Genomic DNA, 72089 nt, shown 5'->3' with positions numbered 1-72089 from the left:
GGGGTGGGACATATCCTGTGCACCGGGGATCATTTGTCAGCTCAATCGGTGGGCGATGGCTAAGACTTGAGATGTGATTTCGGTTGTTTGCATCTGAGTTCCCGCCCCATGACCAGTTAAACCCATCACATTAATCATACATAAATCTGGTATTATTAATAACTTATTGTTGCAATATGTGACAATATTCTTATACCCACCAATATGATCCCACACATGATATGATTATCCATTTCCATCCTCAAGATATTCATATATCTATCTATCTATCTATCTATCTATATATATATATACATCCATCCATACATACATACACATTCCTGTTATTACAATTTGTTAGGGAACACACACACACACACACACACACACACACACACACACACACACACATATAAATATATATATATATATATATATATATATATAACACACACACATTTCCAAGAGTTCAGACCATGAATGTTATTACCTTAGCTATCTAAATGTCTGGTTTGTAATTTGTCAGCTATTGCAAATTGAGTTTCTCTTCAAACTAGGTTCCTGGATATTGTCTTTTTGTTTGTCCTGTCTTCAGATAAGACAATGACAATCCAGTATTTATTGTCTTCGACAGATACTGGACAATTCTAGAACAATGGGGGTAACCAAAGGTATTTGCCTTCTTCATAGGATTTCAAAGCTTTGCGTAAACAAGGCCGTCTGGTACATTGTATTAGAGTTTCTGGGAGAATAATTTATGTGTGAACCATCTTCTTGCTATTAGAAGGCAGAGCAGACAGTGGGTGATTTATGCATTATATGGATTAAATATATGATATGTCTTTGTGCCTTTTCCATGCGAGTACAAATGCCTCCGTAATTACTCATACCACGCGCTAACACGCATGACTGCATGAGCGATCATACGCAATTTGCGAATATGTGCACGCACGGCAGAATAAGTACGTGCACGGAGGCCATCTGTGTGGTGTTTGTATGTGATGTGTGTACTGTAATATTTTCCGACTTCGACAGTGATGATGTCCCTCAATTTCCATAAGAGGTTGTCAGCAGTGTGCCTCTTAGGGAAAGCAGTGATACATAGTGTAGCCTGCCTAGGAACGAGTTGGCGTTTGCGAAATGCTACTACTGGTGCCGCTGCTGTTGTTGCTGCGGGAGGCAATACATCTACCCAGTGGGCTGTCATAGTCATACAGTCCTTAGTCTGCCCTGTTCCACTTGTCCACATGTCCGTGGTTAAGTGGACAGTGGGTACAACTGCATTTTTTAGGACACTGAGGATTCTTTTTCTGATGTCTCTATACATTCTCTGTATCACCTGCCTAGTGAAGTGGAATCTAGATCGGATTTGATACCGGGGACACAGTACCTCCATCAATTCTCTAAGTCCCACTGAACTAATGGCGGATACCGGACGCACGTCTAACACCAACATAGCTGTCCAGGCCTCAGTTATCCACTTTGCCACAGGATGACTGCTGTCATATTTTATCTCCCTCGCAAAGGACTGTTGGACAGTCAATTGCTTAGCTGAAGTAGTACAAGTGGGCTTCCGACTTCCCTTCTGGGATGACGATCGACTTCCAGCAGCAATAACAGAGGCGGCTCCTAGCAGCAACAACAGCAGTGGCAGCAACAGCAGGCGTACCACTCAAGGATCCTCCGGAGGAATCCTGGTTAGGAGAGGACTCCTCAGTCTTACCAGTGACATGGCCTGCAAGACTACTGACGTTCCTGACTGAGGAGGAAGTTGATGTTGAGGGAGTTGATGGTGTGGCTTGCAGGAGCTTGGGTACAAGAGGAAGAAGGGATTTAGGTGTCAGTGGACTGCTTATGCTCTTACCCAAAGTTTCTGAACTTGACAATGACTTCTGATGAATGCGCAGCAGGTGACATATAAGGGTGGATGTTTCTAGGTGGTTAACGTCCTTACCCCTACTTATTATGGATTGACAGAGGCAACACACGGCTTGACACCTGTTGTCTGAATTTGTGGAGAAATAATTCCACACCGAAGAGGTGGCTTTTTTGGTATTTTGTCCAGGCATCACAATGGGCTTATTCATCCCACGGACAACAACTGTCTCCCCCAGTGCCTGATTTAAACAAACCACATCACCATCAGAATCCTCATCGTCACTTCCTCCTCAGCGCCAGCAAAACCCATATCCTCATCTTGGTGTACTTCAATAGTGACATCTTCAATTGAATATCAGAAACTGGACTGTGGGTGCTACTTCCAGCACTTGCAGAGGGCGTGCAAATGGTGGAAGGAGCCTCCACTTCCAGTCCAGTGTTGGGAAGGTCAGGCATTGCAACCGCAGACACACTTGGACTCTCCTTGGGGATTTCTGATACCATCTTAGAACGTACAGTTCTTTGCTGTGCTTTTGCCAGCTTAATGCTTATCATTTTTCTAGCGGGAAGATGAGGGCTTCTATCGTCATGTGAAGCTGAACCACTAGTCATGAACATAGGCCAGGGACTTAGCCATTCCTTGCCACTCTGTGTCGTAAATGGCATATTGGCAAGTTTACGTTTTTCCTCAGACCATTTAAATTCTTTTTTTTACGTCTTTTTACTTAATTTTGGCTCTTTGGATTTTACATGCCCTCTACTATCACATTGGGCATCGGCTTTGGCAGATGACGTTGATGGCATTTCATCGTCTATGTCATGACTAGTGGCAGCAGCTACAGCACTAGGAGGAAGTGGTTCTTGATCTGTCCCTATTTTATCCTCCAAATTTTTTTTCTCCATTATTTTTCTGGAGTTATATAACACAATATGCGGCACAGGACAAAATTATTTGTGTTAAATATTAATAACCCCTTTAAATGGAGTAAACAATATACAGCATAGGACAGTACCACTGAACTTATACGGCAGTACCACTGGACTGGATTTATATGGCAGTATCACTGTATTTATATGCCAGTACCACTAGATTTATACAGCAGTACCACTGGATTTATACGGCAGTACCACTGGAATTATATGGCAGTATCACTGGACTTATATGGCAGTACCACTGGACTTATACGCCAGTACCACTGGAATTATACGGCAGGATCACTGGAATTATAGGGCAGTATCACTAGAATTATACAGCAGTATCACTGGAATTAAACGACAGTACCACTGGACTTATACGGCAGTATCATTGGACTGGATTTATACGCCAATACCACTGGACATATACAGCAGTATCACTGTACATATACGGCAGTACCACTGGATTTATACGGCAGTACCACTGGAATTATATGTCAGTATCACTGGAATTATACGACCGTACCACTGGACATACACGGCAGTACCACTGGACTTATACGGCAGTACCACTGGACTGGAATTATACGGCAGTATCACTGGACTTATAACCCAGTACCACTGGAATTATACAGCAGTACCACTGGATTTATACGGCAGTGCCACTGGAATTATATGGCAGTATCACTGGAATTATACAGCAGTATCACTGGAATTATACGGCAGTACTACTGGACTTATATGGCAGTACCACTGGACTTATATGGCAGTACTACTGGACTGGATTTATACGGCAGTACCACTGGACATATACGGCGGTATCACTGGAATTATATGGCAGTACCACTGGACATATACGGCAGTATCACTGTAATTATATGGCAGTACCACTGGACATATACGGCAGTATCACTGGACATATATGGAGGTATCACTGAACTGGATTTATACGGCAGTACCACTGGATTTATACGGCAGTACCACTGGACATATACGGCGGTATCACTGGAATTATTTGGCAGTACCACTGGCCATATACGGCAGTATCACTGGACTGGATTTATATGGCAGTACCACTGAATTTATACGGCAGTACCACTGGACTTATATGGCAGTATAACTGGACTTATACGACAGTATCACTGGACTGGATTTATATGCCAGTACCACTGTATTTATACGGTAGTATCACTGGACTTATCCGGCAGTATCACTGGATTGGATTTATACAGAAGTACCACTGGACATATACGGCAATACCACTGGACTTATATGGCAGTATCACTGGAATGAATTTATACGGCAGTATCACTGGACTTATACGCCGGTACCACTGGATTTATACGCAGCATCACTGGAATTATACGCAGTATCACTGGACATATATGGCAGTATCACTGGACATATACGCCAGTATCACTGGACATATACGGCAGTACTACTGGACTGGATTTATATGGCAGTATCACTGGATTTATATGGCAATACCACTGGACTGGAATTATATGGCAGTACCACTGGATTTATACACCACTGCCACTGGAATTATACGCTAGTACCACTGGAATTATACGGCAGTATCACTGGAATTATACGGCAGTATCACTGGAATTATATGGCAGTATCACTGGAATTATACGGCAGTACCATTGGACTTATATGGCAGTATCACTGAAATTAAATAGCAGTTCCACTGGACTGGATTTAAACGTCAGTATTACTGGACTGGATTTATACGGCAGTACCACTGGAATTATATGGCAGTATCACTGGACTTATATGGCAGTATCACTGGACTGGATTTATATGCCATTACCACTGGATTTATACGGCAGTACCATTGGACATATACGGCAGTATCAGTGGAATTATACGGCAGTACCACTGGACATATGCGGCAGTATCACTGGAATTATATGGCAGTACCACTGGACATATACGGCAGTATCACTGGACATATACGGCGGTATCACTGGACTGGATTTATACGGCAGTACCACTGGACATATACGGCGGTATCACTGGAATTACATGGCAGCACCACTGGACATATACGGCAGTATCACTGGAATTATATGGCAGTACCACTGGACATATACGGCAGTATCAGTGGACATATACAGTGGTATCACTGGACTGGGTTTATACGGCAGTACCACTGGATTTATACGGCAGTACCACTGGACATATACGGCGGTATCATTGGAATTATTTGGCAGTACCACTGGCCATATACGGCAGTATCACTGGACTGGATTTATATGGCAGTACCACTGAATTTATACGGCAGTACCACTGGACTTATACGGCAGTATCACTGGACTTATACGACAATATCACTGGACTGGATTTATATGCCAGTACCACTGTATTTATATACGGCAGTATCACTGGACTAATACGGCAGTATCACTGGACTGGATTTATACAGAAGTACCACAAGGACATATACGGCAATACCACTGGACTTATATGGCAGTATCACTGGACTGGATTTATACGACAGTATCACTGGACTTATACGCCGGTACCACTGAAATTATATGCAACATCACTGGAATTATACGCAGTAACACTGGACATATACGGCAGAATCACTGGACATATACGGCAGTATCACTGGACATATACGGCAGTACTACTGGACTTATACGGCAGCACAGGGACACCACCACTGGACTGATGCAGGACAACACAGCACCACTGTAATGGACTGGACTTATATAGCAGCACTGGACATATGGCAGCAGAGGGCACCACAACTGTGACTGGACTGATGCAGCACAAGACACCTCCACTGGACTGATGCAGCACAACACAGCACCACTGCACTGGATTTATACAGCTACACTGGACATATGGTAGCAGAGGACACCACCACTGTGACTGGACTGATGAAGCATAAGACACTACACTGGACTGAGCAGCACAACACAGCACTGGAATCGCCACCCTACTTTCCCTCCCGCACAGACACCGAAGACGGAGACACGTCCTCTCGCTACACTCTCCAATGTCGGAGTGAAAATGGCGGCAACACGTGGCTCCTTATATGGAATCCAAAATCCGTAAGAATCCGACAGCGGGATGATGACATTTTGCCTCGTTCTGGTTTCTGAGTAAGGCCTTATCTCTACTTTATTCAGCGAATGACAACTTATTGTTGCTGGAGGGAAGCTTGCTGAGCAATTGCAATGGAAGTCAGGAACATGGTTTATCAATTTAACCTCCTCGAGTGCTTTCTCCTTTACCAAACACATTCCAATTAGCAAGAAAGATTCTTTAGTGCTGCCTTAGTGGAATAGTTTTGACTTCATATTCCCCTGAACATTAGGCTGATGGTTCACAGTCAAATAGAAATAATATAAGATGCAATCCAGTAACGCCAAAGAATGAAGACTTTAAAGTGTAGCAAACTCCTAGGTATTACAGGTATACATGTGTATTATTCTAAGGGTAGGGCTTATTTCTCTGTTTAAACATTGGTGTGTTGGTAAAGATATACATAATCTCTAACTTTGAAGAAACGTAAAAATGTAAGTCAATATAATAGATAGATAAGATAAATAGTATTAATTAGATAACCTACTGTACATAACTTAGGGGGATATTTATCAAAGCGTGGAGAAAGGTAAAGCGAAGAGAGATAAAGTACAAGCAGCTCAGCGTCTAACTGCCATATTACAGGCTGCAGGGCCAAAACAAGGATTTTTGTCACTAGGGGCAAGGTAGTAATTTGCCGCCCTCCATGGCTACAAATCACATACGCAGCCAACAGAGGGTTCCCCGAAACCCTCCCTGGGAAATGGCCACTGTGCATGTGTGGTCAGCTGGACAGCGCCTGCGCAGCAGCCCTGGCATCACTCGAAGCCCATCACAATGACAGGCTCCTTTCGGGGCCCTTGTCCCTGCGGGTGCTCCATAATACATCCCTGCTAATGTAATCGCATATTGCAATGAAATACCGGGTGCTAATATTGCACCCAGATCGCACCCCTCCTTTTTTGCCTCTGAATTTTTTTTCCAGCTAACTGTATACCCCCATAAGTTTATTATATAACAACAGCAGATGAAGATTTGAGTACGTAAGAACCCAGCCACCTTAATGAGACAAAATGATAAAATATACTTTTTTGTTCCACCATTAAGGCTATACAATAAAAGATCTGGATATCATTGGATATAAATATTTTACTTTAAATCCAGCCCATTTTTACATAATTAATATATTACCAGTAAACATGAGCCATTCCATTGCACCACAGCATTGCTTTTTGTTAAATTCAGTATTGTATATTCACATTGACCAGGTAGAGCACAGATTAATAGATAATGCTATCCTATGAAACTGTTCTATTTTCTGTAATTTAATTTTTTATAACCTCTAAACTTCTATAATTTCTTTTGCATGTCATTTTATTACACATTGTTATAGCTAAAACACTGTACCTTTTTATATTAAATCTACAATTGAATACATTTATCTTTGTTACTGTAACAAATCTATAAACCTTTTAAGAAGAGTCATTTTGCTTCCCTTTTAAAACCCTTTGAATGCTATAGTGTAGAGCATTACTTGTGTGTATTTACTTTTTTGTACAGGTACAGTACAGTATGTTACGGTATAAAGTGATATTGCTTGGCTGTGTCAACCTTTTTTGAAAAGTATGATTTGATATATTAACCCTTTGGACATGGGAGATGTCTTAAGCAGTAAAATAGTGGAGAAGTGAGCCAATGGAGACGTTGCCCATGGCAACCAATCACCATTGAAGTAACATTTATCATTTGCATATTATAAAATTATACAGAGCAGCTGATTAGTTGCCATGGGCAACCTCTCCACTGGCTCACTTTTACACTCTGCTTAGTACAGTACATCTCCCCCAAAGTGTTAGCTCTTTGACAACCAGATAGAGTAATGTGGTCCAACTTATACATTTGTGTAAGACTTTTCCGGTCCTGCTGAACCAATACAATAGGTGGTGTCAGTGACTGAATTGTGTATGGATATGAAACAATTGAATTGGACAGTCATTTATCACAACATAGAGATGCTCAGTTAACCTCTGTGAGCAAAGAGGTATTGATGGTTCTAGTAAAATGAAAGATGGGCTAATCCATCCATAAGTGTAAGATGCTGCAAAGCAACAAGGCAGCATGGTAGCTGAGCTAGGAACAATTACAGCACCGGAGGATTACACAGGTTATGTCGTTCAAGCCAAGGATTATTGGAGCAGAGCATGCCATCAGTCACAGTTCTCAGGAAGATAGGGTCTTTTCTTTGCCAATGGTTCTTTATATGGGTATGTGCAACAGTAAGATGTGCATGCAGTTTGTTTTACAAGAATTCCAGGTGGAAAGAGACCATGCAGAATGGCAAGCAAGGACAGAGTGAGAGTTTGCAGAACACCAGGCCAGGCAAAGACAGAGTCTGCCGAATGCAGAGTAAAGAGATAGCGTACCAGCTGCCAGGGCCGTAACTAGGTGTGTGCAGAGGGTAGGGGGCGCTGTTGGCAGCACTTGTCGGTTATCTATTTTAATTACTTTCACTTGCAGCTTCCCCACTTTTTGAAGGCCAGAATTTCCTGACAGCCGCTGTCTCCTACCCTGACCCCTTCTATAGCTAATACCTATACAACAATCATTAACTCAACTTGAGACTTCTTTGTTATTCAGTCACACTGTCCTTTGATACATTTCAAGATGCTGACATACCCGGGTTTCTAAGCCATTGCCTGTGTCATTGCAGTCAGACTATCTATTAACTGAGCTATCTGCCCTTGCATAGAAAGGTAGGTAATTCTAAGGTAGAGAATTCTAGCTATTTGAAGCATACCTTGTACTTTGTGAAAACATGATCAGCATTGTGGCTGAGCAGATCTATGTAGTGTGTGGTTGCAAGAGATTGGATGTGTGGTTGCACCCTATATAGATCTGCTCAATTACAATGCTAATTATTTCTTTTACGAAGTACCAGTAGCTTCATATAGTGTTCATAGTTTTCATGCAGGATCAAATAGCTAAATGAGTTGAGTGTTTGATTGTTCTATAACTGGGGGGCCTTATAAAGAGCCTTTATATACAATTTTATATATTGTGTTACACTTAGACTTTCTGGTTTATTTCCGCAACATGATTTTAGTATATGATGTACTGTATAATGAGAAGTCCTATGTGTGGTATATACCACTTTCATATTTTAGGATAGCACAAAGGATAATAACAGATTATCAGAGAGCGCATATAACTTTATAGCTCAAATTTATTGCATATATATTAAAAATAAACACATGTGCATATAAGAATAACAATCAATAAAAGATTAATAAAAAAATCCTCCCTGCTGCAGCGGATAACTGGACACTAGTACTATGTCCAAATTTGTAGCGCTTGGTATAGCCTTATTTTCAATTTAAACGTCCCGAACGGTATACCGTCCAATTTAAGAACGATTTTTAGTGCCTGCTGTTTAAATTCAGCTGTAGGAATTTTCCACTTGCTAATAGAGATCTCCTTGTATATCTGATAGCAGCAGACTTTCCATTCCGTTAATCACTGCCGCTGAACGGCCAGAAACTTTAAATGCTTATGCTCCGGTATCAGTATCAAAAAGACTTTTTCATCCACTCTCACTGTGCTAATAGGCCATACTTGCAAAAATGTCCACTTTATACTCACAGCCAGGAGTATGTCCTTTAATTATCCGTGGACGGCCCCCGTTGTAGGTCTCAGTCACAGTTACGAGGAAGCACCTATAGCGAGGTGCACCGGAGAGTCTCTAAAGCCGATCAGCTTGCAAACGGACAATAGCACCAAGAAGTATTGCTTGACCATAAGCCGCTAGTAGCAGGAAGGACACCAATGTGAAGTAAGCCCCGGTCCTTACGCGTTTCTCCGCCAATGTAAATGTGCGGTTTCGTCAGAGGATGACATGGGGCTGTCTTGCATACTATTTAAATATCAGGGGACCAATCATAATGATACTATTTAATTGTCACACCTGAATACTCATTAAATTGATCTCACATGTGCAAAATTGAAATTCAATCACATAACGACCCATAAATTACCATAATCTTACAATACAGTTACAAAAGGTGGAATTAATATATGGCTATATATTCATAAACCTTAAAATTACTTTTTAGAGACAATAGAATACATTTCTATCTCTAATGATCGGAGAACAGAGGTGATGGCACACACTCACTAACTATAAACAACAACAACAAGTCTGCAGAGAATCCATATTGATTATGCGGCATCTATTCTAGCCTAGTGGTCTAATGCACCGTATTAATACCCACAAGGTCCTGAGTTCAATTCCAACATGTCCCCACATATAATTTTGATTTCAAATTTTATGTTTTTGTTTCTTTCAATATTGTTATTATTGTTTATATTCGTCAGTTACAAACTCACATAAATTACAGCGAGTGCATAATTCTAACTAAAATACAGAAACAAAAAACATAAAATACATTGTGAAAGCACTTTTTCAAGAGGGACCGCAATCAATAATAATTATAAATCTCATTAAGAACAGTACTTCTAAATGTACTGTACTTTTCAGAGTACAATAAAAATCAGCAAACTCAACAATCTAATAAAATAAATTAAAAGATCTATACTCTGTGAGGATATCATTATTATCACTGTTTATCACATATGTACAGAAATATAATGTCAAGAAAGAAGAAAAGATAGAGATGGAAAGGTGTAGGGAACAGGAAAGCGAAAACAATCCAACTAGCACCTGGATTTCATCTGATATTATTGATCTCCATATTCTCATTTAGACCTTCGGGCACCAAAGTGCCCAGATTAAAAATCCAGAATGCTTCTCTTGTGCATAATTTATTGAACCTGTCGCCCCCTCTAGGGGTGGGGGCCACAGATTCAATACCTTGTACCTTCAGTGAGTCCACGTTACCATCATGTTGATGGGTTACGTGTCTCGACACACTATGATAAGGATTCTTCTTAAGGACATTTCGTCTATGTTCTAAAAACCTAGTGTTGAGGCTCCTAACCGTCCTCCCCACATATTGTTTTCCACATATGCAGCTTATTAAATAAATGACATATGTCTGCTGACAGTTAATGAAATTCTCAATTGCAAATTCCAATCCCAGTGCTGCTGATTTAAATGAAATGCTTCTATGCATTATAAATTTGCAAGTGATGCAATTGGTCTTTCCACATCTAAAACAGCCTACACTTTGATTTAACCAGGTTTTTTTGACCATTAATTGTGTATTATCTTGAAAAAAACTTGGAGACAAGTGATTCTTTAGGTTCTTAGCCTTCTAAAACACCACTCTAGCTAAATCTCCCAGGCAAGGGTTAAGAACTTTATCTAACTTCAGGAGTCCAAAATTTTTCTTTATAATTTTCTTAACGTCCTCAGCATATGTATTATATTTTGTTATAAAGGGCATGATCTGATTGTTATCATGACTAACTTTTGGTGCCCCTGAATTATTGGTCATAAGAAGGAGAGAACTTCTTTCTCTATTGGCCACCCTTTCGAGGGAATCCTCCAGCAATTTCTTCGGGTATCCCTGGTCAAGAAACGCACATGTAAGGATATCGGACTGTTCATAGAACATCCCTTCATCAGTACAGTTGCGCTTCATCCTGAGATATTGTCCCATAGGTATGTTATCTTTCCATTTAAGGTGGTGGCAACTGCCATAGTTTAAAAAACTGCTGCAGTCCACCTCCTTTCTATAAGTTTGGGTGACCAGCTTATTATCCCTAACCGAGAGAGCAATATCCAAATAGTTGATGTGAGTAGGGTGACAAGAGTGACTAAATTTAAGCCCAAAAGTGTTAGAATTAAGATATGAAAGAAAAGAAGACACACTAGAAACCCCATCCCAAATAATAAACAGATCATCAATGTATCGGCCATAGAGCACCAGATTCGCGCCGAAGGGCCCCCCCCAAATATATTTCTCCTCGAAGAGCCCCATGTATAAGTTGGCAAAACTCGGCACGAACCTGGTGCCCATGGCGGTACCGTGTACTTGAAGATAAAACTGTGAATTAAACAAAAAATAATTATGTGATAAAATAAAATTCATGGATTCTAATACAAACCCACGTCGCCTAGGAGACAGCTTCTTCTTCATATTTTAGGATATCCTGTTTTGTATGACAGGATATACAGTTTCAGCTATCTTAGAGAAGGCAATTACTGATCAATTATCCTAAATAGATCCTTTCTGTGCACAAGAGCTCATCTATTACCCCTGAGGAAGTCAGATGGACAGGACATAGCTCCTCCATGACGAAACATGCTGGATGATACTTGCCGTATCCTACTGCTCAGATAAGCTGTTTTTCCTCTTTCTAAATGTACGGGCATTTACTTATGTTCCTATATTTTTAATTGTTAAACTGTTTTACATTGTGTATATTTTTTATCATCTCATTTTATGGTATGGATCTGTATTACATTTAGAGATGAGCGGGTTCAGTTTTACTCGGTTTTACCCAGATTTATTTGGTTCTCAAAACGGCATCTTATTGGCTCATGGACGTCACGTGTTTTGGATAGCCAATAAGAAACATCCGGATAAAACTGAACTGGCGTTAATTCTGGCGTTACATCCGAACCCGCTCATCTCTAATTAAAATCCTCTGAAAACCTTACACGATTGATGACTTCATGTGGATTACTTGAGATAAGCTTCAAAGTTGTTTCCACTTGGTACGGGTCCACCTCTTTTATCTTGCACACATGTGGTGTTTGAGTGATACTGCACTAGGAGGCGCTCTTATCCCTTGTGTGTGTGTATATATATATATATATATATATATATATATAGAAAAAAGCAGATGGAGCACTCACCAGTCTTTTCATAGATTTGAGTATCAGAACGAAATTTTATTTCTCCAGACAGCACAGACAGCACAACGTGACTGTTTACTACAGTCCAATATCATTGTAGAAAGCCCAAACGTTTTCGGCCATATCCAGACCGTCATCAGGGGACACAAAGAGCATCAGAGAGCTGTCACATCATCATAAGAACATCAGCAGCCTAACTGACCATGCCTCACCGGCTCCCTATATACCCATCATTCAAAAAAACGCGCCAAAATTGCGTCATTATTGCGTCATTATATGGGCGGAGTTAGCCCATTGTGTTCATTATTATATACAAGAACAACCGTAATATCAGTGCATATAGGTGCTAGTGCAAAACACCTCCCTTATCCAGCAATGTCACCAGTCTTAAATACATTACCAAAAATAAAGGAGCCTCACTATTTTCACCCCACACCACGAATGTACCTGGACGGACGGACATCACATCTCATAGTGGTTGCATAGCAACCACCACCGGGCCGTCCCTTATCCGTCAGCCGCCAATGAGTGTCAAAGCGGAAATGACGTGTCGGACTGGTTGCCAAGCAACCTTCCGAGCGTCACTCCACAGTCTCACCGGGCGGAAATGATGTAAATGAGTGGCTGAGCGGAAATGACGTGTCGGACTGGTTGCCAAGCAACCTTCCGGGCGTCACTATACAGTCTACAGATGATTATCAGGGCGGAAGTGATGTGAATAGACTAGTTGCCGGGCAACCTTCCGAGCGTCTCATCGCACTGATTACATGTGGTTGCCGAGCAACCTGACAAACACCTCCATAGGCTGACGGGAGGAACTACAGCCTCCCGCTGGCAACAAACCCATAGTGTGCGGTAACATGGTCGTAACACTATGGGACAAATACTCATACTTGGGGGTCAAGGGGAGAAGTGCTAGCATACAAACTAGATATCAATCACCCAATTAATAATTTACGGGTGACCAATTAGGTTGAACTATGGGCAGTAAGGAGCCAGTGAGGTACGACCGACAATCAATCATGACAAACAACAACAAAAATCACAAATACATAGACATACATACATATGTGTATGCGTCTAAAATACATACACATATGAACACCTATAAAAATGTGTATATAATAAAGTGCGTTTAATTAACGCTATATAGTGCACTGGTCTAAAAGGACAAAAGCCCCTTTCATTATCTGAGGAAAATCCCAAGATGATTATTCTCATTTAGTCCATTAGGGGCTAGGGTTCCCAATCTGAAGATCCATCTTGCCTCCAATTTTCTCAGTATAAGGGCACGGTCTCCGCCCCTCTCGGGTTCCGGCACCCAATCAATCATACGACATCTAAGTACTGAACCCTGATGTCCCGCTTTTAGGAAGTGCTGTGCAACCGGTTTGTCGGATGAACCAGATATAATTGCTTGGTGAATCGAGCTCCTGTGGTTTTCCATCCGTTCTCTAAAAGTGCAGGTCGTCATCCCAACGTATGCCAGGCCACATGGGCATAAGAGCATGTAAACTACATGGCTTAACCTGCAGTGAAGCTTATATCGGATGTTGATCAATTTACCAGTGTGGGGGTGTGGAAAAGAGGTACCCGGCAGCAGCGAGCGGCACGTCACACATCCAACACATCTGAAACAACCTGGCTTCTTGGAGTTTAGCCATGTACTATTCTCCTTGGCATTGAGGCGTCGGGCAGGTTGCATAAGGATCTGCTTCAAGTTTCTACCACGCCTATAGGCCATCATTGGTGAATTCTCCAAGGTACCCTTAAATTTCGGGTCAGATCTTATTAATGGCCAGTGCTTTTTCATGGTTTTAGAGATAACAGGAGACATATCATCGTACTGTGTCACAAATATCATCCGATTCCGTCCCTGTTTGCGTTTCTGATGAAATTTCCGTCTAGCCTTAATAAGACAGCTCTCCACTACGCTCCTTGTGTATCCCCCTTTCGAGAAAACGTTCTTTCATCTCTCTGATTTGAACTTCCGCGGTATCAGGGTTAGTATTATTCCGTAGAACCCTCATAAATTGGGAAATGGGGAGACTTGATTTGAGGGTGGGTGGATGCTTACTAGTCGCATGCAGGAAGGTGTTTCTATCAGTTTCTTTCCTGTATAATGTGGAACCCAATTTTGTTCCATTCCGGAACACAGTCACATCCAAGAAGTTGATGGAGTCATATTCACACGCCCCAGTAAAGCGGACCGTAGATTCTAAACTGTTGAGTTCATTCAACATAGAATGAAATTCCTCCCTGGTGCCATTCCACAGTAGAAATATGTCATCTATAAATCTCTTGTAATAGGCAATCTTATTGCCAAATTTAGGATAGATATTACTAGACTCATAATCATGCATGAAAATACCAGCGTACATCGGGGCCACATTAGACCCCATTGCGGTCCCCGAGCACTGAAGGTAATAATTACCCTGATAAGTAAAGTGGTTATGTATCAGAATTAACTCAAGTAACTCAAGAATAAATTCACATGGAAGATGCATATTACCATGTCTAATCATCAATTTTCTAACAGCCTCGATCCCTTCAGTGTGGGGAATGATAGTATATAAAGATGATACATCCAGGGTTGCAAATAACATATTTTCATTAAGATCTCCAAAGGCAAGGATATTGTCCAGGAAATCACTCGTATCACGAAGATAACTCGGGATGTAAGGGATAAGTTCTTGTAAGAAACTATCCACAAAAATGGCTAAGGGCTGCAACAGGGAACCCCTGGCAGAGATGATGGGTCTGCCAGGGGGATCCACCAATGACTTGTGGACCTTGGGCAGTGTATAAATCAATGGACAGATTGGAAAGTCTACCCTTAAATACGAAGAGACCTGTTCAGTGAGCCAGCCATTCTGTGTGGCCATATCAATGACCTGATCTATGCGTTTTTTTATTCCTGGCATAGGGTTCACACTGCACTTAGTGTAAGTTGTTACATCCGCCAACTGGCGTTTAATTTCCCTGTCATAGTCAACTGCATCCTGGATGACAATTGCCCCGCCCTTATCCGCAGGGCGGATCACAATGGTGTCATTGTCTCTCAGGGATTTAAGGGCCTGTCTCAGTGGGAAATTAAGATTGTCAAAATCCCTCCTATCTTTAGAGTTCTTACAGTCATGTTCTGTCATCCTCAGAAAGATACGTATACTAGCGTTATTAGTCTGTGGGTCAAAGAGGCTTGGTTTCAAAAATTGAGAACCTGTCTGTTCAAAGCGACCAGTCTCATCCTTATCCATAAAAAAATCACGTAACCTTAACTTCCTCCCAAACTTATAGTGGTCCACAGCAAAATTGAACTCATCATGTCTAGAGGAAGGCACAAAGCTCAATCCCAGGGCCAACAGAGAGCCTTCAGCCTTAGACAGAACATGATTGGATAGGTTAAATATACATCCCAAGTCTACCTCCTCCGGCTTCTTCCGCCTGAATCCCCCCCTCCGCGGGTGTGGTCTACCTGGTTTCCAGGTGTGCCCGCCCTTCTCCTTCGTGGGCCTAAAAAACCACTTGGTGGAAGCGGTGCATTAGGTTCGGAATCGGATGCCGACTGTGATGTAGAAGATTCTAGTCCAGGTTTACCCCTGTGTCTCTGTGGACGATATGTCCTCTGTCTCCTACCTCCATTTGGGTTACCAAAAAGCCATCTATAAACACTATGTGTGGCGTAGTCATTAGTTACAGTCTGCAATTTTTTCCTCTTAAAGGAAACCAATTCCTCCCTATAGGTGTTTATCTGTGTTTGGATTTTTTCACACCAGTTTTCCGTCTTGTCATTTTTTAAAGTCGTTAAATTAGATTTTTCAAATTTCGTGATTTCATCACGGACCTTCACTAGTTCGATGCCAACTTCCTCAATAACTAGTAGGATCAGGTCCAAGGAACACTTATTGAAGAAGCCGGAGGAGGTAGACTTGGGATGTATATTTAACCTATCCAATCATGTTCTGTCTAAGGCTGAAGGCTCTCTGTTGGCCCTGGGATTGAGCTTTGTGCCTTCCTCTAGACATGATGAGTTCAATTTTGCTGTGGACCACTATAAGTTTGGGAGGAAGTTAAGGTTACGTGATTTTTTTATGGATAAGGATGAGACTGGTCGCTTTGAACAGACAGGTTCTCAATTTTTGAAACCAAGCCTCTTTGACCCACAGACTAATAACGCTAGTATACGTACCTTTCTGAGGATGACAGAACATGACTGTAAGAACTCTAAAGATAGGAGGGATTTTGACAATCTTAATTACCCACTGAGACAGGCTCTTAAATCCCTGAGAGACAATGACACCATTGTGATCCGCCCTGCGGATAAGGGCGGGGCAATTGTCATCCAGGATGCAGTTGACTATGACAGGGAAATTAAACGCCAGTTGGCGGATGTAACAACTTACACTAAGTGCAGTGTGAACCCTATGCCAGGAATAAAAAAACGCATAGATCAGGTCATTGATATGGCCACACAGAATGGCTGGCTCACTGAACAGGTCTCTTCGTATTTAAGGGTAGACTTTCCAATCTGTCCATTGATTTATACACTGCCCAAGGTCCACAAGTCATTGGTGGATCCCCCTGGCAGACCCATCATCTCTGCCAGGGGTTCCCTGTTGCAGCCCTTAGCCATTTTTGTGGATAGTTTCTTACAAGAACTTATCCCTTACATCCCGAGTTATCTTCATGATACGAGTGATTTCCTGGACAATATCCTTGCCTTTGGAGATCTTAATGAAAATATGTTATTTGCAACCCTGGATGTATCATCTTTATATACTATCATTCCCCACACTGAAGGGATCGAGGCTGTTAGAAAATTGATGATTAGACATGGTAATATGCATCTTCCATGTGAATTTATTCTTGAGTTACTTGAGTTAATTCTGATACATAACCACTTTACTTATCAGGGTAATTATTACCTTCAGTGCTCGGGGACCGCAATGGGGTCTAATGTGGCCCCGATGTACGCTGGTATTTTCATGCATGATTATGAGTCTAGTAATATCTATCCTAAATTTGGCAATAAGATTGCCTATTACAAGAGATTTATAGATGACATATTTCTACTGTGGAATGGCACCAGGGAGGAATTTCATTCTATGTTGAATGAACTCAACAGTTTAGAATCTACGGTCCGCTTTACTGGGGCGTGTGAATATGACTCCATCAACTTCTTGGATGTGACTGTGTTCCGGAATGGAACAAAATTGGGTTCCACATTATACAGGAAAGAAACTGATAGAAACACCTTCCTGCATGCGACTAGTAAGCATCCACCCACCCTCAAATCAAGTCTCCCCATTTCCCAATTTATGAGGGTTCTACGGAATAATACTAACCCTGATACCGCGGAAGTTCAAATCAGAGAGATGAAAGAACGTTTTCTCGAAAGGGGATACACAAGGAGCGTAGTGGAGAGCTGTCTTATTAAGGCTAGACGGAAATTTCATCAGAAACGCAAACAGGGACGGAATCGGATGATATTTGTGACACAGTACGATGATATGTCTCCTGTTATCTCTAAAACCATGAAAAAGCACTGGCCATTAATAAGATCTGACCCGAAATTTAAGGGTACCTTGGAGAATTCACCAATGATGGCCTATAGGCGTGGTAGAAACTTGAAGCAGATCCTTATGCAACCTGCCCGACGCCTCAATGCCAAGGAGAATAGTACATGGCTAAACTCCAAGAAGCCAGGTTGTTTCAGATGTGTTGGATGTGTGACGTGCCGCTCGCTGCTGCCGGGTACCTCTTTTCCACACCCCCACACTGGTAAATTGATCAACATCCGATATAAGCTTCACTGCAGGTTAAGCCATGTAGTTTACATGCTCTTATGCCCATGTGGCCTGGCATACGTTGGGATGACGACCTGCACTTTTAGAGAACGGATGGCAAACCACAGGAGCTCGATTCACCAAGCAATTATATCTGGTTCATCCGACAAACCGGTTGCACAGCACTTCCTAAAAGCGGGACATCAGGGTTCAGTACTTAGATGTCGTATGATTGATTGGGTGCCGGAACCCGAGAGGGGCGGAGACCGTGCCCTTATACTGAGAAAATTGGAGGCAAGATGGATCTTCAGATTGGGAACCCTAGCCCCTAATGGACTAAATGAGAATAATCATCTTGGGATTTTCCTCAGATAATGAAAGGGGCTTTTGTCCTTTTAGACCAGTGCACTATATAGCGTTAATTAAACGCACTTTATTATATACACATTTTTATAGGTGTTCATATGTATATGTATTTTAGACGCATACACATATGTATGTATGTCTATGTATTTGTGTTTTTTGTTGTTGTTTGTCATGATTGATTGTCGGTCGTACCTCACTGGCTCCTTACTGCCCATAGTTCAACCTAATTGGTCACCCGTAAATTATTAATTGGGTGATTGATATCTAGTTTGTATGCTAGCACTTCTCCCCTTGACCCCCGAGTATGAGTATTTGTCCCATAGTGTTACGACCATGTTACCGCACACTATGGGTTTGTTGCCAGCGGGAGGCTGTAGTTCCTCCCGTCAGCCTATGGAGGTGTTTGTCAGGTTGCTCGGCAACCACATGTAATCAGTGCGATGAGACGCTCGGAAGGTTGCCCGGCAACTAGTCTATTCACATCACTTCCGCCCTGATAATCATCTGTAGACTGTATAGTGACGCCCGGAAGGTTGCTTGGCAACCAGTCCGACACGTCATTTCCGCTCAGCCACTCATTTACATCATTTCCGCCCGGTGAGACTGTGGAGTGACGCTCGGAAGGTTGCTTGGCAACCAGTCCGACACGTCATTTCCGCTTTGACACTCATTGGCGGCTGACGGATAAGGGACGGCCCGGTGGTGGTTGCTATGCAACCACTATGAGATGTGATGTCCGTCCGTCCAGGTACATTCGTGGTGTGGGGTGAAAATAGTGAGGCTCCTTTATTTTTGGTAATGTATTTAAGACTGGTGACATTGTTGGATAAGGGAGGTGTTTTGCACTAGCACCTATATGCACTGATAATACGGTTGTTCTTGTATATAATAATGAACACAATGGGCTAACTCCGCCCATATAATGACGCAATAATGACGCAATTTTGGCGCGTTTTTTTGAATGATGGGTATATAGGGAGCCGGTGAGGCATGGTCAGTTAGGCTGCTGATGTTCTTATGATGATGTGACAGCTCTCTGATGCTCTTTGTGTCCCCTGATGACGGTCTGGATATGGCCGAAAACGTTTGGGCTTTCTACAATGATATTGGACTGTAGTAAACAGTCACGTTGTGCTGTCTGTGCTGTCTGGAGAAATAAAATTTCGTTCTGATACTCAAATCTATGAAAAGACTGGTGAGTGCTCCATCTGCTTTTTTCTTTAATTGGATCTTCTGGAGGGGATCTGTGGACGACACCCCAGCTGCTGTGTTGAGGATCTATAACGTGAGTGCGACCTTTCTCTTCTATATATATATATATATATATATATAATATATAAGTTTGCAGAAATGATGGTGGCACTCGCGGGTCTTGCAGTATAAGACCTCAGTTACAGCAGTCAGACGACTTCCAAGCTGTCAACATTTAATTTATTTTAAATATATTTCATCAGGACATGTCCTTACGAAATATATTTCAAATATATTTAAAATAAATGAAACGTTGACAACTTGGAAGTCATCTGACTGCTGTAACTGATGCGAGTGCCACCATCATTTCTGCAAACTTGTGTCAACTATCCATCGGATGGTACCAGGGCAATTATTCATCTTTCATTATGTAAGGAGTGCCGGTCATAGCTGAGCCTTTGTCAAGGGAGATGGCAACCTGGTAATCTGGTCTTGACAAAGGCTCTGCTGTGAGCCGAAACGTTGACCTTCTGTTTGTGAGTATGTGCTGTCTGGATTAAAATCTATCAATTTCACCCTGGAGAAGTCTGGTGAGTGCATCCTTATTTGTGCACATGTATCGTGGAACTTTGTTCTGATAGGACCTGTTCCTGGATTTTGCACCACAGCAACTGTGATTATTAACTACATGTGAGTGCGGCTCTTCTACAATGGATATATATATAAGTTCACTGTTATTTAAGACTGTTTTGTTCACTTGTGCAGTTATCCTGACGAAGGGGAGATGGTCCCCGAAACGTAGATCGCACTTAATACAAGTTAGACACTGTTTTCAAGACTCTGAGTGCCGCCTCTTTTGTCTTTGTTTGTGTCCTGGGGTGACCCCCCAGGGGAGGGCACCTGAGCAAGTCGGTCCTGCGGGATTTCTGGAGTGCCGGAGCATTTTGGTTGTTGTATTGGACCCGGGCGTGCCGTGCAGGCACACGGGATTTCTCACTCAAGGCACCTGGATCATTTATTACCATTGACTTTCCGCTCCTCAGGATTTTTTCACAGCACTAGAGCACTTTATATGTCGGTTGCATATTTGCACGTACTTTTCACAGTGTATCAACACTTGTCTATTTGCTACTTTTTGCACTACCATAAATAGCATCACTCAGTGAATGCACAAGATGGCCACGGCAGCTGCTGATCAAGGAGACTTTACTTCATTTTTACTGCACTGCGACACCTACGATACTCTCAGCTTTTCTGATGTTGAGGCTGAGCTTATTTTGCACAAAGAGCCTGTGTTCTCTGAAACAACTGCCACTACCAACGATGAGGCGTACAGGGACCTGTTACGTCTCAAGAAACGTGAACTTGACTATTTGTACCATAGCCGCACACTGTCGGACTACTACAGAGCTAAGCAGTTACCCCGAGGCTTCAGGGTGCACAATATACCCACCATAGGACGTTACAACATGGAGTTCTGCAAAAAGTGGATCTCTGTGCTGAACAAGTGCTCCATGGATCTAATATTACTCGTCATTGAGGAGTCCACTAAAGAACATGACAGAACCAAAGACCTCATTATGAAATTTGAAACAGAGCACGCAGGGTTGCTCACGTCCGAACAGGCCAAGGGGTGGATGACCAAATTACAAGAACAAGTGGAACAGTATAAATCCAACTTATTAAAGTTCAAAAAGGAGAAACTGAACAAAGTTCAGATGGACTATGCCCACCACCGGGTCTATACCTGGCTTGGCAGCTCCTCACACTTGAACACAGGGCCTGGCCCGCACCGCATGCGCAGACCCAGGGGCAGCGGCAGAGCGGGACACACATCCGCCAGTGATTCAGACGATACACACACCAGCTCGTCGGCCACGTCTCACCGAGAGACCCCTTTAGGGGCTCGAACCCGTGCTGGGATAGCAGCACGGGGAAAAAGTTCAAGTGCACACGGAGGGGAGGACAGAACCAAAGACAAAGACAAAAACAAAACCAGTAAAGACGAAGAAACGCTAATCTTCAATTTGTCAAGAACCCCCCTTGCTCCAGCTGAGATAAAGGTTCTCAATAAGGGACTTTCGTATGTGCCCACAAATTCTGGCGATGAATTTAGAATGAAGGTGGATGCATTCAGGTTACATCGTACACTGAAGCTCAAGGACTATTACTCTAAAATGCCATCCGCAACTTCCGACAATTTACTACCGGCGAGGGTCCAGAGGCTAGGTCCCAAATCCCATTTTGACCCGGTTTCCAATAACGCGTCATTGAAGACCTTCCACCGCATGCTGGACAGTCCAGAAAACAAGCCGCAGCACAGAAGATGGCATAACTTGCAAAAGGAAGAACGAGAAGCCCTTAAGACGCTTAGTAAAAGAACTGACATTGTAATACGCAGTGCGGACAAAGGGGGAGCAATTGTGGTTCAGGAGGTCGCGGATTACACACAGGAGTGTCACCGATTATTGTCGGATGGTGACACTTATTGTGTGTTATCCAAAGACCCCACTAAGGCTTATCAGGCAGAATTAGCTCAACTGTTGCAGCAGGCCAAAGATGAGGGTACTATTGGTACTAACATTGTGCAAAAATTATCCTCTGAATGGCCGGTTATTCCCCTTTTCTATACTATCCCAAAGATACACAAGGACGCACAGAGACCCCCGGGGAGACCTATTATCTCTGCCCGGGGTTCCCTGTGTGAGCCTCTAGCTATATATCTTGACGCATATTTACAGCCCTGTGTGCAGGGTACATTTACCCATTTGAAAGATTCGAGCATGCTATTAAAGAGGTTGTTAATGATAGATCAAGTTCCAGAGGATGTCACATTGGCTACTATAGATGTCACAAGCCTGTACACATGCATACCGCATGAACAGGGCTTACAAGCCGTGAGACAGCTGATCACAGGCAATAGTGCATACATAGGCCCTGACATAGATTTTTTCATTTCATTATTGCGTTTCACTTTATCACATAATTTTTTCATTTTTGATGGTGTCTATTACAGACAGCGAACGGGGTGTGCCATGGGGTCGGCCGTGGCACCCTCGTTCGCCAATGCTTATATGTGGGAGGTGGAGCGGGCATTATTTTTCACCAATCCCGCCATTGCTCACAGATTGTTCATCTACTACAGATATATAGATGATCTGTTAGTGTTTTGGAGAGGTGAAGCACAGGATCTCTGTGATCTTGTAACAGCGCATAATTCCACAGATAGTCCCGTGAAATTGACCATGAGCCACAATAAAACCGAGATATGTTTCTTGGACATCCAGCTGACACTGGGAGATGGGAGATTGGAAACGAGCCTGTATAAAAAACCGTCAGATCGGAATACGCTTTTGAGATACGACAGTTTTCACCCTAAATCTACGCTACAGGGCTTGCCGTATTCCCAGTTCCTTAGGGTCTGCAGGGTTAATAGTAACACTAAGGTGAGAGAGACACAACTGGAGGAAATGGAGCAGAGGTTCGCTGAAAGAGGTTATCCACGCGACCTCCTCCGAACAGCCAAACAAAAGGCTGCAGCTAAAAATAGGGAGGAGTTACTATCACCCATACAGGCACGGGATATGACTAAAGTCATTCCATGGATCACTGAATTTAGTACACAGAGTGAGCAAAGTGCCAAGAAGCTGCGTCAACTGTGGCCTTTGGTAGCCACAGACCCAGACTTAAAAACCTTTCGAGACAAGAGGGTGATGCCTAGCTATACACGAGGCAGAAACATCAGAGACTGGCTAGTTAAAACTGATATGACAAGGTTCAAGTTACCTCCCCCCAGGCATTTCTTATCTCGTAAAAATGGCTGCTTTAAGTGCTCAGGTTGCACTACGTGTACCCACATGTCTCCTGGAGACAGCATCTCACATCCCTTTTCGGGTAAGAGATTTAATATCAGATGGCCCCTCACGTGTACTTCGAAATATGTGGTTTATGCCATTATCTGCCCATGCGGGCGTTACTATATTGGCAAAACGGGATGCCAATTTAAGGTGAGGATGGCGCAACACAGGCTTGCCATTAGAAACGCGCTGGCATCTGGGGATGGTGAGCAGCCAGTAGCCAAGCATTTTCTGGAACATAGGCACAGCATGGCCACGTTTAAACATCGTATCATTGACCATGTCCCTGAGTCCCCTCGAGGGGGCAACAGGGGCAAAAAATTGCTGCAGCTTGAGTCTATGTGGATACATAGGCTCAACACACTCAAACCAGGTGGGCTCAATGAGAGTTTGGGCCTCATTAATTTTCTATAATTTTTTACCACTGTTTAGAATCTGTTATAACTGTCCAGAAGTGCTTATAACTTTTTAACCCTTCACAACCTGTTATAATTGTTTAGATCCATAAGATGTCCTCCATGAGGCAGCAGGATACTTCTTGCCCCTTGAGGGCTAGATTTACCAGGAAGCCCTAGTAGGTGTTAGTGCAGGATGTTATTTAACTAATTAATTAATTATATGGAAGTTCCTAAGTGGCATTGAGTATTCATATCCAGTGATCTAGGCGTACCGTGACGCCATCACTTACATTTGCTGAGTTTTAATTTACTGTGCACATGAAGGTGTTTACATGGAAATAGTGACACTGTTCTTTTAAACAACTGTAAAGGTCACTTTGATCAGATATTTTTAGATTGGTTAGCACGATTAATGAATTGTCATGTTATTATCTAGATGCACTTTATCTGTATTGCAGCTAATGCTACAGTCGTACTGCTAGACACGATGGTTTTTACACTTGCTTTTGTTGTTGTTCAGCGTCTCCATGGTCACACAGGAGGGAGCCGCGACGTCACTTCCGGTTTCGCCGGAGTGAGCAGTGACGCCGGACGGGACGCCTGAGTGGCGTGGCCAGGGGAGAACGGGCGTGGGGAATCTGACAAGGGGGTAAGTTCACTGTTATTTAAGACTGTTTTGTTCACTTGTGCAGTTATCCTGACGAAGGGGAGATGGTCCCCGAAACGTAGATCGCACTTAATACAAGTTAGACACTGTTTTCAAGACTCTGAGTGCCGCCTCTTTTGTCTTTGTTTATATATGTGGAGGGGCATCATAGCATGGGCTTTCTCTGGGATCAATCTTGTCATGCCCCTACCCCATGAGGCACGCGTCTTATGTCCCTATTGAAAAAAATGGGGGGGGGGAATTCTCTCTCTGGCACAGGGCACCCAAAAAGAGGATTTTGGTACTTACCGATAAATCCATTTCTCTGAATCCTCTAGGGGACACTGGAGTTCCATCTTAGACATTAGGGGCGTGAAGTCTGCAACCAGAGGTGTGGCACAATCTAAAAAATTTGCATTGTCTTCACAGGCGGCTCCTCCCCCTTCACGCCCCTCATGCCTCATTTTTGAAAATTTTGACTGAGAGACGAGGACATGTACGAGAGCCTATGGCGAGGAACCGAACCGTACAACATGCCAAACAGCATCCAAGAAACTTCTTTAAATGAAAAACCAACGCTGTTTGTACGAACTGTATGAACAAGAACTATGAACACAGCAGGATTGACAGCACAGAGGCGGGCGTCCAGTGTCCCCTAGAGGATTCAGAGAAATGGATTTATCGGTAAGTACCAAAATCCTCTTTTCTCTTTCATCCACTAGGGGACACTGGAGTTCCATCTTAGACATTAGGGGACGTCCCAAAGTTATCTCCCAGGGAGGGAGTGCTGTCTGTTGCCTGCAAAACCAAACGTCCGAACTTAGTATCTGCGGACGCAAAGGTATCGAACTTATAAAATTTTGCGAATGTGTGGGCTGAGGACCACGTCGCCGCTCTGCAAAGTTGAGTAGTGGAAACCCCTCTGGCAGCCGCCCAGGAGGCACCCACTGATCTAGTGGTATGCGCACTCGTCCGTAAGGGAACCTGTTTACCACTGGAAATATAAGCTTGCCAAATGGCAAGTCTAATCCATCGAGCTAGAGACTGCTTAGAAGCCGGCCAACCCTTCTTTGGTCCATCATAAAGGACGAACAAATGGTCCGACTTCCGAAAGGACGATGTAACATGTACGTACACCCTTAAAGCTCGGACAACATCCAAGGACACATCCCCGTCTGCTAGACACTGGAAAGATGGGACTACAATAGGTTGGTTTACATGAAAACCCGAAACAACTTTAGGAAGGAAATCTGCTCTTGTACGGAGTTCCGCCCGATCCTCATGGAAAATCAAAAAGGGACTCTTACACGACAAGGCTCCTAACTCAGAGACCCGCCTAGCCGAAGCTAAAGCTAGTAACAACGTTACCTTCCAAGATAGATATCTTAGGTCTGTCTTTGGTAACGGCTCAAACAAAGGTGATTTCAAAAAATCTAGCACCAAATTCAAATCCCATGGTGCCGTGGGGTTACGAAAAGGGGGCTGTGTCCGTAGCACCCCCTGTAAAAAGGTTTGGACTTCTGGCAAGGATGCCAAGTGTTGTTGAAACAGAATGGACAGAGCCGACACCTGAACCTTCAAAGATCCCAACCGCAGGCCTAAGGTTAGGCCTGCTTGAAGGAAAAGTAACAGTCTAGATAAATGGAAGGTCTTCGAATCCCATCCACGTTCCTGACACCAGTCTATATTTTTCTTCCAAATTCTGTAGTAATGCCCAGCTGTAACCGGCTTTCTAGCTGCAATCATTGTAGGAAAGGCTAATCTAGGTATTCCCCTGTTTCTTAAGATCCGGGTTTCAACAGCCACGCCGTCAAACGCAATCTGTTCAGATCTGGGTGAAGAAACGGTCCCTGAGACAGTAGGTCCTCTCTCTGGGGTAACCGCCACGGAACTTCTGACAGCAACCCTTGTAGGTCCGAGTACCAACTCCTGCGTGGCCAATCCGGTGCGATTAGAATCGCAAACACTCGTTCTCGTTTCAACCTTTTCAGTATTTTTGGTATGAGTGGAAAGGGTGGAAAGACGTACACCCTTTCGTAATCCCAAGGAAGCGTCAACGCATCTACTCCTTCTGCTGCAGTATCCCTTGTCCTGGTACATATCTGGGCAGTTGATGGTTCTGTCTCGACGCCATGAGGTCGATCTGCGGAAGGCCCCATCTACTCACTATCATCTTGAAGATCCGTGGATGAAGACACCACTCTCCCGGATGCATGTCCTGGCGGCTGAGATAATCTGCTTCCCAGTTTTCTACACCTGGAATGAATACTGCCGAGAGGATGACATTTCGTCTATCCGCCCACAACAGGATCTTTGTTGATTCCCTCAACGCCATCCTGCTCTTTGTTCCTCCTTGACGGTTTATGTAAGCCGTTGTCGTGACATTGTCCGACTGTATCCGCACATACTGACCTATGACCAGCTCTTCGGCCAAGAGGAGTGCATTGTAAACTGCTCGTAGCTCGAGAATGTTTATGGGTAATCTGCTCTCCTGAGGTGTCCACCTTCCTTGAAATTGATGGTCGTCCAGGACGGCCCCCCAACCTCTGAGACTGGCGTCTGTTGTCAGAATCCTCCAATCCCAAATGCCGAATCTCTTCCCTGCTGCGAGGTTCTTGTGCACCAACCACCATGTCAGGGAGACACGTACCTGTGGTTGCAGTCGGATTCTCCGATGAAGCAGCCAATGCGACCCTGCTCCTTGATCGATGAGATTCATCTGAAATGGTCGGGAATAAAGTCTGCCGTACTGGATAGCTTCGAATGACGCGACCATCTTCCCAAGAAGTTGTACACAGAGATGTAGAGAAACCGTCGGCGTCCCTAGTACCTGAGTCACCAACTTCTGTATGTCCTGAATCTTGGATTCCGGCAGAAAAAATCTCAATTTCACCGTGTCCAATATAAGACCTAGGAACTGAATCCGTTGCATTGGAATGAGGTTGGATTTCTTGAAATTCACTATCCATCCGTGTTGAATCAGAAATTGGTAAGATGTGTAAGCATCCTTTATCAGTTTCTCCTGAGAAGAGGCCTTGATTAGAAGATCGTCTAGGTACGGTATTATTGTGACTCCCCGTTACCTTAATTCTGCTACCATGACCGCCATGATCTTTGTGAAGATCCTTGGGGCTGAGGATAGGCCGAACGGTAGAGCTCTGAATTGATAATGATCCCTCCCCAGTGCAAACCTTAAGTAAGCTTGGTGGGGGGACCAAATTGGGATATGAGGGTACGCATCCTTTATGTCCATGGATATCATGAACTCTTTGTGTTCCAACCCTGCAATGACCGACTGTATTGATTCCATCTTGAATCTGTAAACTCTTAGAAATTGATTTAAAACTTTTAAATTGAGAATCGGTCTGACTGTTCCGTCTGGTTTTGGCACGACAAAAAGACTGGAATAGAATCCCGTTCCTTTCTGAGAGGTAGGGACTGCAATAATGACCTCTGACTGTAGCAATTTTTGAATTGCCGTAAGCAAAGCCTCTGCTTTCTGAGGGCACCGAGGCAAACCAGTCGTAAAAAACTGACTGTGAGGTCTTTCTTGAAAATCCATCTTGTACCCTTGAGAAATTATGTTGTTTATCCAGATTTCTGGAGAGGTGTTGGCCCATGAATCCTGAAACCCCTCCAGTCGTGCGCCCACCAGGGGGGACCCTAGGTGAGCTGGAAGACCGTCATGCCACTGTTTTTTCAGCAGGTTTATTTTGTTTTCTGGTCGTTGCCTGTGGGCGGCCTCTGCCCCCATGTGCTGATCCACCGAAACCTCTTCCTCGGGCTCGAAAGGATTGAGCTCTGAAAGAATTAAACATTGGTCCCGAGTAACCTCTCTTGACCTGTGGAGTGGTTCTCGTATAAGGAGTCGGGAGGAAAGTGGACTTCCCTGCCGTAGCCTGGGCAATCCACTTGTCCAATTCTGGACCGAAAAGTGTTTCACCCGCAAATGGAATGGCTTCCACTGCCTTCTATGTGTCAGAATCTCCTTGCCATTCTCTAAGCCATAAAATTCGCCTTGCTGATATGGCCGATGCTGAGATGCGCGATGCAATTCTACTAGTATCTTTAGATGCCTGACATAGGTATGAAGCTGATTCTCGAATGTGTTCCGCCAGTTGAGTAATCTCTTCCAGGCTATTTTCCTCTTCAATAGCCTGTATAATACGGCTGGCCCATGCTCCCATGGCCTTGTTAACCCAAGCACAAATGAGGGTAGGCCTCTGTGCTGCACCTGCTGCTACGAAAATCGACTTTAAAGCTGTGTCAACTTTACGGTCTGAGACATCCTTTAAAGTCGTTACATTAGGTATCGGTAAGATTGTCTTCTTTGATAACCTACCTAGGGAAGCATCTACTACCGGTGGGTTTTCCCATTTATCCATTACACCCTTAGGTAAAGGATACGTTACTTGAAACCATTTTGGAAATTGAAAGCGTTTATCAGGTTGTTTCCAGGCCTCCTCCATTTGAGTCTGGAGAGACTTAGGGATGGGAAACACTGCTGAACGCGGTTTTTGGGATTCGAATAAATCAAATTCCTCAGGTTCTTTAACCTCCTCTCCTTTGAAATCTAGGATATCCTTAACTGCATCAATCAAGGAATCAATACCTGAGATCGCTGAATCTTCTTCTGTAGAATCAACGTCCAAGTTAGATTCAACTAACTCACCTTCCTCCGTATCCATAATGAGGCCCTCCTCTTCCTCCATTAACTGAGCAATAGGAAGGGGCCTTTTAACTGCCTTGCGCACATTCGTCTCTGGTTGTGCGGGTGGCGTTAATTTGATGAGAAAATCTTCCATCGTCTTTGAGATTCCCGCAGCCCACTCTGATTGTTGTTTGCGTGATTCCGCCATTTCTTTGGCTATTTTGTCTGTAAGAACATCCTCCCATGACCTAGACGGAGCACTGCTCCCAGGTTGTGCGTCCCTGTCTAAGCAGGAGTCGCACACCCCGGAGCTGCCAACTCTCGTGCTCTTCTTGTTACACTTCGTACATACGTAATAGGTTTTGGATGTCTTGGTTGCTGCCTTAGACATGATTAGTTCTTTATCTGACAATTTTAACCAGTGCTTTCACCCTTTATTCAGGAAGAGAAAGGCTGTAATATATGACGGGAGTGAAGTGTTTGGAACCGGCTGTAGTAATCTCTGTCTTAAAAGGGGTATTAAAAAAAAAAACACCACAAGAGAAATAATAAAAAATAAATAAAAAAAAATTAAAATAATAAAATTATGAAACACCAGCCGGTTAGCAGCCCTCACAGACCCAGCTGTCAATCATCTACGATGATAGGGTTGTCCACGCACTCCCAGTATTTTCTTCAGGATCTTTAAATAGAAGTCCCTTGAAAATATAAATAATAAAAAGAATTACTTTTCAGGAGATCCTCTATTCTAACATACCACCAGCAGAGGGAGTTTATCTAAACTATATTTCAGTGGATAAGGAATAAGAGGGGGAGGGTCCTGCCCCTCAAATTGGCGCCTGTATGTTCTTAAAAAATGGCCGCCCCTAAATTTTATCATTAAACTGTTTCTTTACTAAGTTTCAGCAAAATCTTATAAATATATATACACATAACCCTCTTAAACCTATTTAGCCTTGACACCGGAGCTCCGTTACCCCCGCGGCCCGTGTTACCGCCAGGTCCTGTGCGCGCGTAAACCAGGAGCTCTGTAATAGTCAGGCTGCCGATTGGCGCGCGTCTCCCCGCCGCTCGAGCTCCACACTGCTCGAGCGGTGCATGTCTCCTCGCCGCTCGAGCTACACAACTGCTCGGGCGGCGCGTGTCTCCCCTCCGCTTGAGCTCCCAACTGCTCGGGCGGCGCCTGTCTCCCCGCCGCTCGAGCTCCGCAACTGCTCGAGCGGCGCGCATCTCCACCACATTATAAGCTGTGCGATCCGCTCAGCCGCGCTACAGGCCAAATGATTATTAACCTCATTATACTCTAAACGGGACCCTCTAACTATTGGAATATTCTTAGTTATGAGGGGTTTTTAGTTAAATATGAGGTGTATATACTAGGCCCTATTACAAACAGTACTCACTGTTCTTATAAAGAGGATCTCCTGATGAGAGATGCCGATCCCTTCAGAAGGGATCTTTGTCTCTCAGATACACCTCAGCTTTGTCCCCCTTTTCTTAGGTTGACGCAGCCTGCTTTTCTCTGTAAAAAAATAGATTTTAGTCAGGAGCTATCTGCTCCTACGTGCTGCACCTCCAGCACAATTTTCAAAACTGAGGCATGAGGGGCGTGAAGGGGGAGGAGCCGGCTGTGAAGACAATGCAAATTTTTTAGATTGTGCCACACCTCCGGTTGCAGACTTCACGCCCCTAATGTCTAAGATGGAACTCCAGTGTCCCCTAGTGGATGAAAGAGAAAGTCTAGTTACGGCTCTGCCAGCTGCAGTTGGGTTAAAGGTTTAAAGTTTTTCCAAAAAAACAGGTATCCAAGTATTTAACACCTTTCAAACTGTCTCTAGAGTATTTAACTGTTACCAAAAGAGATGGGGACACAGACACTTTCATAAGAGGACTAGTTACCGGCCCATCAAAGTGTCAGCGCCCATGGCTGTGCACGCCCAAATGGAGCAACACTAGAATTGCTCTTTTGGGGGCACCATCTAGTGGATGTCGGCACACCAAACACTTGAATTCCTCCCATAGAGGTGAGGAGCAGCGTGATAGAGGAGCAGGGTGATAGATTTAAACAACTGTGCAAACGAGAAGCATATTGGATATATGTACTGGGAACCCTAACAACTGGGGGGCTTAATGATACAGTTGAGCTGAATAATGTCTAGGGACTTAAGTATTTTGGGTACATACTGATGTATAACCAAATATGTGAAGTTCATCTGCCCCTACCAATATTCTACTTATTTTGAAAAAAATTGGGATATTTCTTGTTTCCTCATCCTTTCCTTTCGTACAATTTAGGATTTCCCCCCTTTTTATTCTCTACTGTTATAAGATATAATATTGTTGCCTCCAGGGAATGTGGTATGCTATAACTTAGGTTTGTGTCTATGATGTCTTGGGAGGTATATTTGTGAGGTTGGAGAATAGAGAACTCTGGACTGCCCTTAGGTTTATATTTCTTTTTCCCCTCTCCTGATTCCTTTACATACAGTACATGTATGCATGTGTATAAATTTAAAATCATATATGTGTATGTGTATGGGTTTGAACAATCATAGAAGAAGAGATATAGGTGGAGAGGAGGTTAATTGATGAATTATATATTTTTAAATTGAACTATATGACTTATGTTGGAAGTAGCTAATAAGGATTATATTGGGAACACCCCAGATATATAAAGTATAAGATCTGTATTTGGAACAAAAATGGTAAACTATAACAATGATATATGTTTTTTGGATATTATCTCTCTGTTGATATATAAGTACGCATACAAAAAAAATGTATGTACGTAGGGCTATATGTATGTGTATATATATATATATGTATATATGTATGCATGTATATACATATGTATGCATTTTTTCCATTTTTCCTCTTTACAAAACGGAATGAGAATTAGCGATACACCGGATTGTCGACTGTATTTATTTTTTCCTAATATCTTTATATGCGTCTATGTGTCGGCACATGTATATAATGTATGGCTCTTAATCTATGATTTAAGATATTGATGTTGGCGCCTATACATGGATGCATAAATGTATAAACCAATGCTCGCAATGGTAATGTGTTTTATTAAATATTATTATTATATTTTTTATTGAATAGTATAACTAAAATTTATATAACTGTGTCTCGGTGTCATAAATCCAAAACTGTCGAATTATGCAGAGTAGTAATTAGTTACAATAAAGACATAATGATGCTAAATATGGACTGCATTTAGAAATTATGTGGAACGCATAATGTATCCATCTGAGGAGGATGTAATTGACGTCTCAACATGAGAACGAGGCTTGGAAAGCGGACATATGACTAATAGACGTCATTTGTAATCATTGCGCATGCGGTCTGGCTCGAAATGAGGCTTGGAGAGCAGACGCAGGGCACATGAAGCGGGAATGTACCACTATTTAAATGCGGGCACAGAGACTCATGTTCTCATCATCTCTGAAGAAGCCGCCGATGCGCTGTAGGCGGAGAAACGCGTAAGTCATTACTTTGGTGTGGTACCGGCTATCTCTATACGGCACGTGTACATTAACAGCCCCTGAATTGGACACTCCAGATATGGCACCGTGTAAGGTTTAAAAGCACCAGGAGCCGGGAGAAGTTTTCAGCTGTCTATTTAAAGGACTTGCCAATCAGGTGATAACAAAGCTGTCCATGATAAGCTATGTAGCACTGCAGTTTTTTGCAAAGCAAATGCATCAAAATTGCCAAATAACATACTAACACAGCTTGATTAACACTTGCTTCAATATCAGTGCACTGAGCTTTGCTGTTTGCAACAACTTTAACAATTCTATGAGCCTTACTAACATCGGGACTAATGCACTTATGAATTTGGATACAATTGTCCACTGAAAAGTTGCCATATTGACGTTTTAATTATATATATGTGGTTATGCAAGTTTATTATCTTTTTATATAGACAAATGTGTAGTATAATTCAATACTGGCCGGTATTGTGATTTTTATTTTTATTTTTATTTTATAAATGTTTGTATAAATAAATTATACACGATTCTATGGAAGCGCTGTCTTTGTTTTTGTAGTGAGGAGCAGCGTTAGCCTTTTTTATGTAGGATTTAAAAATTCTTGCAAACTTTAGGAGTTACACAGAGATGAATGGGCAAAATATCCAACACCAGGATTTTATAGCAAAGTCTGTTTGCAACCCTCCCACAGAATCTTGATGGGATTATCAATCTATAAAACAAGCATAACCACCTCAGATATGTATAGCAACAGTTTATGGATTTTGCAACGTGTCCTACTGACAACTATACCGGTATGGTAGATAGTCTACATCTAGCAATCAATATCCATCAGTGGATCTAAGGACTGTTTTTTGTCATCTTTCAAGACTGTAAAAAAAACCTCACTTCTTGCAGGACTTCATAGTCCTGCAAAATAAACCAGCAGCAGTGGGTAGGTGATCCTGAGGATGGCCCATCACATCTGCTGTGATGCTTCGAAAAGGGGCAACTCGGTGAGGGTGACACTGGGCTGCCCAATCACTGTGATCAGCAGTGTTTGGGACTCTGGGGTCAGAACCACAGCTACCATGAGCTGCAGCTGCCAGGTGGTGGGTGATGCTGTTTGCCACAGTGATTAGGATACTGAGGTCAGATCTGAGCCTATTATTATTATTATTATCCTTTATTTATATGGCACCACAAGGGTTCCACAGCGCCCAATTACAGAGTACATAAACAAAACAGGAAAACAGCAACTTACAGTTGAAGATAATATAGGACAAGTACAGGGTAAATAAACATAGCTACATCAGCAGATAACACTGAAATAAGTATAGGTGGCAGAAGACTGCTGGAGTTGATGCAGTTGAAGATTATTAAAGTAGAGAAAGGATAAGCACATGAGGGCAGAGGGCTCTACACAGCTTACATTCTAAAGGTGAGGGGTAGACAGACCGGGGTGACGCAGACTGGGTACATAGAGATCGTGGAACAGAGGGTTAGGATGAGATTTGGCTGGGTTTGGTGAAGAAGTGGGTCTTGAGAGCCCGTTTAATGTTTTGTAGAGAGGTGGAGAGTCTGAGGGGGAGAGGTACTGTAGCCATGGTTGTACTGCCCCACAGTTGTGTTTAAAGAGGAATGCACTACTGCGTGTACTGCAGTCTTCCTGTTCACCAGGGAGGGTTTATGTCCTATCCCAAGATGGTAGCCAAGAACTCTAACTGAGCATGTGCAGGGGCCATCTTGTCTTCTTTACTGTGAAGAGTGACATCGTGTGAGACAGAAGCTCCTGCTTAGCTCCAGTTAGAGACCTTACACCTTGAGAAGTTTTACTTGATGTACTGTAGAAATGTGTCGGTATCACACATAGCATGGATATCTTCTTTTGCTGCCTACATATTGACCTATATATGCTGTATTGTACCAATTTGCTTGTACAACTTCTCTGTTAGGCAGATTTTCCCCAATTGTATTTTAAGATGTAGTAATGTTTATTAAAAGGAAATTATGATTGTAAAAATGCATTGCATGAAATAATTTTTAAAGCAGTAATGAGCATGGATTTCTCGTATTTATTCCACATGATATTTCCTGACCCATCACTGATTGAGAGGTGATTGCACCAATTGGATGTCTTTTGATGATTTGTGATGCAAGCACATTTGTAAGAGGAATCGCTGAAATAATAGAAGGTCTATTGTTTTGCCTTTTTTTTCTCCTACTATTGGAATTCTGGAATCTTATCCTCTGTCTTTGTGGAGGTAACAATTTCAACTTCCCAAGGGCTTTTGTGTGCAGTGTCACAGTTGGTGTTACTATCCTAACCAATTTCAATAGGGTGGTCTTCAGTATGCCGACTGACGGGATCCCGGCGCACAGTATACCGGCGCCGGGATCCCGACAGCCGGCATACCGACACTTATTCTCCCTGGTGGGGGTCCACGACCCCCACGAGGGAGAATAAAATAGTGTGGCGCGTGTAGTGCGCCACCGTGCCCGTAGCGTGGCGAGCGCAGCGAGCCCGCAAGGGGCTCATTTGCGCTCGCCACACTGTCGGTAAGCCGGGGGTGGGGCTCCCGGCGCCGGTATGCTGGTCGCCGGGAGCTCGACCGCCGGCATATCGTAGTGAACCCTTTCAATATTACTGTACATGGTGGTTCATGATCTCCTTTTTTCTTTTTTCTTACCATTTAGTACACTGGGAAGATTAAATTTTTTTAGAGATAAACAAAAGAAAGCGCCAAAGACTTTTTACACAAATGTCAATTAGAGGTATGGTTAATACCTGATACAGAATAAAGCTGTCACAGCATCCCTGTACTGCTACCCGTTTGGAGCATACACTCAGTGGCTGATGAGCTGTAAAACCCCCCACTCCACTCAAGCTCTGCTCTATCACCAGTGTACATGTAACAGTGAGTACGGCTGTAACTGTTATTTATCAATAAACCAACACTACTGGTTAAGTAACTGGTTCATCCCCTGGTGTATGCCTATATTACTTTCCAATACCAACACCTGCAAATACATAATTTCCAACAGGTTATGGGAACAGGCACACAAAGTTTAAGTGCACAAGCTCCAGGCTACTAGGAAGCACAGAGAAGCATACAGATGTCATCTTAAGCACCTGTGTATTTGTATTGCAGACTGCCATAGAACACAGAGTGGAGACAGCAGGGGTGTATATAGGGGTCTGAGCACCCCTGGCAAAGTTTGGGACTGGCGCCCTCCTCACATTTGAAATAGAAAAAGGGGCATGGTCTCGTGGGGACACAATAGTGCTCCAAATTCAAATTATACCACACAGTAGTGCCTCTTACATTACACGGCATAGTAGTGTCCCTTTACACATTACACTACAAAGAAGTGTCTCTTATTAATGTTATGCCACACAACAGTACCCATTATACACACTAGATAGAGCCCCTTATTCATGTTGTGCTGCACGTTAGTATACCTTATACATAATATGCCACACAGTAAAAGTGCCTCTTACATACTATGCCCACACAGTAGTAGTGCCCCTTACACATTATGCCCATATAGTAGTAGTGCCCCTTACACATTATACCCACACAGTAGTAGTGCCCCTTACACATTATGCCCACACAGTAGTAGTGCCCCTTACACATTATGCCCACACAGTAGTAGTACCACTGACACATTATCCCCACACAGTAGTAGTGCCACTTACACCTTATGGCCCAAATGTATTAATCCTTAACAAGAGATAAAGTGGAGATGGATAAAGAGTGATAAATGACCAGCCAATCAGCTTCCTAACTGCCATGTCACAGGCTGTGTTTGAAAAATGAATTAGGAGCTGGTTGGCTGGTCATCTATTACTCTTTATCTGTCTCCACTCTATCTCTTGTTAAGACTTAATACATTTGGGCCCATGGAGGTAATTCTGAGTTGATCGCAGCAGCAAGTTTGTTAGCAATTGGGCAAAACCATGTGCACTGCAGGGGGGGCAGATATAACATTTGCAGAGAGAGTTAGATTTGGGTGGGTTATTTAGTTTCTGTGCAGGGTAAATACTGGCTGCTTTATTTTTACACTGCAATTTAGATTTCAGTTTGAACACACCCCACCCAAATCTAACTCTCTCTGCACATGTTATATCTGTCCCCCCGCAGTGCACATGGTTTTGCCCAACTGCTAACAAATTTGCTACTGCGATCAACTCAGAATTAGGCCCCATGTCCATTCTGTGTGTTATGGGGAGAGATCGTACTTATTGACGCCCCTAGATCTACCACTGCTTCCCATACACTGCATGACACCCCTCCTCAAGTGCTGCTCCTCATACACTGCATGACACCCATCCTCACACTCTGCTTTGAATACACTGCATGACACCCCTCCTCACGTGCTGCTCTCCATGCACTGCATGACACCCCTCCTCACACACTTCTCATAGGGATGTAGTTATGTGACCAGCGGTCAGGAGTCACAATACCAACGGCTACATCCCGACCCCTCTAAATCCTGACAGTCGGCTAACAGGGACTATTCCCACTCGACACCTATAGAGTGGGAATAGAACCTGTGGGAGCACAACTCGCCACAGAAACAGCAGCGTAGTGAGCACAGCGAGCCCGCAAGGGGCTTTGTTGCAATCGCCCCCCTTGCCGGCATTCTAGTGCCGGGATCCCGCAGTCGGTATGCGGACAGCCAGGATCCCCAGCGCCAGTCAACCATACCCAACCCCTTCTTATATACTGCATGACACTCCTCCTCACACACTTCTCCTCATATACTGCATGACACCCCTCCTCACACACTTCTCCTGATATACTGCATAACACCAATCCTCACACACTTCTCCTCATATATTGCATGACACCAATCCTCACACACTTCTCCTCATATACTGCATGACACCCCTCCTCACACACTTCTCCTGATATACTGCATAACACCAATCCTCACACACTTCTCCTCATATATTGCATGACACCAATCCTCACACACTTCTCCTCATATACTGCATGACACCAATCCTCACACACTTCTCATATACTGCATGACACCCCTCCTCACACACTTCTCCTCATATACTGCATGACACCAATCCTCACACACTTCTCCTCATATACTGCATGACACCCCTCCTCACACACTTCTCCTCATATATTGCATGACACCAATCCTCACACACTTCTCCTCATATACTGCATGACACCAATCCTCACACACTTCTCCTCATATATTGCATGACACCAATCCTCACACACTTCTCCTCATATACTGCATGACACCAATCCTCACACACTTCTCATATACTGCATGACACCCCTCCTCACACACTTCTCCTCATATACTGCATGACACCAATCCTCACACACTTCTCCTCATATACTGCATGACACCAATCCTCACACACTTCTCATATACTGCATGACACCCCTCCTCACACACTTCTCCTCATATACTGCATGACACCAATCCTCACACACTTCTCCTCATATACTGCATGACACCCCTCCTCACACACTTCTCCTCATATACTGCATGACACCAATCCTCGCACACCTCTCCTCATATACTGCATGACACCAATCCTCACACACTTCTCCTCATATACTGCATAACACCAATCCTCGCACACTTCTCGCATATACTGCATGACACCTCTCCTTACACACTTCTCCTCATATACTGCATGACACCCCTCTTCACACACTTCTCCTCATATACTGCATGACACCAATCCTCACACACTTCTCCTCATATACTGCATGACACCTCTCCTCACACATTTCTCCTCATATACTGCATGACACCCCTCTTCACACACTTCTCCTCATACACTGCATGACACCAATCCTCACACACTTCTCCTCATATACTGCATGACACCCCTCCTCACGCACTACTCCCCAAGCACTGCATAACACCCCTCCTCACACACTTCTCATATACTTTTTGACACCCCTCCTCATATACCTCTACTCATATGCTGCATGACACCCCTCCTCACGCGTTACTCCCCATGCACTGCATAACACCCCTCCTCATAGACTGCTCACCATACACTGCATGACAGCCCTCCTAACACGCTGCTCCCCCATACAGTGCACTCACTCCCAGAACAAGTTACAGTAGGTGAATCAGGAAGCAGTGGGATGAGGGAGCCATGTGTCTAGTACTCACTGCCGGGGTCTCTAACAGAACAAACATCACACAGTGCACACACTCTAGTGCCATTGCCAGCCACTAACTCCCGACACACATTGCGCATGCGCAGCACCACTCCACCCAATCACCGGGTCCATGCGGCTCCTTTTCTTTCAGCAGTGAGCAGCGTTGTGTGTTCCGGGGAGGGGGTTTCCTGATAGAGGGATCGGGGACTGGCTCATAGAGCCCCCATGCCGCCCCCTCAATGGTGGGGGCACTACCCGGCGAAGTCCCTCTTGGCCAGGGTATAGATTAAGAGCATCTTAATCTACACCCTGGCCAAGGGGGACTTCGCCGGGTAGTGCCCCCACCATCCGTCGCCCCTGGCAAGTGCCATCCTGGCCAAGGGGTAGATACGCCACTGGGAGACAGCACAGATTGTTTCCAGTTCAGTCAGTCGCACAAAAGCTTTTCAGTAGTACACCAAAGCTATGCAGAAAACAGAGTAAAGACAGTACAGAGTGTTTCCAGTGCAGTGTAACAACACTGAAGTTGTTTAGTGTACACAGGCTGCATAGTTATGTCTGTAGGAAGCATGAATACAGGAGCTACACCCATAATGGGATTTATCAAGTAAAAAGGCGCAAGAATGATACAACCTTGAAGTTTGCTATGGAAATTAAGCATGAGAAGTTGTGAGAGGTCACTGTAGAACCAGATGCAGATTCAAACCCAGATGATATAGAGAGAGACATGGGTACCTTAGGCTTTAGTGTAGAGCAACATGTGTATTCTGTAATACATTGGAAGATACCAAAGACATGTGGACAACACTACAGGCAGCATACCAAGATGGGGGTTGTATGAAGTAAATAAATGTAAGACTTGTATTGAACAACACAAATTTAAGTGAATAGTATTACTGCAGTATGAGTAGTTATATAGACAATATGATGTCTGTTTCTCAGTAACTAACATTTGTTGGAGTGCAAATAGATTATGAAGCGATCGCTGCAGCATTGCTGCAAAACTTGATCTCTGAGTTTGACAAGCAGACACACAGCAAAATTAATCACAGACACGGTTAGAGCAAAGTCATTACAGTTTCAAGAACGTGTTCTCTGTGAGTCAAATGCTGAGACTACTGCATACAAAAAGTGAAAAATTCAGAAAGTTCAAGTGCTACAACTGTCACCAGATGGGTCACAAAGCATTTCAATGTAAGCAAAATAATATGAATCCTGTGCAAAGCAAGAAATGAAATGGCAATGATGACTTAGCCACAGAAAAGATTGCTGGAATAACGATTCATGTGCAACAAGGCATTTCAGCTGCAATGGGGAGTGGTTCATCACGTTAACCAAATGTTACCCTATCACAGCCTAAGGGATTAGCAACCAAGTGCTTACAGCTACAAAGGTTGGAACAATTAAAGCCAGCTTGAGAGTTGGAACAAAGACAAAAGTCACAGAGAGACCCAAGTCGTGCTTAATGTACCAGAGATGGAAACAAATCTTATCACCATCTGTGTAGTAGAATAGAGAGGCCACAGAGTTCACTTTGCTAAAGAAAAGTGCATTGAGAAAAACAGAAAAGAGTGTTACGCAATGATGACAAGTGAGTCACAGGCACAGGGTCTATTTCAGATTTATATGCAAACCCAATGGTTTATGTACAGATCCGATGTTGTGGGGCCTGTGCAGGTGCAAGACCTATTCTGTGCATGTGTAGAACGGATCTTATGATATCACTCACAGCTCCCTGTCAACCGCAGCATGACCGCTTTTGGGGAGCGGAACGGGGACACAATCTGGCAGTATTCTTCAGACTGAGGCATGTCATCCCCATTTTGAAGGTTTGATGCAGGGCTGGCCAAACCAGTCCTCGAGATCTACCAACAGTTCATGTTTTCCAGGCCTCCTGGAGATTTGTAGAATTGTCAGTTAGGAATGAATGCAGCACATCTTAATTAGTAATGACTACACCTGTGCACCAGCTAGGTGGTCTGGAAAATGTGAACTGTTGGTAGATCTCGAGGACTGATTTGGCCAGCTCTGGTTTGATGCATTCATGGTCTGCGCATTCTGATGCAGACTTATTGAACCCAGGTGCTTCAGGCTAACCGGTGCCTAAAAACATTATAACAGCCTCAGCTGCAAACATAACAACATCCTCAACCACAGCCCTTGAATCTCGCAAATACATACAGAAGGTGTCTATCTGCTTCAGATGCCACCTGCTGCATTTTAATTTTAATTACACGGAACTGCACAGCCACTTCCTTGTGGCTGTACAGTTCCATCCAAATATGAATTGACATCACAAGAATGACACACATGTACTTCGTCAGAGAGACATCTGAAGTATCAAAGAAGATTGAAGACTACAAGAGACTTGTAGAAAATTAAATAGGTCACATAGTCAAAACCCTGAGATCTGATAATGGTGGACTGTATCTCAACAGAGAGGTGGAACAATTCTTAAGAAAATTAGGAATAGAGCATTCGCCTACCATTGTCTATACTCCTGAGCAAAACGGTGTCAGTGAGTGGTATGTATACTAAAAGAACACTGGCCTAGACAAGCAGTTCTGTGCCTACAAATACTTTAAAGGATATACCACCTATTGAAGCCTGGACAAAGTGAAAAGTTTTTGTAAGCACTACCTGTGTTCATATAGCAAAAGTAAGAAGACACAAGCTGGATTCAGAATCAGTAAAGTGCTTCATGCTTGACTATTGCCATGTAAGCAAAGGCTATAAAATAATTCCAAATGCCAAAAAGTCAAGTCTAGAGATGTTGGGCCTAATTCAGATGTAGTTGTTATTGTTGCTGCTGTTGCTATCTTTTGCAGTATGCAATTGTGATTACATGCTAATATGGGCAGAAGTTAACCTGAGCTTAAGGACGCTCAATGCTATCGCATCATTTCTATCCAACAGCGTATAATTGCTGATACATCAGTACCATCGTTGCAAATAGGGTCATGTTGCAGAGTCTCTGTAGACATGCCAGCTAAGCTGCTCTCCCAGGACGCAGAGGGCTCTCCAGTAGTAAGATCGCAACTGCTAATTTTTGAATGCCCAGAAAACGCTGTCTGAAAGGCCATGACACACCTGCATTTGGCCAACTATTTCCCGTTACTATTCCCAAATGCTGTCTTCCTGTCACTTACTCAATTCCTCATTGAGACCACTATAGCAATTCAATCACTGCGCATACACACTGCGGCTCATACGCATGTGCATTAAGAAAACATCATCAATTTGCGTCTGCATCTGAATCAGGTCCGTTATCTTCAAAGAAACAACACAAGTTGAAGAAAAGTTGGAAGCTGATATGCAGAGCAAGTGTATGCCACTGGACTTACCAGCAGCTAATTACATATTTATCTGTCAGAGACTATAAGCGTGGAAGTTCAACCACAGAGGAGAGAAAATTTCTCAAACCACCTAAGAGCTATGATGAAGAATTTGTGAACATTGCAGTCAGCGAGCCTTAAGATACCCAGAAACCAAATATAAAGTCTTACTGGTGTGAATAAAAATCCAAGAAAGCCATAGAGACTTTACAAGACTTTGCAAGATTTAAAAACCACAAGTGTAAATAGCATTAAGAATTGTGATAGTGACAGCAGTCCCAAGTTCATGTGTCAAGAGACTGTTGTTATGGCCCATACTATCAGCAATGTATCTTCCTTGAGGGTCAAGCTAAAGTCACCTAACAGTAGCATTACAGCCAATCAGCGCTTTTGTCTCACATTGTAATAGACACTGTAAAAGAAGTGGTAGATCCACTAGAATTGGTCCTTTGCACCTAGCATGCAGTGACAGACTGGGACAGTTCATTACAATGGAGTTGACCAAGAAGAATAGTAGATGCAGATTAGTAATAGAGCTTCTGATACACAGCATTGGTGCGCAGCAGAGAGTCACTCAGTGGCAGGTATGACTGTCACTAGTGGCCGCTCTTACACGTGTGTATATTGCGCCGTATGAGGCTGCAACAGCCGGGTAGAGCAGGCACACTAAAAATAGCTTCTACTCAACTGTGTCACCAACGCTGCTGACCTCCGTCTCCTATTGGCTCATGATGTCAGACCAGCACTGCTGCAGCAGTGAGTGAGAGCAGCTGTTAAGTGCTGCACAATCTCACTCCCAGCCGGGGACTGGACTGGCCTGTGTCTGAGCAGCTGTAGGAAAGAGTCAAAGAACCACTGCTATTACACGATGATACCAGCTAATAGCCTAATATACTGTATGTGGGGTCAGTTGCGTAAATTCATCCCAGTTGCCCGGAGGCAAGGTAAATTTTGTGCCCCCCTTACAAAAAATGATTAGTATTTTAACTGACTCCTTTTATACCCGCGACTACATCACTGACCCCTCTATACCCGCCACTACATCACTGACCCCTCTATACCCGTCACTACATCACTGACCCCTCTATACCCTATACTACCTCACTGACCCCTCTATACCCGTCACTACATCACTGAGCCCTCTATACCCTACACTACATCACTGACCCCTCTATAGCCCTCACTACATCACTGACCCCTCTATACCTGACACTACATCACTGACCCTTCCATACCCTGCACTACATCACTGACCCCTCTATACCCTACACTACATCACTGACCCGTCTAAACCCTACACTACATCACTGACCCCTCTATACATGTCATTACATCACTGACCCCTCTATACCCATTACTACATCACTGACTCCTCTATACCTTACACTAAATCACTGACACCTCTATACCCTACACTAAATCACTGACCCCTCTATACCCACCACTACATCACTGACCCCTCTATTCCCTACACTAAATCACTGACCCCTCAATACCCTACAATACAACACTGAACCCTCTATACCCTCCACTACATCACTGACCTCTCTATACCCTACACTAAATCACTGACCGCTCAATACCCGCCACTACATACATCACTGACCCCTCAATACCTGCCACTACATCACTGACTCTTCTATACCCTACACTACATCACTGACCCCTCTATACCCGCCACTACATTACTGACCCCTCCATATCCCACACTACATCACTGACCCCTCTATACTACACCCTACACTAAACTATTGACCCATTTATATCCTAAACTAAATTACTGACCCCTCTGCACTCTAAACTACATTACTGGCTCCATTGTACTCTAACCTACATTACAGACCCCTGTATACCCTACACAATATTACTGTGCCCACTGTAGAAAAAAAAACACACACCCATTGGCACAGATAGCAAAAAACAAAACACTGATAGAAGAATAATACAGCATATAAGCCTTCACAGGAACATAATAAAGCACACAGGGCCCACAGGAACATAACACTGCACACAGAAATGGGATGCGGTCAGGATCCCGGCATTTGAAATCCCAGCTTTCGGATTACCGACGCCAGAATTCCGGTATTGCTCAGAATACAGACGCCAGGATCCTGACATAGATCACAATCCGGGCGCAAGCATTCCGAACGCCAAGATCCCAAGTGCTGGGGTCCTGAACGAAGAAGTGCCAGCTGCTGGAGAGGTAAGCCGAGGTGCGGGGGAATGTTTAGGATTAGACTGCAGGGGGAGGGTTAGGGTTAGGCTACAGGGATTGGAGAGTTAGACTGCGGGAAGGGGGGGTTAGGTTTAGGCTATGGGAACAGGGACTTAGTGTTAGGTATCACTGGTGAGGGTTAGGCTGCTTTAGGTTTAGGCTGTGGGGAGGGAGGTTTAGGGTTAGGGGGGTTAGGGATTAGGGACCTTTGCACAAACCTGTCAGGATTCCCAGCATTGGGACGCAGCAGTTGGTATTTTGACTGCTGGCATCCTGACAGCTAGGATCATACGCATTACACTGAAACAGGGCAAGCATATGCCATAGGGTTAGGCACTTGGGGGACGGTTAGAATTTTAGGCTACGTGAGGGGACAGTTAGGGTTTGCCACCAGGGGGATGGTTAGTGTTAGGCTACGTGTGGGGAAAATTAGGGTTTTTCACCGGTGAGAAGTTACGGTTATTCTATGGGAGGGGAGGTTAGGGTTAGGCAATAGGGGGATGATTAGGGTTAGGCTACAAGAGGGGACGATTGGAGTTAGGGACCGGGCGAAGGTTACGGTTAGGCTATGGGAGGGAATGGTTAGGGTTAGGCACTGGGAGGGTTAGGGTGAGATGTAGACTAAAAAAGCAAACAAAACATGTGTAATTCATGACATGTGGGGACAGAAGGACCAGGTACATTACCCTATATGAATATAGCTTAACTATATACAATAAACAACAATAGTCCAGTGTTCCTTCACAAATGCAGCAGCTCCCTGGATTATGTATTTTTAAAATAAAGGAAAGAAGCACTAATGCGTCAGATGTAAGATGTATACAGGATAAGTGAAATTTATATATATATATATATATATATATATATATATAGAGAGAGAGAGAGAGAGAGAGAGAGAGAGAGAGAGAGTACTGGTCCGGCACTCAATGGTGGACAGCAAGTGGTAAAAGATGCTCCGGTGCCCTCCAACCAGGCCAGCAGCCCGTGTACATAGAAGAATAGAACTAAGGCGGCACTCAGGAGACTTGTACGTGGTGAAACCAGCAGGTGCTTTAGTCAACGTTTCGGGGATCGTGACCCCGTCTTCAGGACACACACCTGTGTGTCCTGAAGACGGGGTCACGATCCCCGAAACGTTGACTAAAGCACCTGCTGGTTTCACCACGTACAAGTCTCCTGAGTGTCGCCTTATTTCTATTCTTCTATACATATATATATATATATATTAAGATGAGCAGGTTCGGTTCGTCGAGATCCGAACCCCCATCCGAACTTCACCTATTTTACACGGGTCCGAGGCAGCCTCGGATCTTCCCGCCTTGCTCGGTTAACCCGAACGCGGACTAACGTCATCATCCCGCTGTCGGATTCTCGCTAGATTCGTATTCTATATAAAGAGCCGCGCGTCGCCGCCATTTTCACTCGTGCATTGGAGATTGAACGGAGAGGACGTGGCTGCATTCTCTCCCTGAAAAGATCCGTATCTGTGGGTGTAATTCCAAGTTGATCGCAGCAGGATTTTTGTTAGCAATTGGGCAAAACCATGTGCACTGCAGGGGAGGCAGATATAACATGTGCAGAGAGAGTTAGATTTGGGTGGGGTGTGTTCAATCTGCAATCTAATTTGCAGTGTAAAATTAAAGCAGCCAGTATTTACCCTGCACAGAAATAAAATAACCCACCCAAATCTAACTCTTTCTGCACATGTTATATCTGCCTCCCCTGCAATGCACATGGTTTTGCCCAATTGCTATCAAAAATCCTGCTGCGATCAACTTGGAATTACCCCCTGTGCTCAGTGTGCTGCAAATATCTGTGCTCAGTGTGCTGCAAATATCTGTGCTCAGTGTGCTGCAAATATCTACGTTCTTTGCCTGAAAACGCTCCATATCTGTGCTCAGTGTGCTGCAAATATCTGTGCTTAGTGTGCTGCATTGTGGGGACCACCAGTATATAATTATAGTAGTACAGTACAGTAGGCCATTGCTGTATCTTGCAGCTCTGTGTCACGTATACTATCCATATCTGTGCTGCATTATTGTGATTATACATCCTGTAATCTGTACTGAGCGATGTGTGAGATACACCTGGGGATTATACACTCTATATTATTATTATTATCCTTTATTTATATGGCGCCACAACGGTTCCGCAGTGCCCAATTACAGAGTACATAAATAATCAAACATGAAAACAGCAACTTACAGTTGATAACAGTATAGGACAAGTACAGGGTATATAAACATAGTTACATCAGCAGATGACACTGGAATAAGTATCAGGTGGCAGAAGACTGCTGGATGTGGTACAGTTGAAGATTATTAAAGTAAGACAAAGGATAAGCACATGAGGGAAGAGGGCCCTGCTCGTGAGAGTTTACAATCTAAAGGGGAGGGGTAGACAGACAGGGGTGACACAGATGGGGTACATAGAGAACGTGGAACAGAGGGTTAGGATGAGATTTATACAGTATACCAAACAGTACTTAGCAGAGTTAGGAATGAGTGCTTATGAAATACAGTAACATTTTGTCATAATATTTCAGGAACTGCATGGCTAGTCTCTTGCACTCTTTTGCTCTAATACACCACCTGCTTTAGGATTTATATTCAAAAACATTATGTCTCCATAATCCCAAAAACGTCAGTCTTCTTGGAAAGTGGTTTGTTCTTTGTAAGGGAAAGAGAACAAACGTCCTCGAACAACATTTTTTTTCCTCTGGGAAGGGATTTTGGATTCGCAGGAATATCTGAGCATTTCTGTAATCAGAAAGCAGCGACTTTCTACAAATGTTTACATTAGAATACGTTTGGCAAAAAAAAAAAAGTACAGAATCCCATTTAGGATGTCTTCTCCAAATCGTAGACATAAATATGGAAATCATCATCAAACTTAGTGAAGTACACAGATGGTTTAGCTTCAACTTGATGAATAACCATGCCAGTCCTTTCTGAGCCATCTTCTTTCGCATATTCCACTTGCTTGCCCACCAGGCTGTCCACAACCTCCCCTGGTTCTCTTTCAGCTGGAGAAATATCATTTGAGTCTGGCATGATCCGAAGATTTCCTTCTTTATAGTCATCTAAAAGTTGATACATATATAGGACTGGGTCCTTTTCATAGGTTATATAAAACCATGTGTTCATAATCGGTGCTCGTGCTAATACCATCCCTCGCCACTCATCCTTGGAACCATCCTCTGTTTCAAACATATGCTTCACTGCTTTACCAATATCTTATGTCAGCCAAATGGGCGTCGCTGATTCGGGATGAGGCAACTCTGTCTTGTAGAACTTCAAGAGCAGACACCCTTTCATCCTTGTGAAGCTCAAGTCCATAGACACAATCAAATCCATCATACTTTATATGATAGAGGGAGGGATTCACTGGTACTTGATCCAGAACTGTTCCTTTCCACTGGGTTATTCGCACACTGCCCTCTTTCCACCCATTCTGTTTTCTACAGCCTACAATATTTCGCCTTTGCTGGGAGATTGGTTTACTTGGTCCCATATTGTTTCGATGTTTCTTATGGGATGTCCTTTTCTTCATCATATTTGCAGAAAAACCTGCATGTGCTGCATCAGCTCTTGATCGCTGAGCGGCCGCCTTTCCAAATGGAGTCTTCATTCATCTGTGTATTAAAGGGCAGCAGGGCTGCCGAACTAGGGTGAAAAGTGTAGTCACTCCAAGTTTGTTGTAGTCCTTCCAGTCTACATGAAAAAGAACCCCTTCCATTCCACCTTTCAGAAAAACTCCGACCCTCAATTGTTTTGAATAGAAGTCACTTATCTGGGGCAGATAGGATGTGTTTCCCTCCACTCCCCCTGCAGGTGATGGATGCGGCACAGTGCTCCCCTGCGGCCAGTTGCCCCAATCCTCCTCCTCCCTCCGTTGTCAGACTCCGTCACCACCACTGTGCGCTGCTATGGAAGAGCAGCTCCCGCCTCACTCCCCCTGAACTTCCAAGCCCTCCGCTCAGACACTCCAGCGCTCGTTCCCTTCCCTCGCCCCCTCCCTCTCCATACACTGCCAGATTTGGAGCTGGCTGCTACTATACAGCCGCCTGTCACTCTGCTGCCAGGACCAGGCCTCGCCTTCCTGCCAAATACTTATCCCTCCAGAGCTGCATACTGTATATTGTACTGTGCAACGTGTGTTATACACCTGGTGATTATACATCCTGTAATCTGTACTGAGCGATGTGTGAGATACATCTGGTAATATCTGTGCTCAGTGTACTGCATTGTGGGGACCACCAGTATATTATTATAGTAGTACAGTACGGTAGGCCATTGCTGTATCTTGCAGCTCTGTGTCACTGCAAGTATCCATTCCATATCTGTGCTGCTTTGTTGTGAGCAGTATATAGTAGAACAGTGCAGCATTTTGGTGACCAGCAGTATACATATAGTACAGTACAGTAGGCCATTGCTGTATCTTGCAGCTCCGTCTCAGACTCAGTTCTAGTATCCTGATCAGTGCTCAATATCTGCTGCATTGTTGTGACCAGTATATAGTAGTACAGTGCAGCATTGTGGTGACCACCAGTATATAGTAGTACAGTACAGTAGGCCATTGCTGTATCTTGCAGCTCTGTGTCACTTCCAGTATCCTGATCAGTGCTTAATATCTGTGCTCAGTGTCAGTACTGCATTGTGGTGACCAGTATACTACAGTACAATAGTCCAGTGCTGTTCTCGCTGCTCAGTGTCAGTTCTCCGTAGTATCATCAGTGATCAGTATAATCAGTTCTCAGTATAATCAGTGCGCTGTTAGACGTGTGCCCGTTTTCCGCCATTAGTGCAGTGGGATTTAGACAATTGATGAAGTTATTGTGTCCCCGGTACAAAATCCCATCTAGATTCCACTTCACTAGGCAGGCGATAGCGAGATTTTACCAATTAATATCAGTGATTTATAATTATTAATTCCAGTGATCTTGCCAAATAATTCCAGTGATTTTGTCATTTTCTTCCAGTGATTTGGACCAATAATACCATTGATTAGAACGAATAATTCCAGTGATTTTGTCATTTTCTTCCATTGATTTGGACCAATAATACCATTGATTAGAACGAATAATTCCAGTGATTTTGTCATTTTCTTCCAGTGATTTGGACCAATAATACCATTGATTAGAACGAATAATTCCAGTGATTTTGTCATTTTCTTCCAGTGATTTGGACCAATAATACCATTGATTAGAACAAATAATTCCTGTGATATTGAGGTGTTTGTGTCGCTTAGCTTAGCTGTCCAGCGACCACAGTGCACCTCTTTTTCTCTTTTCTTTGCATCATGTGCTGTTTGGGGCCAATTTTTTTAAGTGCCATCCTGTCTGACACTGCAGTGCCACTCCTAGATGGGCCAGGTGTTTGTGCCAGCCACTTGGGTCGCTTAGCTTAGTCATCCAGTGTCCTCGGTGCAAATTTTAGGACTAAAAATAATATTGTGAGGTGTTCAGAATAGACTGGAAATGAGTGGAAATTGTGGTTATTGAGGTTAATATACTATAGGATCAAAATTACCCCCAAATTCTATGATTTAAGCTGTTTTTGAGGGGTTTTGGAAAAAAAACACCCGAATCCAAAACACACCAGAATCCGACAAAAAAATTTCAGGGAGGTTTTGCCAAAATCCAAAACACGGCCGCGGAACCGAATCCAAAACCAAAACACAAAACCCGAAACATTTCCGGTGCACATCTCTATATTACAATGCAACTACAGTACAGTATCCGAAAATAAATAATGAAATAAACAATGCCTGTCACAAGTGTGCTGACCCGTACAGACCAGCCAAATAGCTATCAGCCACCACACATATAGAGAACAAGTGTAGAAGCCTGTTACAGGGTGTATGCCAAGATCTGAACTTGCAATAACCCTACTGAGCTGGCATGATGTCCAGGACTTCCAGAAATCCTTGCTGTGGTGTCCCAGTATGTAGTCCTAGAGTGCGGACCCCGGACTGGTAGAGCAATGCACAGCACAGCGCTATGTGCAGATATGCAGCATCACTCTCTCAAACTTCTGGCAGGCGGCAGCGGCTTTATTGACAGCGTCACAGCTCCCTTGAAGACTGCTCAACGCGATCACATGACCAGCTACCGCAGCGGCAGCTCCTGATTCCTGTGGCCATTGACGCTTGCACCATTGGCGGCTCTGTACTCTAGGGTAAGCCTAGTGACCCCGTGCGCACCTCTATGGAGTCAGATGCCCCCTTCAGCATTGGAGCCCAGCGGCAACTGACTCTTTGCCTCTGGGAGTTCCGCTCCTGTGTGGGGTAGAGGCAGGGGCGAACTGACCTCATTACAGTTGGTAGTGTAGGTACTTGTTTATAAAATTCCTTACTAGAAGCGTTTTACCTATGACAAACACATTTTATCAAATAAAATTCATTCCAAAAGCCAAAGCCATACAGAACATTACTGCAACATTAGTCAGATGTAACAGGTATATTTTATGAGGCTACTTAAGCCATGTTATATAGATACATAGGTACTAATTATATTAATAATCTGCATGTTTCTTTACAACGTTTACAATAAATAAATGGATGATTAAGAGACCATATCCCCATTGAAATGAACAAGAATACTCATAGCCTGGGATAGTCACCACTACTGAAGGACAAACAGCGTGAGGTCCCCCCTCAAAAACTCAATAAATACAATGAACTTTAATGCTGCAATGAAGCTCATAGTTAACCCATGTGAGGTTTACATATAAATAATCCATGATCATGCTCTACTTGTGGACAGGTCCCATATTTCATCAAGGCACCACATGGGGCAAGTGTTCCAATATCAAGCCACAAAGTAGTTAAGTATGCTACAGTCATACAATACAGAGAGCATTCTCATGACCTCCATACAATTCAGAATTCATTGTAGTGACTGACAAACAGTACATAACACATTCTAGTGACCAACAATACAGAAAGCATCCAAATAACAGCCATACAATTGGCCTGATTCAATGTTTTACAGAGCAGGCACAGCCGATGCATCTTTATATGAAGTGGCAATGTTAAAATGTGTAAAAGCAGCAGGAGTTCTTCCTTTATAGCTGTACTTATATAATTTATTAGAAAAACAATGTGTCTGTTCAAAATATTACTTGGTTTCACTTTCTGTACCTGCATATATCTGTTCTGGGGAATTCCCTCTGTGCTTAAGGGCCGGCAGGGTTGGGCCTTAGCTACTTTTCTGTCTCCAAAGGTCCTGGACGTAGTATTGCTCAGGCTGAGAGACTCATTAAATTGAAGATCTTATGTAGCAGACAGCCATTAAGCAGGGCCACCTCGATGACAGGAGCAGAGCAGTGAGGATATGGTAAGCCCGGTACCGGTATGAATGGTCTACCATATTACGGTCGACAGTCATTAGGTCGACCACTATTGGTCGACATTTGCATGGTTGACATGGACAAATGGTCGACGCATGAAAATGGTCGACATGAAAGGTCGACACATTAAAAGGACGACATGAGTTTTTTTAACTTTTTTGGTGTTGTTTTTTGCGTAAAGTGACGGGGAACCCCAATTAGTGCACCGCGTCACCTCGCATGGCTCGCTTCGCTCGCCATGCTTCGGGCAGATTACCGTTCTCAATCGTAGTCCACGTGGATCCTAAAGTATGGAAAAGTTACACAAAAGAAAAAAAGTGAAAAACACGTTACGACCTTTTATGTGTCGACCATTTTCATGTGTCGACCATGTGTCCATGTCGACCATGTCAATGTCGACCAATAGTGGTCGACCATCGAAACGGATACCGGTAAGCCCTACTCCCTCCTTAGGCTATTACAATAGTAATAGTAAGGAAAGGGTAAACAAAGCTAGCCCCCGGCCCCTGCTAAATGAAAACTGGGTCTACATGTAAAAAGCTGAATCTAACTAAGTTATGTCATTGGAAAATGTTGAATTTTCACTTTCCATTAAAGATCACTTAAGGTCAGTGCACACGTTTTTAGATGTGTGCTGAGCGATCTATCAGTGACCGCTCAGCACACATCTCTCCCCCCACTTTGCACAGCGCGATGTGTGCTGAGGGAGGGAGCGGACAGAGAAGGGGCCTCTCATTTCACCCAGCGGGGGAAATGTGCGATGTGCTAGATTGTGCCTGCATGCAGGCCAATCTAGCACCGGCGATATCGATGTGCGAGAGATCCGTGATTAAAATCTAAGCAATCTAGTCAGATTGCTTAGATTTTAAGAACTGATCTCTCCATGTGTACCCCCCTTTAGGAGTCATCTTCTCTTATAACAACCGCATTCTTTGGGTGGAATTCAGTAATGAATAATAAAGTATTAAAAATGCTTTTAGTTGGGGAGAAGGGGGGAAACTGCCGATCATGCTTAGGTGGGGGAACTATATATTATGTATGATGCTTCTGACGAAGGACTCCAGGGTTCGAAACGCGTTAAGCAGGTGGCTTTCTAGACGACTCCGAGGGAACAATATGGAACAGTTTCCCCATTAACATCTTAAGGATGAGGACTTTGACCATTGCTGTATGGAACCACTGGTTCGGGACTCTGTCCAAGTGAGAGCTGTTATCCCCATGGAGTTTTTTATGTGATTGTGATTTTATATACAATGTGAGTGTAACTTTGTCATTAAATGATCATGTTTTTAAAAACACATTGTTGCACTAAATCCTTCTCCTTCTGAGTTTCATATGCTTGATTGGAGGAAGATAAGTCAGGAAATACCTTCACTTTGGAGGATGATAAGCAAGTTGTACACTTACTAAATGTGAGTGTGATACCTAACATAGTCTCCCTCTGTAACTATCAAATGGTGTTGCACTAAGTGTTTTCTCCTGTTTGAGGTACGTCGAGTGGAGCTACATGAAGGAAAATTGATTCGCCTTGAAGGAACCTTTGAGAGCTATAACCACAGGAATGTTCTTGGTTATGTACTGTTTACTATACATGTAACTTTCTTTGTGCCACAGGGTATCTCCTTTTCTTCTGTATTCTGGTGTGTGGTTTGGTGAACCTAGAGTGACCTGGGCTGCATTTAAAGGTTTATTGTGCAATTGTAAAGGTGTATTCTTTTTATCTTCTATATACTATGTACTGACTTACAGTATCTGCACATTATTATTAGTGATGTCCACCGGAAATTTTTCGGGTTTTGGTTTTGTGTTCGGTTCCGCGGCCGTGTTTTGGATTCGGATGCGTTTTGGCAAAACCTCACCGAAATTTTTTTGTCGGATTCGGGTGTGTTTTGGATTCGGGTGTTTTTTTTTCAAAAAACCCTCAAAAACAGCTTAAATCATAGAATTTGGGGGTCATTTTGATCCCAAAGTATTATTAACCTCAATAACCATAATTTCCACTCATTTTCAGTCTATTCTGAACACCTCACATCTCACAATATTATTTTTAGTCCTAAAATTTGCACCGAGGTCGCTGGATGTCTAAGCTAAACGACCCAAGTGACCGACACAAACACCTGGCCCATCTAGGAGTGGCACTGCAGTGTCAGACAGGATGGCCCTTCAAAAAAATTGTCCCCAAACAGCACATGATGCAAAGAAAAAAAGAGGCGCAATGAGGTAGCTGTGTGACTAAGCTAAGCGACCCAAGTGGCCGACACAAACACCTGGCCCATCTAGGAGTGGCACTGCAGTGTCACGCAGGATGGCACTTCAAAAAAATACTCCCCAAACAGCACATGATGCAAAGAAAAAAAGAGGCGCACCAAGGTCGCTGTGTGACTAAGCTAAGCGACACAAGTGGCCGACACAAACACCTGGCCCATCTAGTAGTGGCACTGCAGTGTCACGCAGGATGGCCCTTCAAAAAAATACTCCCCAAACAGCACATGATGCAAAGAAAAAAAGAGGCGCAATGAGGTAGCTGTGTGACTAAGATAAGCGACCCAAGTGGCCGACACAAACATCTGGCCCATCTAGGAGTGGCACTGCAGTGTCACGCAGGATGGCCCTTCAAAAAAATACTCCCCAAACAGCACATGATGCAAAGAAAAATGAAAGAAAAAAGAGGTGCAAGATGGATTTGTCCTTGGGCCCTCCCACCCACCCTTATGTTGTATAAACAGGACATGCACACTTTAACGAACCCATCATTTCAGTGACAGGGTCTGCCACATGACTGTGACTGAAATGACTGGTTGGTTTGGGCCCCCACCAAAAAAGAAGCAATCAATCTCTCCTTGCACAAACTGGCTCTACAGAGGCAAGATGTCCACCTCCTCCTCATCCTCCGATTCATCACCCCTTTCACTGTGTACATCCCCCTCCTCACAGATTATTAATTCGTCCCCACTGGAATCCACCATCTCAGGTCCCCGTGTACTTTCTGGAGGCAATTGCTGCTGGTGAATGTCTCCACGGAGGAATTGATTTTAATTCATTTTAATGAACATCATCTTCTCCACATTTTCTGGAAGTAACCTCGTACGCCGATTGCTGACAAGGTGAGCGGCTGCACTAAACACTCTTTCGGAGTACACACTGGAGGGAGGGCAACTTAGGTAGAATAAAGCCAGTTTGTGCAAGGGCCTCCAAATTGCCTCTTTCCTGCCAGTATACGTACGGACTGTCTGACGTGCCTACTTGGATGCGGTCACTCATATAATCCTCCACCATTCTTTCAATGGTGAGAGAATCATATGCAGTGACAGTAGACGACATGTCAGTAATCGTTGCCAGGTCCTTCAGTCCGGACCAGATGTCAGCACTCGCTCCAGACTGCCCTGCATCACCGCCAGCGGGTGGGCTCGGAATTCTTAGCCTTTTCCTCGCACCCCCAGTTGCGGGAGAATGTGAAGGAGGAGATGTTGACGGGTCACGTTCCGCTTGACTTGACAATTTTCTCACCAGCAGGTCTTTGAACCCCTGCAGACTTGTGTCTGCCGGAAAGAGAGATACAATGTAGATTTTAAATCTAGGATCGAGCACGGTGGCCAAAATGTAGTGCTCTGATTTCAACAGATTGACCACCCGTGAATCCTTGTTAAGCGAATTAAGGGCTCCATCCACAAGTCCCACATGCCTAGCGGAATCGCTCTGTTTTAGCTCCTCCTTCAATGTCTCCAGCTTCTTCTGCAAAAGCCTGATGAGGGGAATGACCTGACTCAGGCTGGCAGTGTCTGAACTGACTTCACGTGTGGCAAGTTCAAAGGGTTGCAGAACCTTGCACAACGTTGAAATCATTCTCCACTGCGCTTGAGACAGGTGCATTCCACCTCCTTTGCCTATATCGTGGCCAGATGTATAGGCTTGAATGGCCTTTTGCTGCTCCTCCATCCTCTGAAGCATATAGAGGGTTGAATTCCACCTCATTACCACCTCTTGCTTCAGATGATGGCAGCGCAGGTTCAGGTATTTTTGGTGGTGCTCCAGTCTTCTGTACGCGGTGCCTGAACGCCGAAAGTGGCCCGCAATTCTTCGGGCCACCGACAGCATCTCTTGCACGCCCCTGTCATTTTTTAAATAATTCTGCACAACCAAATTCAAGGTATGTGCAAAACATGGGACGTGCTGGAATTTGGCCAGATGTAATGCACGCACAATATTGCTGGCGTTGTCCGATGTCACAAATCCCCAGGAGAGTCCAATTGGGGTAAGCCATTCTGCGATGATCTACCTCAGTTGCCGTAAGAGGTTTTCAGCTGTGTGCGTATTCTGGAAAGCGGTGATACAAAGCGTAGCCTGCCTAGGAACGAGTTGGCGTTTGCGAGATGCTGCTACTGGTGCCGCCGCTGCTGTTCTTGCAGCGGGAGGCAATACATCTACCCAGTGGGCTGTCACAGTCATATAGTCCTGAGTCTGCCCTGCTCCACTTGTCCACATGTCCGTGGTTAAGTGGACATTGGGTACAACTGCATTTTTTAGGACACTGGTGAGTCTTTTTCTGAGGTCTGTGTACATTTTCGGTATCGCCTGCCTAGAGAAATGGAACCTAGATGGTATTTGGTATCGGGGACACAGTACCTCAATCAAGTCTATAGTTGGCTCTGAATTAACGATGGATACCGGAACCACGTTTCTCACCGCCCAGGCTGCCAAGGCCTCAGTTATCCGCTTTGCAGCAGAATGACTGCTGTGATATTTCATCTTCCTCGCAAAGGACTGTTGTACAGTCAATTGCTTACTGGAAGTAGTACAAGTGGTCTTCCGACTTCCCCTCTGGGATGACGATCGACTCCCAGCAGCAACAACAGCAGCGCCAGCAGCAGTAGGCGTTACACTCAAGGATGCATCGGAGGAATCCCAGGCAGGAGAGGACTCGTCAGACTTGCCAGTGACATGGCCTGCAGGACTATTGGCTTTCCTGGGTAAGGAGGAAATTGACACTGAGGGAGTTGGTGGTGTGGTTTGCAGGAGCTTGGTTACAAGAGGAAGGGATTTACTGGTCAGTGGACTGCTTCCGCTGTCGCCCAAAGTTTTTGAACTTGTCACTGACTTATGATGAATGCGCTGCAGGTGACGTATAAGGGAAGATGTTCCGAGGTGGTTAACGTCCTTACCCCTACTTATTACAGCTTGACAAAGGCAACACACGGCTTGACACCTGTTGTCCGCATTTGTGTTGAAATAATTCCACACCGAAGAGCTGATTTTTTTTGTATTTTGACCAGGCATGTCAATGGCCATATTCCTCCCACGGACAACAGGCGTCTCCCCGGGTGCCTGACTTAAAAAACCACCTCACCATCAGAATCCTCCTTGTCAATTTCCTCCCCAGCGCCAGCAACACCCATATCCACATCCTGGTGTACTTCAACACTGACATCTTCAATTTGACTATCAGGAACTGGACTGCGGGTGCTCCTTCCAGCACTTGCAGGGGGCGTGCAAATAGTGGAAGGCGCAAGCTCTTCCCGTCCAGTGTTGGGAAGGTCAGGCATCGCAACCGACACAATTGGACTCTCCTTGGGGATTTGTGATTTCGAAGAACGCACAGTTCTTTGCTGTGCTTTTGCCAGCTTAAGTCTTTTCTTTTTTCTAGCGAGAGGATGAGTGCTTCCATCCTCATGTGAAGCTGAACCACTAGCCATGAACATGTCACAACTGAGGGCCTGAGCTGACGGGAGGCAGCCTCAGTTGTAGGGGCTGAGATGTACCGGAACCAGGGAGGTTGTATCAGACCCCTGGACATGTAAGTAACATGAATAATAACTGCCCGAAGGCGTGACCACGACAACTTGGATAAAAGTCAATGATGTTTATTATGACAACTCCGCAACACAGCAGCAGTAAAAGAAAACGTAAAAGTCAGCAAAGAATAAATACAGTTCCTGGGTACTACAGGATGGCAGGAGCCACAGGGCACTGGTAGTGTGAGATAGTTCTTATGATCTTCTAGATGGAAAGTCCTTACCAGGCCCGACTGTAGCAATGGAGATAACCCAGGATTGTGCCAGCTGGTGTTCCAGGAAAAGCTGGGTTGCTGAAGATAAAACAGCTGCTGTGGATACTGGCTGGAACCAGACTGTTGTTAGCACGGAGTGGATACTGGCTGGAACCAGTTAAATAATAAATGAACTTGGGAGCGATGAAATATGAACTGAAATGTAGAACTTGAGAGCGGAGAAATAATAATACCGGTGGAGAGTGGTAAAGTGTAGAAAGGACACCGGCCCTTTAAGGGAAGCTGTACTCTGCTGGAAGCTGAGCTGGAAGCAGGTAATGTTGTAGCTGGAAACAGATGAATCCACAATGGATTGGAGAGTCAGGCTACACCGCAGGTGGAATGCTGGTGCGGGTCTCTATGGTGGAAGTCTTGAGACAGGAGCTGGAACCTGGAAGACAATCACAGGAGAGAGACAAACAGGAACTAGGTTTGACAACCAAAGCACTGACGCCTTCCTTGCTCAGGCACAGTGTATTTATACCTGCAGCAAGGAAGGGATTGGCTAGGCAATTATGCAGATTATCAATACTGAGAACAGATTGGTGGAAATGATCAGCTGACAGAATCCAAGATGGCTGCGCCCATGCAGACACTTGGAGGGAAGTTTGGTTTGTAATCCATGTGGTAATGAAAACAGTAATGGCGGCGCCGGCCACCGGAGACAGGAGGCGCCAGGCTGACAGATGCACATCCAACCACGCGGACACAGCGGAGGCCGCGGCTGACGTAATCGCCACTCAGATACTCTGCATGCAGAAGTTCAGGGACGGCGGCGGAGGCCGCGGGAGACGCCATGCCAGGTGTAATATGGCGTTTACTGTGACAGCGTCCCAGAGTGACAGGAGAGGATACAGGAATGTACACATCAGGATAACAGATGGAATCCGGTCCTGGAGCGCTGAGCCAGCCTTAGGAGGCATCTGATGGGTAAGAAATGGCGTCCAGATACCCGGATCGTGACAGAACATAGGCCAGGGCCTCAGCCGTTCCTTGCCACTCCGTGTCGTAAATGGCATATTGGCAAGTTTACGCTTCTCCTCAGACGCTTTTAATTTTGATTTTTGGGTCATTTTACTGATCTTTTGTGTTTTGGATTTTACATGCTCTGTACTATGACATTGGGCATCGTCCTTGGCAGACGACGTTGATGGCATTTCATCGTCTCGGCCATGACTAGTGGCAGCAGCTTCAGCACGAGGTGGAAGTGGATCTTGATCTTTCCCTATTTTTTTAACCTCCACATTTTTGTTCTCCATATTTTAATGCGCACAACTAAAAGGCACCACAGGTATACAATGTAGATGGATGGATAGTATACTTATGGACGACGAGTGACGACACAGAGGTAGGTACAGCAGTGGCCTACCGTACTGCTATATACAGTATAATGGACCTGGTGGACACTGTCAGCAGACTGCTAAACTAGTACTACTAGTATAAAGAAAAAAAGGCACCACAGGTATACAATGTAGATGGATGGAGAGTATACTTATGGACGACGAGTGACGACACAGAGGTAGGTACAGCAGTGGCCTACCGTACTGCTATATACAGTATAATAAATGGACCTGGTGGACACTGTCAGCAAACTGCTAAACTAGTATAAAGAAAAAAAGCCACCACAGGTATACAATGTAGATGGATGGATAGTATACTTATTATTATTAATGGATGACGAGTGACTGACGACACAGAGGTAGGTACAGCAGTGGCCTACCGTACTGCTATATACAGTATAATGGACCTGGTGGACACTGTCAGCAGACTGCTAAACTAGTATAAAAAAAAGCCACCACAGGAGTGTTTTTCAGGCAGACAAACGTATACTGGTGGTCACTGTCAGCAAAACTGTGCACTGTACTCCTGCTATAGCTGCTCCCCAGTCCCCACAATTAAGCAGTGTGAGCACTCAGCACAGATATATCATGCAGCACACTGAGCACAGATATGGTATGGAGCGTTTTTTTCAGGCAGAGAACGGATAAAATAAAACTGGTGGTCACTATCAGCAAAACTCTACACTCTACTCCGAGTCCTAACAGCTGCTCCCCAATCCTCCCCACAATTAGTAATAAAACAAGCAATCAACTGTCTCTTCTACAATTATAAACGGAGAGGACGCCAGCCACGTCCTCTCCCTATCAATCTCAATGCACGTGTGAAAATGGCGGCGACGCGCGGCTGCTTATATAGAATCCGAATCTCGCGAGAATCCGACAGCGGGATAATGACGTTCGGGCGCGCTCCGGTTAACCGAGCCATACGGGAGAATCCGAGTATGGCTCGGACCCGTGTAAAAAGGGTAAAGTTGGGGGGGGTTCGGTTTCTCGGAAACCGAACCCGCTCATCACTAATTATTATATCCAAATTATTTCTGGGGTTCATTTTTTAATTGTTGCTTCCCTCATACTATACATGAAATTATTATACTTTTTGATTTCTGAACTACTATGTGATATGCCATGTATATGCTCTGATGAATAAAGAAATGAAAAATAAAATGCTTTTAGAGAAGCATGCTTTATAGAATATATATCCTAAATAAAATGTTAATGTTTTTTCAGAGTTGAACCCAATCCGCTTGTTAGGTCATTCAGTTTAGTAAACAGGGTCAAAGAGGTGCGTACAATTAAATGAACTCAGAACATTCCAGACCAATAAGGAGAATGTATTTTTCAGGTTCTATTCCTTTACTATTACTCAGGAGGGGAATTGGTCTACCAGGCTGCCGAATTTAGTAATTTAGAATAGTTTAGTTCATCTGATTCAGTTATGTAGCTCTAGGAGAAAGAGGCATTGTGCTGGTCTGCCAAGTACCTCTGGAGTATACTCCAGTTTCTCTGTAGAAAGTAGAGAAAAGTTCCAAAAAACTGATTAAGTCAACAAGCGGTCAGAGATTACCAGATACAGTATGTGTAAATAAAGACCTGAAAAGATTTTAGCAGTGCCCCATATGCTACTAATGCCGGAGGTGATCTGGAACTTGATAAACTTGATAAACAGCTTGTCACCATTAAATGATTAACATTTGTTCATAATCTCATTATTGTTATTGTCTATTCATCAATTAATATACAGTATAATACCTCTTTTAGACTAAAATCGCGGGTCGCAGCCGGGAGTCTGACACGGGTGCTACCTGGCTGAGACCCGCGTCAGCTCCCTTTCCCACTGGAGTTACCAGCCTGGCATATTGCTGGGTTGGTGACGTTGCATGATCTCCAAGCGCCACCCGCACATAGACTGTAAATGGGAAGCCGGGTCGTGCGATCCAGCTCCTGTTTACACTGCACAGTTTGCCGGGTTGAACACGTGTTCAACCCTGCAAACTACTCGACTCGGATTATTCCAAGTCCAACTCGACCCTTTTACACCGAGCAAACATGGGTTATGCACGCTTATGTGCAATAACCCGTGTTATATGCTAGCGGTGTAAAAGGGGTATTATTATTTAGAACATGGCTAATTTATATATATATAAAACTGCTGTACTATAGTAATAATAAGAACACTGTGAAAGATCTTAAAATTGTTCTTTTATTTTTCTTTCTAATAATCTTACCAAAATTACATTATGGGCCTAATTCAAGGTTGATCGCAAAAGCAAAATCTTCCTCTAATGGGCAAAACCATGTGCACTGCAGGTGGGGCAGATGTAACATGTGCAGAGAGAGCTAGATTTGGGTGGGATGTGTTCAAATTGAAATCTAAATTGCAGTGTAAAAATAAATCAGACAGTATTTACCCTGCACAGAAACAATATAACCCACCCAAATGGGATGCGGTCATGTGACCGGTGCTCGGGATCCTGGCAGTCACCATGCTGATGCCGGAATCCCAAACACTCAAAATGCCGGCCGATGGAATGCAGATCCACAGGGTCTATCTAGAGATGAGCGGGTTCGGTTTCTTTGAATCCGAACCCGCACGAACTTCACTTTTTTTTTCACGGGTCCGAGCGACTCGGATCTTCCCGCCTTGCTCGGTTAACCCGAGCGCGCCCGAACGTCATCATGACGCTGTCGGATTCTCGCGAGACTCGGATTCTATATAAGGAGCCGCGCGTCGCCGCCATTTTCACACGTGCATTGAGATTGATAGGGAGAGGACGTGGCTGGCGTCCTCTCCATTTAGATTAGATTTAGAAGAGAGAGAGAGAGAGAGATTGCTGTGATACTGTAGATTAGAAGAGAGTGCAGAGTGCAGACAGAGTTTAGTGACTGACGACCACAGTGACCAGTGACCACCAGAGACAGTGCAGTTGTTTGTTTTATTTAATATATCCGTTCTCTGCCTGAAAAAAACGATACACAGTCACACAGTGACTCAGTCTGTGTGCACTGCTCAGCCCAGTGTGCTGCACATCAATGTATTGTATATAAAGCTTATAATTGTGGGGGAGACTGGGGAGCACTGCAGGTTGTTATAGCAGGAGCCAGGAGTACATGATAAATAATATTATATTAAAATTAAACAGTGCACACTTTTGCTGCAGGAGTGCCACTGCCAGTGTGACTAGTGGTGACCAGTGCCTGACCACCAGTATATTAGTAGTATTGTATACTATCTCTTTATCAACCAGTCTATATTAGCAGCAGACACAGTACAGTGCGGTAGTTCACGGCTGTGGCTACCTCTGTGTCGGCACTCGGCAGGCAGTCCGTCCATCCATAATTGTATTATATACCACCTAACCGTGGTTTTTTTTTTTCTTTCTTTATACCGTCGTCATAGTCATACTAGTTGTTACGAGTATACTACTATCTCTTTATCAACCAGTGTACAGTGCGGTAGTTCACGGCTGTGGCTACCTCTGTGTCGGAACTCGGCAGGCAGTCCGTCCATCCATAATTGTATTATAATATATACCACCTAACCGTGGTTTTTTTTTCGTTCTTTATACCGTCGTCATACTAGTTGTTACGAGTATACTACTATCTCTTTATCAACCAGTGTACAGTGCGGTAGTTCACGGCTGTGGCTACCTCTGTGTCGGAACTCGGCAGGCAGTCCGTCCATCCATAATTGTATTATAATATATACCACCTAACCGTGGTTTTTTTTTCGTTCTTTATACCGTCGTCATACTAGTTGTTACGAGTATACTACTATCTCTTTATCAACCAGTGTACAGTGCGGTAGTTCACGGCTGTGGCTACCTCTGTGTCGGCACTCGGCAGGCAGTCCGTCCAACCATAATTGTATTATATACCACCTAACCGTGGTTTTTTTTTCATTCTTTATACCGTCGTCATACTAGTTGTTACGAGTATACTACTATCTCTTTATCAACCAGTGTACAGTGCGGTAGTTCACGGCTGTGGCTACCTCTGTGTCGGCACTCGGCAGGCAGTCCGTCCAACCATAATTGTATTATATACCACCTAACCGTGGTTTTTTTTTCATTCTTTATACCGTCGTCATACTAGTTGTTACGAGTATACTACTATCTCTTTATCAACCAGTGTACAGTGCGGTAGTTCACGGCTGTGGCTACCTCTGTGTCGGCACTCGGCAGCCCGTCCATAATTGTATATACCAGTGACCTAACCGTGGTTTTTTTTTCTTTCTTTATACATACATACTAGTTACGAGTATACTATCTCTTTATCAACCAGTCTATATATTAGCAGCAGACACAGTACAGTGCGGTAGTTCACGGCTGTGGCTACCTCTGTGTCGGCACTCGGCAGCCCGTCCATAATTGTATATACCACCTAACCGTGGTTTTTTTTTCTTTCTTTATACATACATACTAGTTACGAGTATACTATCTCTTTATCAACCAGTCTATATATTAGCAGCAGACACAGTACAGTGCGGTAGTTCATGGCTGTGGCTACCTCTGTGTCGGCACTCCGCAGCCCGTCCATAATTGTATATACCAGTGACCTAACCGTGGTTTTTTTTTCTTTCTTTATACATACATACTAGTTACGAGTATACTATCTCTTTATCAACCAGTCTATATATTAGCAGCAGACACAGTACAGTGCGGTAGTTCACGGCTGTGGCTACCTCTGTGTCGGCACTCGGCAGCCCGTCCATAATTGTATATACCAGTGACCTAACCGTGGTTTTTTTTTCTTTCTTTATACATACATACTAGTTACGAGTATACTATCTCTTTATCAACCAGTCTATATATTAGCAGCAGACACAGTACAGTGCGGTAGTTCACGGCTGTGGCTACCTCTGTGTCGGCACTCGGCAGCCCGTCCATAATTGTATATACCAGTGACCTAACCGTGGTTTTTTTTTCTTTCTTTATACATACATACTAGTTACGAGTATACTATCTCTTTATCAACCAGTCTATATATTAGCAGCAGACACAGTACAGTGCGGTAGTTCACGGCTGTGGCTACCTCTGTGTCGGCACTCGGCAGCCCGTCCATAATTGTATACTAGTATCCAATCCATCCATCTGCATTGTTTACCTGAGGTGCCTTTTAGTTGTGCCTATTAAAATATGGAGAACAAAAATGTTGAGGTTCCAAAATTAGGGAAAGATCAAGATCCACTTCCACCTCGTGCTGAAGCTGCTGCCACTAGTCATGGCCGAGACGATGAAATGCCAGCAACGTCGTCTGCCAAGGCCGATGCCCAATGGCATAGTACAGAGCATGTCAAAACCAAAACACCAAATATCAGTAAAAAAAGGACTCCAAAACCTAAAATAAAATTGTCGGAGGAGAAGCGTAAACTTGCCAATATGCCATTTACCACACGGAGTGGCAAGGAACGGCTGAGGCCCTGGCCTATGTTCATGGCTAGTGGTTCAGCTTCACATGAGGATGGAAGCACTCAGCCTCTCGCTAGAAAACTGAAAAGACTCAAGCTGGCAAAAGCACCGCAAAGAACTGTGCGTTCTTTGAAATCCCAAATCCACAAGGAGAGTCCAATTGTGTCGGTTGCGATGCCTGACCTTCCCAACACTGGACGTGAAGAGCTTGCGCCTTCCACCATTTGCACGCCCCCTGCAAGTGCTGGAAGGAGCACCCGCAGTCCAGTTCCTGATAGTCAGATTGAAGATGTCAGTGTTGAAGTACACCAGGATGAGGAGGATATGGGTGTTGCTGGCGCTGGGGAGGAAATTGACCAGGAGGATTCTGATGGTGAGGTGGTTTGTTTAAGTCAGGCACCCGGGGAGACACCTGTTGTCCGTGGGAGGAATATGGCCGTTGACATGCCAGGTGAAAATACCAAAAAAATCAGCTCTTCGGTGTGGAGGTATTTCACCAGAAATGCGGACAACAGGTGTCAAGCCGTGTGTTCCCTTTGTCAAGCTGTAATAAGTAGGGGTAAGGACATTAACCACCTCGGAACATCCTCCCTTATACGTCACCTGCAGCGCATTCATAATAAGTCAGTGACAAGTTCAAAAACTTTGGGTGACAGCGGAAGCAGTCCACTGACCAGTAAATCCCTTCCTCTTGTAACCAAGCTCACGCAAACCACCCCACCAACTCCCTCAGTGTCAATTTCCTCCTTCCCCAGGAATGCCAATAGTCCTGCAGGCCATGTCACTGGCAAGTCTGACGAGTCCTCTCCTGCCTGGGATTCCTCCGATGCATCCTTGCGTGTAACGCCTACTGCTGCTGGCGCTGCTGTTGTTGCCGCTGGGAGTCGATGGTCATCCCAGAGGGGAAGTCGTAAGCCCACTTGTACTACTTCCAGTAAGCAATTGACTGTTCAACAGTCCTTTGCGAGGAAGATGAAATATCACAGCAGTCATCCTACTGCAAAGCGGATAACTGAGTCCTTGACAACTATGTTGGTGTTAGACGTGCGTCCGGTATCCGCCGTTAGTTCACAGGGAACTAGACAATTTATTGAGGCAGTGTGCCCCCGTTACCAAATACCATCTAGGTTCCACTTCTCTAGGCAGGCGATACCGAGAATGTACACGGACGTCAGAAAAAGACTCACCAGTCTCCTAAAAAATGCAGTTGTACCCAATGTCCACTTAACCACGGACATGTGGACAAGTGGAGCAGGGCAGGGTCAGGACTATATGACTGTGACAGCCCACTGGGTAGATGTATGGACTCCCGCCGCAAGAACAGCAGCGGCGGCACCAGTAGCAGCATCTCGCAAACGCCAACTCTTTCCTAGGCAGGCTACGCTTTGTATCACCGCTTTCCAGAATACGCACACAGCTGAAAACCTCTTACGGCAACTGAGGAAGATCATCGCGGAATGGCTTACCCCAATTGGACTCTCCTGTGGATTTGTGGCATCGGACAACGCCAGCAATATTGTGTGTGCATTAAATATGGGCAAATTCCAGCACGTCCCATGTTTTGCACATACCTTGAATTTGGTGGTGCAGAATTTTTTAAAAAACGACAGGGGCGTGCAAGAGATGCTGTCGGTGGCCAGAAAAATTGCGGGACACTTTCGGCGTACAGGCACCACGTACAGAAGACTGGAGCACCACCAAAAACTACTGAACCTGCCCTGCCATCATCTGAAGCAAGAAGTGGTAACGAGGTGGAATTCAACCCTCTATATGCTTCAGAGGTTGGAGGAGCAGCAAAAGGCCATTCAAGCCTATACAATTGAGCACGATATAGGAGATGGAATGCACCTGTCTCAAGTGCAGTGGAGAATGATTTCAACGTTGTGCAAGGTTCTGATGCCCTTTGAACTTGCCACACGTGAAGTCAGTTCAGACACTGCCAGCCTGAGTCAGGTCATTCCCCTCATCAGGCTTTTGCAGAAGAAGCTGGAGGCATTGAAGAAGGAGCTAAAAGGGAGCGATTCCGCTAGGCATGTGGGACTTGTGGATGCAGCCCTTAATTCGCTTAACAAGGATTCACGGGTGGTCAATCTGTTGAAATCAGAGCACTACATTTTGGCCACCGTGCTCGATCCTAGATTTAAAGCCTACCTTGGATCTCTCTTTCCGGCAGACACAGGTCTGCTGGGGTTGAAAGACCTGCTGGTGACAAAATTGTCAAGTCAAGCGGAACGCGACCTGTCAACATCTCCTCCTTCACATTCTCCCGCAACTGGGGGTGCGAGGAAAAGGCTCAGAATTCCGAGCCCACCCGCTGGCGGTGATGCAGGGCAGTCTGGAGCGACTGCTGATGCTGACATCTGGTCCGGACTGAAGGACCTGACAACGATTACGGACATGTCGTCTACTGTCACTGCATATGATTCTCTCAACATTGATAGAATGGTGGAGGATTATATGAGTGACCGCATCCAAGTAGGCACGTCACACAGTCCGTACTTATACTGGCAGGAAAAAGAGGCAATTTGGAGGCCCTTGCACAAACTGGCTTTATTCTACCTAAGTTGCCCTCCCACAAGTGTGTACTCCGAAAGAGTGTTTAGTGCCGCCGCTCACCTTGTCAGCAATCGGCGTACGAGGTTACATCCAGAAAATGTGGAGAAGATGATGTTCATTAAAATGAATTATAATCAATTCCTCCGCGGAGACATTGACCAGCAGCAATTGCCTCCACAAAGTACACAGGGAGCTGAGATGGTGGATTCCAGTGGGGACGAATTGATAATCTGTGAGGAGGGGGATGTACACGGTGATATATCGGAGGGTGAAGATGAGGTGGACATCTTGCCTCTGTAGAGCCAGTTTGTGCAAGGAGAGATTAATTGCTTCTTTTTTGGGGGGGGTCCAAACCAACCCGTCATATCAGTCACAGTCGTGTGGCAGACCCTGTCACTGAAATGATGGGTTGGTTAAAGTGTGCATGTCCTGTTTTGTTTATACAACATAAGGGTGGGTGGGAGGGCCCAAGGACAATTCCATCTTGCACCTCTTTTTTCTTTTCTTTTTCTTTGCGTCATGTGCTGTTTGGGGAGGGTTTTTTGGAAGGGACATCCTGCGTGACACTGCAGTGCCACTCCTAAATGGGCCCGGTGTTTGTGTCGGCCACTAGGGTCGCTAATCTTACTCACACAGTCAGCTACCTCATTGCGCCTCTTTTTTTCTTTGCGTCATGTGCTGTTTGGGGAGGGTTTTTTGGAAGGGACATCCTGCGTGACACTGCAGTGCCACTCCTAGATGGGCCCGGTGTTTGTGTCGGCCACTAGGGTCGCTAATCTTACTCACACAGCTACCTCATTGCGCCTCTTTTTTTCTTTGCGTCATGTGCTGTTTGGGGAGGGTTTTTTGGAAGGGACATCCTGCGTGACACTGCAGTGCCACTCCTAGATGGGCCCGGTGTTTGTGTCGGCCACTAGGGTCGCTAATCTTACTCACACAGTCAGCTACCTCATTGCGCCTCTTTTTTTCTTTGCGTCATGTGCTGTTTGGGGAGGGTTTTTTGGAAGGGCCATCCTGCGTGACACTGCAGTGCCACTCCTAGATGGGCCCGGTGTTTGTGTCGGCCACTAGGGTCGCTAATCTTACTCACACAGTCAGCTACCTCATTGCGCCTCTTTTTTTCTTTGCGTCATGTGCTGTTTGGGGAGGGTTTTTTGGAAGGGCCATCCTGCGTGACACTGCAGTGCCACTCCTAGATGGGCCCGGTGTTTGTGTCGGCCACTAGGGTCGCTAATCTTACTCACACAGCTACCTCATTGCGCCTCTTTTTTTCTTTGCGTCATGTGCTGTTTGGGGAGGGTTTTTTGGAAGGGACATCCTGCGTGACACTGCAGTGCCACTCCTAGATGGGCCCGGTGTTTGTGTCGGCCACTAGGGTCGCTTATCTTACTCACACAGCGACCTCGGTGCAAATTTTAGGACTAAAAATAATATTGTGAGGTGTGAGGTATTCAGAATAGACTGAAAATGAGTGTAAATTATGGTTTTTGAGGTTAATAATACTTTGGGATCAAAATGACCCCCAAATTCTATGATTTAAGCTGTTTTTTAGTGTTTTTGGAAAAAAACACCCGAATCCAAAACACACCCGAATCCGACAAAAATAATTCGGTGAGGTTTTGCCAAAACGCGTTCGAACCCAAAACACGGCCGCGGAACCGAACCCAAAACCAAAACACAAAACCCGAAAAATTTCAGGCGCTCATCTCTAGACTCTATTCCCATTTGTGGGTGTCCACAACGGCCAAAGATTCAGAATAGAACATGTGGGAAGCGCAGTGAGCCACCGAGCCCGCTGCATGGCGAGCCCACAAGGGGATAAGTTGCGCTCGCCCTCCCCCGCCAGCATTCTGCTGCCGGGATATCGGGGTCGGTAGCCAGCAACGCATTCCCAACCCACACAAATCTAACTCTCTCTGCACATGTTATATCTGCACGGGTGTAGTATGTTATGCCGGCGCTTGGGACCCCGGCGCCCAGCATCCCGACTGCCGGCATGCAGGCAGCAGGGTGAGCGCAAAAGAGCCCCTTGCGGGCTCGCTGCGCTCGCCACGCTTCCTGCACGGTGGCGCCACGCTATTTATTCTCCCTCCAGGGGTTTCGCAGACTCCCCAAGAGGGAGAATAGTTGTCGGTATGCCGGCTGTCGGGATTCTGGCATCGGTATGGTGAGCACCGGGATCCCAACAGGCGGTATATCAAATGCCTCCCATCTGCACTACCATGCAGTGCAACATGGTTTTGCCCATCAGAGGAAGATTTTGCTTTTGCTATCAACCTTGAATTAGGGCCTATGTTTGGTTTTCTCATAAAGTTTAAAAAAAAACTCCCATTTACACAATTTGACATCAGTATTCAAACTCAATTTATTTTTAACTCTACGTTTTCATGTGTTTTCACATGTCCAAAATAACCAGACGCTGTTATGTTATATGCATAGGGGAATCACTGTTATGTTATATGCACAGACACCTCGAAGGACATATCTGCTGTACATCAAATATGCTCCACAGACATGCTCAAGGCTTGCCCCCATTCACTCCAGTGAAAACCTAAATACAAACACTCATATTTGAGTATTTATTTCCAGGTGTGGAGAGGAATGCGTCCAACAAGCAGCTACAATAATAAAAGTGCTAGTAAGCATGATTAAAAATAGAAAAAAAAGCATCTGGGTAAATTTCTCCCACAACAATCTGTCAAGTTCTTCCCCTTCACTTTACATCAAAATCTCCAGGCCAGATGTTTCATGCCAGCAAATCATCACTGAGGACATAACATAGTAATAAAAAAAATTACACATTATTGCTTACATTTATCCATTTATGCATGGAATAGGACAGTGGCACAGTGTTTAGTATTGCTACCTCATAGCACTGGGACCATTGGTTCAATTAAAACCAGGGCCTACTGTATTTCATCTGGTTGCTTCAGCTTCCTCATGTACTCCAAAGATACACTGGTAGATCAACTGGCTGCTGTCAAAAAAAGATCCTCATCAGTGGCAAATGCAGGATTTCTAGATGGGGGTTTCCAAATGCAGTACACTCTGCGGAACATTGGCACAAGTGTGGGAGTCTGGGGGAGTGGCAGAAGTACCTAGTAATGACTCTGGGCATTAATGTAAATATTGATCTATTTATATACTGGATACTGAATGGAATACAGTATTAATATTTAACGCTATAGATTGTCTATAGTATTGGCTGTATCAAACAGATTTAAATAATAAAAATAAGTGGTCAGGAAAAGGTTAAACATATGTACCATAATAATTAAATACGCACACATAATAGAACCAGTAGGAGACAGAACTGCATTTTCTAAGCACATTTTCTCCCACCTTATGGTAAGGCTCCTGTCTCTTCTTCCTGATAGCCACTGTCTGGTCCAGTGCACTGATTAGATCCACACACTCAACACATTTTGTAGAAGAAGTTACTACCACTGGGCACGTGTAACAGCTCTAATCTGTCCCCTAAGCTGCATGATGTGGCAGCAGCTCTAGTAATCATATTAAATACCATTGCTATTATTGTCATAATTTGACCCATTTGCCAAGAGGTGGGGGGTTTACAGGCAACCGGAAACCCCCCTGCGTTTGCCTATGCTCATGCGTGTGTGTGTTTTAAAAAAATGAGTGTACAGTAAGCTGCAACAGGGCAAGGACTGGTGGAAATGAATACATTAATACAGTACTGGGAAATCAGTGGCGTAGCTGGGGATTGATGCTTCCCCTGCAGAAAGTCTGTAAATATGGTGCCTATCTAGGCATATGTACACTCTGGGGCGACCCATTCCTCCCCTCTCACTGGGGCCTATTTACTAAGCCTTGGAGAGAGATAAAGTGGATGGAGATAATGTACCAGCCAATCAGCTCCTAACTGTCATGTTACAGGCTGTGTTTGAAAAATTACAACTAGGAGCTGTTTAGATGATACTTAATCTCCGTCCAAGGCTTAGTAAATAGACCCCACTGTGTAGTTAATGGAGTCCTCCCCCTTTATTCTACCAGGAAGCAGTGGGTGGCCTGTACTACTGAGGAGTGACCTGAACATTCAGGAACTCCTCAGCAGCATCTCTTGTGCTTTGATTGGCTGAGTCTCACATCACACAGTCACTCAGCCAACTGGAGCACAGATCCCACCTACACTGAAAGCCACTGTGGAAGATGGAGACAGAGAAGGCAGCAAAAATAGGATTTTAATTACCTACCAGTAAATACTTTTCTCGTAGTCTGTAGAGGATGCTGGGGTTCACATTAGTACCATCGGGTATAGACGGGTCCAATAGGAGCCACTGGCACTTTAAGAGTTTAATAGTGTGGGCTGGCACCTTCCTCTATGCCCCTCCTACCAGACCCAGTCTAGAAACTATGACCGAGGAGACGGACAACTTTGAGAGAAGGATTTTATACAGATAGTGGCGAGATTCACACCAGCTCACACAAACAAGGCAAACCAAGCTAACTAGCTTGAAAACTCAGCAAAAGCTGAATAACATTACTGAACCAAGTAACAACGCAGTACATAACCAAGAACAAAACAGTACTGAACCAAGAAACCACTGCAGGATTACGAAGCGCTGGCGGGCGCCCAGCATCCTCTACGGACTACGGGAAAAGGATTTACCGGAGGTAATTAAAATCCTATTTTCTCTTACGTCCTAGAGGATGCTA

The 72089-nt window shown here is 44.3% G+C and overlaps 1 pseudogene; it reads right to left on the bottom strand.

The window, feature by feature from the left end:
• Positions 1–47553: 47553 nt before the first annotated feature.
• On the bottom strand, positions 47554–48438 carry LOC134927246 (spindlin-Z-like; annotated as a pseudogene).
• Between the last annotated feature and the right edge of the window lie 23651 nt (positions 48439–72089).

Source organism: Pseudophryne corroboree, chromosome 1, assembly GCF_028390025.1.
Source record: "Pseudophryne corroboree isolate aPseCor3 chromosome 1, aPseCor3.hap2, whole genome shotgun sequence".
Classification (NCBI taxonomy): Eukaryota; Metazoa; Chordata; class Amphibia; order Anura; family Myobatrachidae; genus Pseudophryne; species Pseudophryne corroboree.
The sequence above is the reverse complement of the archived record's forward strand: the minus strand, read 5'-3'. Positions and strand labels throughout refer to the sequence as shown.